The 72,089-nt window shown below is 39.6% G+C and overlaps 2 protein-coding genes across 2 annotated transcripts; one reads left to right on the forward strand and one right to left on the reverse strand.

Annotated features, from left to right (window-relative positions):
• Positions 1-20,147: 20,147 nt before the first annotated feature.
• On the reverse strand, positions 20,148-22,676 carry LOC138888676 (uncharacterized). The gene is made up of 2 exons (XM_070170582.1): positions 21,593-22,676; positions 20,148-20,350 (listed from the first exon to the last, which is right to left on the reverse strand). The coding sequence occupies exons 1-2, from the start codon at positions 22,674-22,676 to the stop codon at positions 20,148-20,150; spliced, it is 1,287 nt and encodes a 428-aa protein (XP_070026683.1).
• Positions 22,677-29,286: 6,610 nt separating this feature from the next.
• LOC104232078 (gibberellin-regulated protein 6) lies at positions 29,287-31,235 on the forward strand. The gene is made up of 3 exons (XM_009785181.2): positions 29,287-29,482; positions 29,573-29,606; positions 30,795-31,235. Exons 1-3 carry the CDS (start codon positions 29,384-29,386, stop codon positions 30,974-30,976), a joined length of 315 nt encoding a protein of 104 aa, XP_009783483.1. The 5' UTR covers positions 29,287-29,383; the 3' UTR covers positions 30,977-31,235.
• The last annotated feature ends 40,854 nt before the right edge of the window (positions 31,236-72,089 follow it).

Below are 72,089 nucleotides of genomic sequence, written 5' to 3' on the forward strand. Positions count from 1 at the left end.
GAAGAACCAAACCTCGGATTAATTCACACTGGGAACAGAATCAAGTGGGAAGCAAGACGTACTTTGGCATTTATCACAGCATTTCTGGGAGTTGTGGTCTGTCCCCGCAAAGATAAAAAAATAGAGATAGGCCTTGTAGGGATGGCCGATGTTGCAATCAAAAGAACCGACAGTACTGTGGTTCCTTTGATTTTGTCTGAAATCTACCGAGCTTTAACTATATGCCGAGAAGGAGGCAAGTTCTTTCAGGGATGCAATCTGTTACTCCAGCTGTGGATGCAAGAACACCTCCATCACCGAGTGGGATACATGAACCACGGGTTGACTGAGAAAAACTGCATTAGCGGCTTTGAGAAACGAATGACAGGCGTCATATTTCCCGAAGGCGTCGAAGCATGGCTTGCACAATTGAGGTCAACAACAGCCGACCAAGTTGAATGGGCATTTGGGTGGTTGAATGATACTGAGGTAATATACATGGCGGCCGAGGAATGTCATGTTCTTTTAATGGGACTTCGTAGCATCCAACCATATGCTCCTCATCGGGTACTGCGCCAACTAGGAAGATTTCAGGTAATTCCCACTGATGAGGATCTAAGCAAGCACGCCATTGAGTTGAGTCCAGGAGTCGTGTTCCCCGAAGGAAAAATTAGAAAGTTGTGGCACGAATGTAGATTCCTTGAACCCAAGACTATGGTTCGAGAGCTGGCTAAGGGTGAGGTAGACCCAAAATACGATGTTTGGTTCGGGAAAAGGTTCCAGATTCGTCAGAGGCCTGCCAAAAGAGCTCACGTCCAACAATTTACGGATGATTCGCAGGAACAGTGGGGCTGGTTAGTGAGAGAGGAAGGCTACCGGGTTGAAATCGGGCAGCTGAAGCGACAAATTGAAAGGCTTATGTTTGAAAACAACGTTCAAGTAGCCTCAGAGCAGGGTGAGAAGAACAAATTAGCCAAAGAAAACCAGGCACTGAAAGCCCGAATTCGCCAAGTCAGTAAGAGTGATAGCGACCGACAGAAACGTCGCTCTGATGAAAGGTTGATAGCGGAATTGAGAAATCAAGTCAGCCAAAGCCGAGAAGACTTGGAGAGATCCCAGGCTTGTATAACAAGAATGCGGGTCAGGTGGGCTACAGTTACAACATCACGGAGAGAGCACCTATGGAAAGTAAAAAGGGACTATGAAATGAGTGTCGCGACATTGAGAGAGATAAACTCCATTCTCAATAATCGGGTCCTCAAACAAGCCCAGGATGCTAGAACATATAGAGAACACTACCATGAGTCGATAGCCCGGATGGAAGAACAAATGGAGAGGTTCCAAGAGCAGCTCATTGACAATACTCGAATATTGGGACTAAAGAATCAACGGATAGAACAGCTGTGCATAGAGAGGGATAGAATCAGGGGTAGGATCAATGATATAGGGCGCTATATCACCACAAAGTGCCTAACATGTGAAGAGATGCCTCGTGATGTCCTATTTGCCTCAATCATGGGTTATGTCCATCAGATCATGGAGGAACTAAAAAGCTTGCAAAGAAGCCTGGCCCCCAAGCCCGCGGAAAGGCCGAATGATGCCTCGCGGGCACCAAAATTCAAAGCTTTAATGTATCCCTAGTTCAATCTTGCACTTGTTTGTTTTTCGAGTCTGTTGTCTACCCATATGTTTTTTCCTTTTCTTCAAACATTCTCAAAAAAAAAAAAAAAAAAAATATATATATATATATATATAAAGTCTGTATTTTTTGTTTTTTCTGTGATGGCTTGTAATAGCATTATTTTTGAGTAATATAAAAAAAAATATTTGGTCTTATGGCACGAACTACGCTTGGTCTGATTCGTGCGGGGTCACGATACGTAGGCAATCTCTATAGGATTCGACCGTAATTAAAAAGAAAAAAAAGAAAAAAAAGGAAGAATATATATTTGTCAGAGCAAAAATAAGTCGGGATGATGCATACGGTCGGAGCAAAAGCATGTTAGAAATGATTAACTGCCTAGGAGCATTGCATCCCCCTAACGTGCAATTACAATATCTGTTAAGACTCTAACACTGACAAGTTTGTTGTTTTTCCAATCAATATCAGTTAGTTGTTAGAGCATACTGGCAGCGTACCATTATCAGACAAGATCAAAAGGTCCTATACCAGAAAGCATGACTGGGTCAGACAACAGCGTTGAGTCAGAAAAAACGGCCAATCAGATGCTGAAGGAAGCCCTGGAGAAAATGGAAAAAATGAGGCTAGAAATGAATGAAATGCAGATAGCCTTAGCTAGAGCCCAGAAGGGGCAAGAACTACCCGTTACTCCTACCCTCCAACCAACACACACGCCGGAATACCCTTCTCCCGGTCCTTCAACAAGTTTCCCAAGCCATCACTATTATCAGGGAAGAGAGGCTTATGATTCCCAAGCTCCACCACCCACTCAAAACCCTCCTCCACCAAATGTTCCCGTCTTTGTGGCACCTCCCCCAGCCCCATTGCACAGATCATCTAGTGAGCCACTGTTTCAGGCTCACGATACACAATACTACCCCCCTGAACTCACATTCAAAGCACCCGAGCCACATACCTATAATCCCCACTTTGAGGTCCCGGCGGAGATTGAAAAGCCGGCTAAGAGCCCAGAGCAGGACGAGGTGATGCGGAAATTTAAAAGCCTGGAGCAATCCTTCAGGAACATACACGGGTTAGGTAACCAAGTCAGCGTGGCTTACAAGGATCTATGCCCTTTCCCTGACGTTCAATTACCAGCAGGGTTCAAAATGCCCAAGTTCGATTTATACGAAGGGCATGGTGATCCTATGGCACATCTACGAGGTTTTTGTAGCAAAATGAGGGGAGCAGGGGGCAAAGATGAGCTATTAATAGCTTACTTTGGCCAGAGTTTGAGCGGGTCGGCGTTAGAGTGGTATACAAGACAAGATCCGAGCAGGTGGTACACCTGGGATGACTTAGCACAGGCTTTCGCAGGACATTTCCAATACAACCTTGAGATAGTCCCAGACCGTCTCACATTGCTAAAGCTCGAGAAGAAACCCGGAGAGAGCTTCCGGGAATTTGGGTTCCGATGGAGAGAACAGGCAGCCAGAGTTGATCCCCCAATGAGAGAAGGAGAAATGGTGGATTACTTCTTACAAACTCTCGAGCCAACTTACTTTGGTCACTTGGTGACGTCAGTTGGCAAATCATTTAATGAAGTTGTGAAAATGGGAGGTATGATAGAAGAGGGACTTAAGTCCAATAAGATCCTGAGTTATTCAGCAATTAAGGCAACAACTCAGGCCATTCAGAGCGGCACGGGAGGTGCGCTAGGGAAGAAAAGGAGAGAGGAGGTCACGACATTAGAGGCCGACAATTGGTCCAGATCTAGAGGTCCTTCCCCTCATTACCAACCCAGACCCCATCGTCTAAACTACCCACACATTCCAAATTACCCTCCACAACCCTACTACCAACCACAAGAACAACATTTCACCGTCCATCAAGCCCAGACATACACCCAACCTCCGGTTCGCCCACAATGGCGCACGCCGGTTCCCCACAATACATACCCACCTCCACATAACACATACCCACCACCACAAAACACCTATCCACCACCAAGAGCCTACAGGAACCCTCCAGGGATGGGTTTCAGGGGAAATCCGGCCGCCAGAAATGAAAGATTGCAGAGGCAAAGAACTTTTACTGAGTTGGGGGAAACTTATATTGCCTTGTTCCACAAATTGAGGCAGTTGGGTTTATTAAATCCTGTTGAGCCTAGATTACCAAATCCCTTACCCCAAAATATGGATCACTCGGTAAGATGTGAATATTGTTCGGGAGCTCCCGGACATGATACCGAGAAATGTTGGAGGCTGAAACATGCGATACAAGATCTTATTGATACCAACAAGATCGAGGTACAGGCACCGGAGGCACCTAACATTAACCAGAACCCATTGCCAAAGCACCCTGAAGCCCACATGATCGAGCTTGTGCACGAAGTAGGGGAGCCGAAGAAACCCCCACAGACAGTGATGATGATCCGTGCCACTCCAAAAGAAAAATCGATCAATGAGGAAGCAGGGGTACAGTTGAAGGGGGAAGATGTCAAGCCAGTGGTGATATTGGGGAAGAATCCATCTGCCGCTACAAGGAAACCAGAACCAGCCAAGTTGGTAATAACGGGAGCATCATCTACACCCGTGGTTGTTGTGAAAGGGGTCTGCAGGGAACTGGTCATCATAAAACCAGTAGTCCAAACACCAATGATTGATAGCAAGGCTGTGCCTTGGAAGTATGAAAAGGCAGTGGTGATGTACAAGGGACAACAAGTGGAGGAGAATAGTTGTGAGGCGCAGGGACTGACTCGATCAGGACGGTGTTTTGCTCCGGCGGAGTTGAGAAGACCCAATCCAGCTGCAATAAAGAAACCTGTGTCAGAAGAAGAAGCTGAGGATTTCTTAAAGAAGATGAAAGTGCAGGATTACTCCGTGGTCGAACAGTTGAAGAAAACACCGGCCCAGATCTCACTGCTATCATTATTAATCCATTCGGATGAACATCGTCGGGCCCTGATGAAGATACTGAATGAAGCTCATGTGCCCAATGAAATTTCTGTAAATCACCTGGAAACGATTGCCAACAAAATTTTCGAGGTGAACAGGGTAACATTTTCAGATGATGATCTGCCAGTGGAGGGCACGGAGCATAATAAAGCTCTCTACCTAACTGTCAAATGTGAAGATTCGGCAGTTACTCGGGCATTAGTGGATAACGGCTCAAGTGCCAATATTTGTCCATTATCCACCCTGAACCAATTGAAGATCGACCACGGAAGAATCCAAAAGAATAGCATTTGCGTCCGAGGATTTGACGGAAATGGAACAGCCACCGTGGGGGATATTATACTTGAGTTGACCATCGGTCCAGTCCAGTTTACCATGGAATTCCAGGTATTAGATGCTACGGTATCTTATAACTTTCTGTTGGGACGTCCGTGGATCCATGCAGCCAAAGCAGTGCCATCCACCTTGCATCAGATGGTCAAGTTCGAGTGGGATAGACAAGAGGTCGTATTGCACGGCGAGGACACTGCGTGCACCGTAGGAGGCGCCATTGTACCCTTCATAGAGACTAATGATGACAAAGGTCCCTGGGTCTACCAGATTTTTGATGCAGTGTCGGCAAACAAGATCCCCGAGGGTGAAATCATTCAGCATCCTAGGATAGCTTCCGCAACGGTTATGATGGTTTCAGAAATGCTAGGTAATGGGTTTATGCCAGGAAAAGGCTTGGGAGCTGAACTTCAGGGAATTGTTCAACCTGTTTCCTTGCCCAAGAATTTGGAGACCTTTGGGTTGGGGTTCAAACCGACTGCGGCAGATGTAAAACGAGCTCGGAAAATGAAGAAGAAAGTTTGGTTTCTTCCCAAACCTGTGCCACGTCTCTCAAGATCTTTTGTTAGAGCAAGCGCCAAGGGGTCACCAGTCCCGAAAGTTCTCGGGCGATTGATTGGGATTGACGGGGATCTGAATCAGAGTTTCGAAAGATTGTTCACTAATGTCAATATGGTAGAAGTCGGAGAGGGTTCCAGTGGAACAGACATACAGTTTATGGGGCCTGAAGCCAAAACCAACAATTGGACGGTTACTCCTCTTCCTACTCGGGGAGAGTCCTGGTAGTAGGCTTTGATTTTTGCTTTTTTATTTTTCGGATTATTCAGGGTGTAATCCAAATCTCATTTTATCTTGTAAAAGTGTGAACCCTGTTATCCCGCATTTTAATAAAATTCTTTTCTTGTCTCATTTTAATTTTGTTTTATTCTTTTCTCTTTCTGAACAGTTCTCTTTTTACTGGTTCTAATGACATGGCATGCACGACGGATCTTCGACCTAGTCTAATAAATCAATCTGACTTTGATTTAATGATACAAGAGATCGATTATGAGTCTGAATATGATGAGGATAAAGCCTTCGAGGAAATAAACCGAGAACTATGCCAATTTGAAGAGAAACCCAAGCCTAATCTGAATGACACCGAGGCTGTAAATCTAGGGGATGCGGATAATGTCCGAGAAACCAAAATCAGCATCCACATTGAGCCTGGCATCAGGGAAGAATTAATCAAAGCACTCATTGAGTTTAAAGATATTTTTGCATGGTCATATGACGACATGCCGGGTTTAAGCACCAAGCTAGTGGTTCACAAATTGCCCATTGACCCGGCCTGTCTTCCTGTCAAGCAGAAACTGAGGAAGTTCAAGACAGATATGAGTGTGAAGATTAAAGAAGAAGTAACCAAGCAGCTGCAAGCAAAGGTTATTCGGGTCTCTCGATATCCTGATTGGTTGGCTAATGTAGTGCCAGTACCAAAGAAAGATGGGAAGATCAGGGTATGCGTCGACTACCGTAATCTGAACAGGGCAAGCCCAAAGGATAACTTTCCATTGCCCAATATCCATATCTTGATCGACAATTGCGCCGGGAAAGAAATCGGCTCCTTTGTGGATTGCTACGCTGGGTATCATCAGATTTTGATGGATGAAGAAGATGCAGAGAAAACAGCTTTCATTACGCCATGGGGGACTTATTGTTATCGGGTAATGCCATTCGGTTTGAAGAACGCTGGGGCAACGTACATGAGAGCAATGACTACTGTGTTCCATGATATGATACATAAAGAGATCGAAGTGTACGTAGATGATGTGATCATCAAATCCAAGCGTCAGGAAGACCACGTAGCAGACCTTAGGAAGTTTTTCCAAAGACTTCGAAGGTACGACATTAAGCTCAACCCAGCCAAATGTGCATTTGGTGTTCCATCTGGAAAGCTGTTAGGATTTATCGTCAGTCGGCGAGGCATTGAGTTGGATCCGTCAAAGATCAAATCCATCCAGGAATTGCCGCCACCGAGGAACAAAACAGAAGTAATGAGTCTGTTGGGAAGGTTGAACTATATCAGCAGATTCATCGCTCAGCTCACAACAACTTGTGAACCCATCTTTCGATTGTTGAGGAAAGATGCCGCGATAGAATGGACGGCAGAATGTCAGGAGGCATTTGACCAGATCAAAGGTTATTTATCTAATCCACCTGTATTGGTTCCACCTGAGTCGGGGAGGCCATTAATCCTTTATCTAACGGTCCTGGATCATTCGTTTGGTTGCGTGTTGGGTCAACACGACATCACAGGAAGAAAAGAGCAAGCCATCTATTATCTCAGCAAGAAGTTTACAGTCTATGAGAATAAGTACACTCAACTTGAGAAAACATGTTGTGCTCTAACTTGGGTAGCACAGAAGTTTAAGCATTATCTGTCGTCACATACTACTTACCTTATTTCACGTCTGGATCCATTAAAGTATATTTTCCAGAAGCCTATGCCCACAGGAAGATTGGCAAAATGGCAGATATTACTCACAGAGTTCGACATTGTCTATGTGACGAGGACGGCCATGAAAGCTCAAGCATTGGCCGATCACTTGGCTGAGAATCCTATTGATGAAGAATACGAGCCTTTGAGGACGTATTTTCCAGATGAAGAAGTGATACATATAGAGGAGTTAGAACTGAATGAGAAACCAGGGTGGAAGCTTTTCTTTGACGGGGCTGCTAATGCAAAAGGAGTTGGAGTAGGAGCAGTACTTATTTCAGAAACAGGACATCACTATCCTGTTACAGCTCAGCTACGTTTCTATTGTACCAACAACATGGCTGAATATGAGGCATGTATTTTGGGCCTACGATTGGCTGCAGACATGGATGTTCAGGACGTCTTGGTCTTGGGAGACTCGGACCTCCTAGTACATCAGATCCAGGGTGAATGGGAAACACGGGATTTGAAGCTTATACCATACCGACAATGTTTGCACGATTTGAGCAAGCGATTTCGATCAGTGGAGTTCAGACACATCCCGAGAGTTCACAATGAGGTTGCCGATGCTTTGGCCACTTTAGCATCGATGTTGCACCATCCAGACAAAATCCATGTTGACCCATTGTATATTCAGGTTCGTGATCAGCATGCCTACTGCAACATAATAGAAGAAGAAATGGATGGCGAGCCATGGTTTTATGATATCAAGGAATACCTCAGGATGGGGATATACCCGGAGCAGGCAACCGGAGATCAAAAGAGAGCCATTCGACGACTGGCAAATGGATTTTTCCTCAGTGGAGGAATGTTGTACAAAAGAACCCCAGATCTGGGATTGCTGAGATGTATTGATGCAGGTCAAGCCACGATAGTGATGACAGAGGTACATGCTGGAGTCTGTGGGCCCCATATGAGCGGATATGTGTTGGCAAAGAAGATTCTGCGAGCGGGATATTATTGGCTCACTATGGAGCATGATTGTATCAGTTTCGTACGAAAATGCCATCAGTGTCAGATACACGGAGATCTGATTCATTCTCCACCAATGGAATTGCACACAATGTCCGCACCATGGCCATTTGTAGCATGGGGCATGGATGTCATTGGGCCTATCGAGCCGGCAGCTTCGAACGGTCACAGGTTCATTCTGGTAGCCATCGATTATTTCACTAAGTGGGTTGAAGCCAAAACTTTTAAGTCTGTAACCAAGAAGGCAGTGGTGGATTTCGTCCATTCCCATATCATTTGTAGATTTGGGATCCCAAATATAATAATCACGGACAATGGTGCTAATCTTAACAGCAACTTGATGAGAGAAGTATGTGAACAGTTTAAGATTACACACCGTAATTCCACTCCGTATCGGCCCAAGGCGAATGGAGCAGTTGAGGCAGCCAACAAAAATATAAAGAAGATATTGAGGAAAATGATTGAAGGATCCAGACAATGGCATGAAAAGCTACCATTTGCGTTGTTAGGATACCGCACTACTGTTCGTACTTCAATAGGTGCGACTCCTTATTTGTTGGTATACGGAACCGAAGCAGTAATACCAGCAGAAGTTGAAATTCCTTCCCTTCGAATTATCGCTGAGGCCGGGATTGACGATGATGAATGGGTCAAAACCCGACTAGAGCAGCTGAGTTTAATGGATGAAAAAAGATTGGCAGCAGTATGTCATGGCCAGTTGTATCAAAAGAGAATGGCAAGAGCATACAATAAGAAGGTGCGCCCCAGAAAATTTGAAGTAGGGCAACAAGTATTGAAACGGATCCTCCCACATCAGATTGAGGCAAAAGGCAAGTTCGCCCCGAATTGGCAAGGGCCGTATATTGTGACCAGAGTATTATCCAATGGCGCTTTACGTCTGACGGATGTTGAAGGAAGATGCGTCGACATGGCTATCAATTCTGATGCAGTCAAAAGATATTATGTGTAATTTCTTTTGTTGTTTATTTGTTTGTTTGTACTTAGTGCTTATCGGATAATGAAATGACGGAGGCAATTCTTTCTTCTATCCAAACACTTTTAACCTTTGCTTTACCCCTTTGAGCCATACTTATCTTTTTATACCCCTCTCTTGGAATCATTAATGAAAAAATGTAAAAAAAAAAAAACTTTGTGAAGGTCGCAAGAAAACAAAGGAGTCAGTGAACTACGTTCGACCTGATTCCTCAAAGAGGATACGTAGGCGCCTCACGGCTCGGTCATAAGGTAATAAAATAAAAAAAAAGAAAAAAAAATCAAAAGAAAAATCCCCAAGTAAGAAAACTGGGGCAGAAATTATGTTTCTAAATTTTGAAAAAAAAAAGAAAAAAAAAGAGTTTGATTCCAAGAGTTGTAATACTTTACCCATCAAAGTTATTTTGAATTTTATATCCTTTTCTTCTAAAACCTATATTGATATCCAAAAAAGACCTCCCGATCAGTATCCGAGAGGTGTTAAGATAGGCAAATGAAAACCAAGAATAAAACATCGGTCCCTGACTGAATGAGGATCATGAATTGAAAGAATTTTTAGCCAAAAGAATTCCCGGCAGAGATAAATCTTATCGGCAACACTCCAATCCCAAGCTGAGAAAATAAGATGAGAGAGTCTTATCGGCGAAAACCTTCACAGGCGCCATAAGGCGACGTAAGCTGAGAAATACAAAATGAGAGAGTCTTATCGGTGAAAACCTTCACAGGCACCATAAGGCGACGGGAGTTGTGAGAAATGAGAGAGCCTTGTTAGTGAAAACCCCGCGAAGGGCACTATAAGGCGACAAGATAGATTGACGGAAAAGATCCGTATTTTGCGAAGAATTGGGCACCTATTTATCCCCAGCAAGTGAAGACATCAGAAAGTTTGATCGACACAAATAGACTGGGTTGATTAATCCGGAATGCACAACATGATCATTGGAATCGGTTGTATCACCCAGATAAGTTCATTTTTTTGTTCAGAAAGATTTTCTCATTTTTCTATCTTTTCATTTTGTTGTTTAAAAGAATTTTTCTAGAAATTTATGTTTTAAGGAAGGTCTTTCAGAGCTTACTACCAGTTGCCAAAATGGTACAACATAAAAAGTGAAAAGGGCAGGCAAGAGACAAGGCAATAAGGCAAAAGACGTTGGTTGCTAGGCCGAATAATATTGTCCTAAAATGGCAAGGAAAGTACGGGGAAGAGCCGAAAAAAAAAAATATGTTGAGGAAATTGTAAGCCAAGTTCCAAGACGATCCCCAGAGTACTCCGACCGAATATCGACCAAGCTACGAGGTGGTCGGACAACACAGAAGGGGAAGGGAAGAAAGGAAAATTCATCTTCGGCAAAATAACCTCCAGAAATTTTTGAGATACAAAATGGTGAAGGGATAAATGGAAAAACCGTCCCCAGCAGAATGTTATCCCCAGCAAATAACATCATCCCCAACAAGTTTTGAGAACGCCGAACAAGAATAAGGGAAAGGGAACAATCATCCCCATCAGGAGTGACATGACCATTCGCCATATTTCAAAAAAAAAAAAAAAAAAAAAAACTAACTAAATTTTCTTTGATTTGAACAGGAAAATAAAGTGTTGATGATGGCCTAAAGATACGCCATAAGAAAGATCGCCAGAATTGGGGCATAAAATTTTCTACCACAAGTGGAAATTTTCTCGGAGAATCGAGGAAACAAATTCAAATTATTCTTTGCCAATTAGGCGCCCACCAGTATAATGCGGGAATACATTTCTGTCTTTTCATTTCATGTTCTAGGTCACCCACCAGTATAATGCGGGTATGCATTTATGTTTTCATTTCATGTTCTAGGTCGCCCACCAGTATAATGCGGGAATACATTTCAGTTCTAGGTCACCCACCAGTATAATGCGGGTATGCATTTATGTTCTCATTTCATGCTCTAGGTCGCCCACCAGTAAAATGCGGGAATACATTTAAGTTCTAGGTCGCCCACCAGTATAATGCGGGAATACATTTCAGTTCTAGGTCGCCCACCAGTATAATGCGGGAATACATTTCAGTTCTAGGTCGCCCACCAGTATAATGCGGGAATACATTTAAGTTCTAGGTCGCCCACCAGTAAAATGCGGGAATACATTTAAGTTCTAGGTCGCCCACCAGTAAAATGCGGGAATACATTTAAGTTCTAGGTCGCCCACCAGTAAAATGCGGGAATACATTTAAGTTCTAGGTCGCCCACCAGTAAAATGCGGGAATACATTTAAGTTCTAGGTCGCCCACCAGTAAAATGCGGGAATATATTTAAGTTCTAGGTCGCCCACCAGTAAAATGCGGGAATATATTTAAGTTCTAGGTCGCCCACCAGTATAATGCGGGAATACATTTAAGTTCTAGGTCGCCCACCAGTATAATGCGGGAATACATTTCAGTTCTAGGTCGCCCACTAGTATAATGAGGGAATACATTTTGTCTGTTCATTCCATATTCTAGGTCGCCCACCAGTATAATGCGGGCATACATTTCAGTTTTCCATTTCTAGGTCACCCACCAGTATAATGCGGGTATACATTTATGTTTTCATTTCATGTTCTAGGTCGCCCACAAGTATAATACGGGTATGCATTTATCTTTTCATTTCATGTTCTAGGTCGCCCACCAGTATAATGCGGGAATACATTTCAGTTCTAGGTCGCCCACCAGTATAATGCGGGAATACATTTAGGTTCTAGGTCGCCCACCAGTATAATGCGGGAATACTTTTAAGTTCTAGGTCACCCACCAGTATAATGCGGGAATACTTTTCTGTTCTAGGTCGCCCACCAGTAAAATGCGGGAATACATTTCAGTTCTAGGTCGTCCACCAGTATAATGCGGGCATACATTTCATAATTTTGCATTGAAGCAACTTTTTAGTCTTGTATTACAGAGTTTGGAATCAGTAACCCCACCAGAAGGCGGAAGGTTACAACAGGAATCCCCAGCAGTAAACAATAAAATCCCCCAGCACCGGGAAGCAGAAGGTTGCAACAAGAGGTCCCAGCATAAACTCAAGTCCATGTGTCAAAAGGAAGAAAAGCATCGGAAGAAAAGCACCGAAAGAAATGCAAGCAGACAAGGAAGCAAGGCAACAAAAATAAATTGTACTCTAGCCTAGCTTCTTGTTTTTTTAAGCACGGTGTAACAAGGAGATCGGTAAGCAATAATAATAGCATGCAACAACAGTAACATTGCAGTCCAACGGTAGTCCCAGCTACCAAAATTTCTCGAACTACATTGACCTGATTCCTGTTTAGCCCAGGATATGTAGGAAACCTTTGAAGCAAAGGTTCGGTCAAATCTTTTTCAAAAAATGCTTCAACGGAGTACTTGGATGGGCAAAAAATCGCTCGCTTTATCTTTGCACGAAAACCCTTCGTGTCTTCGGGCAAAGAGGGGCAGCTGTAAGCACGTGATTTTTGCCCTATATGAGAATTACTCCCAAAAAATTCAAAAATAAAATAATTTTTCTTGGTGTGCCATTTTTGTGATATTTTGTGACATTTTGAATAATTATTTGTGTTTGTTTGTGCATGTTTATTTGCTAAATTAATAAAAAAATACAAAAAATATGTCGCATTTTGCATATAGGATTTAATTCTACAATTGTTAGTAATTAAAATTGTTTTACAAAAATTAAAAATTACAAAAATAGGCATCGTTTGCATTTTTAGCATTTAATGTCCAAATATACAATTTTATGCTTAATTAATACTTAATTGTGCGTTAATTGTTATTGGGAGTTAATTTGCGCTTTTATAACTTAATTTAGTTCTTAATAATAGTTTAAGTATTTTTATAATTTAGTTTTAGAAAAAATAAAAGAAGAAAAGAGAGCGAAAATATAAAGAAAGTCGGAATTGGGCCTCTTCTTCAATTTCAAGCTATAGGCCCAAAAAATGGCCCAATCTTCCCTACGACCCAGTCCATTTCGAACTGGGTCGACCCAGTCCATAACCCAAAAGACCCAATACCCCTATCTTGCATTTCAAAGACACAAAACAAAAGAAAAAAGAAAAAAAAAACCCTAAAACTATCCTAAGCTATCCGCCCCCCCCCCCTTTCTTCTCTTTCTCTCTTTTCATCTTCTTCTCCTCAAAACTCCAAAGCACAACCATGGCTACCCAGCAGCCACCCCCTTCGTCTAACACCACCCAAGCACCGTCCAAACACCACCAAACGACACAACCTCTTTCGCGACCCCAACCCTATCCGCCATTGATGAAGCTCATCGAGCTCAAGCTCGTTGAAGCTCGACGTCTATGTCGTTGTTGCTTCTGTCTCAACCAAACAACCAAACGAACATAGACTCGATGAGTCAGCTGTTGATCGAAGCTCCCATCGCCGCTGCTCGTCACGACCAAGCTCGCACGCTGCCATCGGGAGCAGTCCATTCCGCCATGTCGTCGTCGACAGTTGCTGCTGCTTGCTGCTTCGGACTGCTGCTGCTTCTTGGCGTCGTGTTGCTGCTCGCCACTTCGTACTGTTGTTGACGACACAAGACAGTCCGGTTAAAGTCCGGCAAAGGTCGAGGGTTTTCGTCAAGTGAAGATACTATACGTCATAAGTTCATCGTCAAGTTCGTTGTTTGTTTGGTCGTTGTTCGTCTTTCGATCCGGTTAGTAGTTTTTGAGTTTTATTTTGTCCATATTTTGTTTTGATATTTTCGAATCTAAAATCAACAAATGTTTGTTTTGTTTATCGTTTGAATTAATTTTTAGTTCATGTTCATGTGTTATTTGTTAAATCAATTTTCAGATTTTAAAATGGAAGTTTAATTAGTTGTTTTCATGTTTATTTCATGTTTGTTGTATTGTTTAAGTAAGAATTTGTTAGTTTGATGTTTGTTAGATTCAAATTGAAATTTAATTAATTGTTTCTTCAATTTGTTTCATGTGTTTATGTATTGTTAGAAATTGTTAATATTGTTAAGTTCAAGTTTAAGTTCATAATTGTTTTCTTCGTCGATCTTGTTATTTGTTTAAAGAATTTAGTTGTATTAAAGGAATATATTGTTTTAATCGTTTAATCCGTCATGTTTGTTGTCTTAAAATAGATTCATTCATGTTCATACTTTGTTTGGATGATCTTGAATCCGAATTTTGTATAGTTTGATTTCTTGTTTACCATTTATGATTATTGCTTGAATTGTTCTCATAATCTTGTTTTAAGTTTAATATAAGAATTGTTTGTTGTAATGTTGTTAGAGTTGATTTTAAGTTCAATATGATTGAATTTAGAAATCTTCATACTTTGATTGTTGTTGTTGTTGAATCCGAAAATAGGATTGTTTGTTGCTAAAATATTGTTCAATCAAATTTTAGTTGTTCTTTGTTGTTCAATTCGTGTTCATGTGATTTGTTGTTGAAATGTTGTTAAAATCGTGTTCATGTGATATTGTTGTTATGATGTTCATCCATGTTCATATTGTTGTTTGAACATTGTTAGAAATTGATCATATTGTCTATATTTTGGTTAAGTTTGATTAATTGATGTGTTATAGCTGATGGGTAGTTTGGTAAATTTGTAGTACGTTTAGGGGTAGTTTGGTAATTTCAGTAAGGTCGGAAGGGGTAGTTTAGGAATTGTACATTTTGAAATTGTTTATTTGAAGCATGGGGGACAAAATGAAATGGGGTGGGTTGTGATATGATTATTTAATATAAAGGGGGGACAAGATTTAAATTAAAGGGGAATCTTGCATTATTTTAAATAAAGCATGGGGGACAAAATATAATGGGGTGGTGTGATATATTTATTTAATGTAATGGGGATGAGTGAGAAGATAATGGGTTTGGTAGAGAAAGGGATTGATTTTAATTGATTTATGGGATGGGATATATATATGTGAAGTCTTGAACACAAGAGGGGGAGAAAAAAAGAGAGACAGAAAAAAAGAGATTGAAAAAAAAAGCTGAACATTTATTCCGAAAAAAAAACATTGAAACTCTCAAGAAAAGAAAAAAACATACAAAGAAAAAAAAATTTGAAAATTAGAAGAGAAAGTAGTACACACCTGAGAAATATTCTGGTATACAGGTGTAGAAATTAAGGGTTGAAGATTAACTAGCCTTTCAGAAATCTGAAAATTTCCTTTGGTTTCTGTCCATTATTTTCGGCATTCCTGGATTTTATTTTGAATTTTTCAAAGCTGTCACTGGGATTTTCGTTGACTGGTTATTGCTGGTTATTGTTGCTGTTGCTGTGTTACGTATTACGTTGCTGACTTTCTTCTTCTTATATTGACAATATCAGGTACACAACTGTAATTTTGGCATTTTGTAAGCTGAAATGAAGAATGGAGTGTTAAATTTTTAATTTAGTTTAATTTAATTTTTGTATTGTATTTAGGTTATTCATGTATTATTATTCTGTAAATCACTGTCATCGGCATAACTAGGCATATTATAGCGACATATTAAATAACGCCTTTACCAGATTATTAGGAAATATATTTAAGCCTGATTATTAATTAAAACTGTTTAATAAAAAAAATAGAAGAAATAACGTAAAAATGGCGTTATTGAATCAGTTTGGCAAAAATTAACTAAGTTCCTTATTCAGAAGGTTTTTCGTCAACGATAAGTTAATCCGAATCATGTAGTCAATTTCAGTTATAACATGAATTAGTTTGCAAACAAGTATTAGGACATGATGAATTAAAACAAAGTTAGTTAATGTTAAATTGTTTAAATTTTCAGAAATATGATTTAGTACTCAAGTTTTTATTTTTATTTCTTTCAATTTTCAGTATTTGTAAATAATTAGTTTCAATAAGCTTAAGTCTTACTAATAATTTGAATTTTAATCCAACTATGGGATAATTATTTTTTTTTATTTTACTTTTCGATAATTCCATTTTGTATTTATGATTATAATTTTATTACTTTCTGTTAATATTTGTTTTTCTCTTCTATTTAATATGTCATTTTCAAGAATGTAGATATTGATTTTATATGTATAAAAACTTAGTAATAATAAAAATGTAGTCATTAAAGGATATTATTAAAGGATATCGCTAAAATAAATAGATGTAAATAATACAAATTTTATAGGATTCTCCAATCTCATTTATTTATTTAATTATTAAAAAAAATTTACTTAGAATTTGGGATGGATTGTTTAGTGAATTTCACTTCCTTCCCCAAAGATAATGACGCGTTAGACTCTTTAGGCGCGATTTAATTAATTTTACCTTCTTAAACTCGGATGCGCATTTCATGCGACCCAAATCTAAATCCTAAAACATCAAATAAAATATGTTTCGTATTGTGGGTGCATTTCATGTGACACAATCCAAAGATATGTTTTAAGCGATGTTCACATTCCTAAAAAAAATAATAATTATAATAATAAAGCGGTAAAAGATAAAAATTGCACATGGTTCATAATTGTATTAAAAATCAGATAAATAAGCCGAATATAACAGTTGAGCGACCGTGCTAGAACCACGGAATTCGGGAATGCCTAACACCTTCTCCCGGGTTAACAGAATTCCTTATCCGGATTTCTGGTACGCAGACTGTAATATAGAGTCATTCTTTTCCTCGATTCGGGATTAAAATTGGTGACTTGGGACACCCTAAATCTCTCAAGTGGCGACTCTGAAATAATTAAACCAATCCCGTTTCGACTGTCCTTTAATTGGAAAAAAACTCCCTTGTACCCTCGCGGGGGCGGAAAAAGGAGGTGAGACACTAAATATTAAGCCAGAACCCAATTGTTACATATACTTTGTACAATTAAATCTCTAAAAAAAATTAGAATTTAAATTATAAAACAAACACACACAAAATTATTAAAAAATTGAAATTGACACACATAAATATTCATGAACATTTGGTGCTACTGGGCCTAAAATACGAGTCTGGACCCAAATTATTACATATACTTTGTACAATTTAATAATTAACATACAATTAATGTTGTTTAATTTACAGTTGACGACATGGACGCGTCTATACATCCCGGCCCTTACTCTCGTGAGCTATTAGTGTTTTAGGGCGATCATAGGTCCGCCCATATATGGGATGGAGAGTTACTTTCCCAGACTCTCCGCGCTAGGAGAGTGGACGACCTGTGGGATGTTCTTCATGACAGAGTTCTCCACGAGCGTGTAGTCCATCGTCTCTAGGCCACGGGATTCTATATACGATTTTTGAGATCGGCCGGATACAGGTTGACTGGGCGTTGATTGAGCGGTGGCGACCGAAGACGCATACTTTTCATTTTCCCATTGGCGAGGCTACCGTCACGCTATAGGACGTTGAGGTTTTATATGGCCTGTCCGCTGATGGCATGGCCGTTTCACTGCCTATTGCTATGAGATATATGTCGCGTGATCATTATTTGGACATGTTGCATCAGCTCACTGGTTTCAGGCCTCAAGACGAGGCTGCATCGTCTGGTGCTAGTCGGTTGGCTTTGACCCCTATTAGACAGCACCTTGAGCTACTCCACCCCGATATCACTGACGATATAGATGAGGAGCATATCACCCATTATACGAGGTTGTTGTTGCTTCTTCTATTTAGAGGGGTCTTGTTCCCTAATACTTCGGGAAACCTCGTCAGCCTTAGATTTTTGCATCATCTTCAGCTGCTGGATGAGTTACCCTATTATAGTTGGGGTGCTGCTGTTCTCGGCTATATGTATAGGCAGATGTGCCGGGCGAGCATGGCCACTCAAAGATATGTTTGTAGTTTTATGCCGCTTCTACAGGTGACAACATATTCCAGTAAAGTGTTCATCATTTCCAACTCTACCTAGTTAGACTTTATCTTAACCATTACGTCAACTTTGTATGTTAGGTTTGGGCCTGGGAGCGGTTCTTGCAGTTTCAGCCACCGCGACCACAATTATCTCCTACTGTAGCACCTTCGTTTCTCCCTCTAGCCAGGAGGTAGGTTCTCCGCCGTAGACTATTACGAGAATATGATGCTCATCATAATATCCCCCTCTGCAGGGATGTGTTGGATCTGCTGGAGGGCGCATAGGTAAATATGTACCTAAACTTACCTTGTGTGGATTAACTTAGTGTTGCGCATACTCACGTTTCATGCTCTTATTTGATAGTTCATCTAGATGCCATACAGCGAGGATTTGATAGCTTCCCTGCCACCTTATTGCTCGGCTGGTCGACATATTTGGAGCACTTCTGCCCCACTCATATGCCTTGATATTGTGGAGCATCATGCCTCGGAGTGGGTACTTCGGCAGTTTGGCTGCCCACAGTATATACCAAGGGTGCCTATATGGGAGCCTACGCATTATCAGAGGGATGATTGTAGCCGGGCGGACGACGCATTTATGGCATGGTTAGCCGGGCAGATCCAGAGTTGGGACCATCGAGAGGAGATGATTCCGCCCCCACATACTTGGGACCAGGAGGTGGATATTCAGAGGTATATGTCCTGGTACCGGCACGTCACCCGACTTTTTATCGGGAACCCTATTCTTCAGGTTGGCAGTCGGTATGTTCTATACACCGGGCGACACGAGGCCCTGGTATTTTTTCTATTGTTTTTCACCATATAACAATATTTTAGTGCAATATATGTAGTTTATATTTTATACGTTGTGCAAGCTATTGGACTACACACAACCTACCACATGGGACTGTAGATGCAAGATTATATCGGAGATCCTGCGGATGCCTTGCAAGATTATAGCCGTCGATTTGTAGAGTTGGATGCTCGGACACTGCAGCGAGCCTGGGAGGATCAACGTTTGGCTCACATGCATGATTATGTGGAGCCAGATCAGTACGAGCAAGGTCCTAGTGTGGCACGAGGTGGTGGTGCCCGACGAGGTGGGGGTGCCCGACGAGGTGGTGGTGCCCGACGAGGCGGGGGTGCTGGACGACGTGGTGGTGGGCGAGGAGGAGGTGGTCCCCAGCAAGGGGGAGTTGAGGCCCCTGCTGATTATGTTCCTGCCGATATGCCGGGTGGCCTTGGGACGGATCTCACTCTAGGGACTTCGCAGGTGACCCCGTCAGGTCAATTATTGATCACGGGCATGCAGCTTTCTGAAGTGGATTGGGATACATACTTTCCAGGCCCGTCTACCATTACTGAGGATCGGCCGATCCGAGATTTAAGTGGTGGGCGTCGGCTGAGTTATGGTTCATCATCACGTTCGCAGGTATGGTTTTCATAGCGTAATGAATTATAATTTGTCTTTTGTTTCTCATAACTTTGTTAATTTCCTTTTTAAGGCTGAACGCGATGTTGACATGGTTGCCACTGATGATTACATTCAAGAGCCCGAGGAAATAGTGGTACGACAATTCAAATTGTTCTGACGGATTATATATTTTGTTGTTCTGAGCTTTTGACTCTTATGTAGGTTTCTACTGGACTGACGGCCTCTTCTACTGATCATGTCAGCACCACTGATGATCATGCAGCGGCGCATCCGGCTATAAGGCGGCGATTTGATGATGACGATCCTGATAGCATCCCCAGGCGGGATGTGATGCGCCTCAGGCCAACAGCTGCGTTGAGGCACACTGGATGCGGGACGCACTGATTTTATTCATTTTTATTTGGAATTATATGTACATTTAAAAAACTTTTATATAATATGTGAATTACTTTTTGATTTCTCCGTTATGTAGCTAGTTTCTACGGCAAAAAAAATACAAGTCGTAAAGAAGTAAAATTCTATTACAATGACTGAAAGAAAAGTTCATTACTAAACATATAGCACAAATACTAGCACAAACACAAACATAGCAGGCCAACATAATGAAAATACATGAAATATGAAAATTACACTAAATACATACATGCCAATGTTTAGCCCTGGTTGCCATTTATTCTCCGCTCCAACCACTTAAATCGTTCTTCCAGTTGTTCTTTTTCTTCTTCTACCTCTTTTAGTTTCGCCTTCACCTCCGCAAGTTCCCGTTTATATTTTTCTTTACGCTCCTTTTGTGCATCACAATTCCATTGTGTTTTCCATTTTTCTTCTCCCACCTCCTTCAGTTTCGCCCTCAAGTCTGCAATAATTCTATCGCTTTCTTTTTATACTTCCCGTTGTCTTAAACATATATTATGAAGAAACTACAGTTGTTCTCTGTAACAATCCTGATAACATGGTTCATCAACCCATTCCTCAAAATCACAAATAGGTTCACCGGGGCCCTTGTAAAACTGATTCATACAGTGCCAGTAGCAGTGTCCAACCTCACCACCGTCCCAACAGTTTTGCATCAAGCATGCTTTTCCACAATTGCACTTTGGTGGACGAAGAGGTTGAGCCATTTGGGAAATATTTGCTTTTAGTAAAAAAAAACCTTACTTTTAATGAAATTTTGCTTTTGGTAAATTTTGAGCACACAAAATAACTACAATGAGCCCGTTATTTATAGGCAAGACAATATACACATAACGTAGTGTTCAACCGCGCTAAATATATAACGTACTATGTAATAGCGGTATATTTTGCGTGTTAAATATCATGATATTGACAAGATAATTTTATACCTTGTCAACTTTATTTCAGACAACTTTATGTCTCGTCAACTTTATTTTAGACAACTTTATATCTCGTCAACTTTATTTCAGACAACTTTATTTTAGACAACTTTATGTCTTGTCAACTTTATGTCATGATGTTGACAAGACAATTTTAAATTAAATTATTATTTAAATAGGTAAAATGGAAAAATACAAATCATAATTAACAAGCATAATTTTATTTGATAAATCGTGCAACATAGGCATAACAACTAATTATTACAACATCAACTCATGGATAGTTAGGTACACTAGAAGAACACCCACCCCGAGCTTGATTACTGTTGCCACCCAAAGGATATTTTCTACGGTCGTGTCTTGTTTGCGAGCATATACCACATCTGCACGCATACACAGTTTCACTAACATCCATTTAGTTCCGTATATGCGTTCTCTTCTTCACCTGTATTCGACGCAAATAGGACTTGTTACACACCATTTTAAATGGTTCAGGCGGCCAATAATGCTCAGTACCCACTGACTGCAACTGCCCGCTATATGTGTTTACGTACTTCGCAACACTATATTATTGATCAACATAGTTGGTTACACCCAAACCAACTTGTTGAAAGCACTTGATGGCATGTGAGCAAGGCATGTGGTAGATAGACCATTTTCCACAAGAGCATAACCTTCTAGATTCATTTACAATATGTACATTATTACCTCGATTTTGATGGATAGCGGTACGAACTTCAAAAACATTTCTTTCGTTATCATACTGCAAAAATGAATGCCAATGCGCTCGTCGTCAATCTCAAATCTTTGCATAGGCACTGGCATAAATTCAACACCCTTTTCCATCAATGATGTTGCAGCTGCAAACCTTTCAACAGACCTCTCCGCCATCTGCTTGAACGACAACCGCACCATGGCTGTGACAGGCAATCCTCTTGTAGACTTCAATAACCCGTTGAAAGACCCTGACACATTTGTAGTCAGAGTTCCCCATCGTCTGCCACCATCCGCATGCAACGTCCACTTTTCCGGGTCATGTCGCATTAACCAACGATAGGCTGCCTCGTCTGCTTGCCTGATATATTCCATGTGCATCCGGAATTTATGTTGTTGGTGGTCTGTTGTTGCCATCCACATCAAATCATGGAGATCCTTGTTGGGATATGCCTTCTGAAAATTAGTTTTAAAGTGCCTAACACAGTAACGATGATAGGCATAAGGTTCTTGCCATGCAGACAAGTTCTCCACAGAACTTAAGATACCACTGTGCCGATCGGATATTAGACAAATACCGAAATGCTGTTTCACAGCGTTCTCTTTCAAATGGTTCAAAAATAGCATCCACGTCTCTTGACTTTCATTGGCACAAATAGCAAAAACTAGAGGAAATATCTGTCCATTAGCATCTACTGCCACGACTATCAACAGTTTGATATCGTACTTTCCATAGACATGAGTGCCATCTATGGATATTAAGGGCCGACAATGCAAAAACCCATCAACTGCTGGTTTAAACGCCCAGAAAACGTAATTGAACATATATTCTGGTTTACCTGGAATACGCTCAAGCTTCCATTCAATAACCGTCCCGGGGTTAAACTGCTGCAGTGCAGCCATGTACCTAGGGAGATCTGCAAATGACTTATCCCAGTTACCATAGACTATTTCAAACGCTCTTTTCCGCCCGAGATATGCCTTTCTTTTAGTAATTGTATGGCCATGTTCCTGGTGGACTGTTGTAATGCACTCTTTGATTTTATACCTTATGGTTGTTTCGATGTGTGGAATAAGAACAAGAGAAATCAAGTCAATATCCAAGTTGAAATGATTCCCGTTGAATGTGTCCATTTCGCATGTGTGGGTGGGAATGTATTTAACCACTTTCCACAGACCTGTCTTCTTCTTCATCGCACGCAACATCCAATGACATGGCCAAAACCATCTGCGACAAACAACCTTGTATACAACCGGACTTGACTCCCATACCGTCATCTCACGACACTCTTTTATGTTGTGCATTTTACAAGCCCTGCTTAGGCGCGCTTATCAGGAAAAAGCATGCCCTTTGCCAGCACCATTGATCTAGACTCATCCCACATTGCTGTCCGAATTTCATCAAAATCCCTTGTTAGAGCTTCCACATTCGGCATGTTTGGCAAGTTATCAAGGTAAGGAACCTCCCTTGAATGAAATGACACTTGGGAATCATGCACTCTTCGTCTGGGGGGTGGAGCATACTCTCTCATCAAATCAGATCCTTCCTTCTCATCCTCCTCATCACCATCCTCACGATGAAAGGGTGTATCGTTTCCAGATTCATCAACATTGTTGTCGTAATCACTGTTCTCATCCTCACTCTGTGTATCTGCCAGATCCCGATTTAATACGTCGTCTTCGGGCAATTGAGTGAGTACATTTGCTTCAACTTGCTCGTTTTCACTGCACAATCAACAAATTAATAAGATGCTAAATTTACAAAATACTTTTCAAGTAGCCGTATCACTTCACTTACAAGTCGTAATATGATGAAATTCCATGATGGACATTTTCATGTAGGTGATAGCTCCCGGATGGACCACTTTGATCCAACACACCAAAACTATGCTCGGGTTCATTATTTATTGTACCCCCTGTTAAATATATGAGCGTTAATACAAATTGAATACAACAAAATTGTACATCGTACCACAAAGCAAAATTGAAGCTTACTACTCGTCTTGTGAATTATGTAAAACAGGCGGGGATAAGTTTAAATCAAGGAAAACTCTTTCATTAGGAACATGTCCGGCAAAAACTCCTCCAAAATAGCCAGCCGATGACTGGGGGATATCCGGAACATGTCCGGCCACCTCATTGTTTGGAACATCTTCGACCTTGACGTACATATCCAATATATTTATTACAAGATATTCCCGGTATTCATTCAGAGTCCTCAAAAAATCCCTCAAAGTTTCATCATCGTAGATGTTTAACTCCGAATAAAAAGCAGCCCCTTGCGGAGTGACGGAATAAGGATATCTTCCAGTTACTTTAAGTTTCACTGAACGTTTTCCTCTTTCCCATTTTTTTGCATAACAACGATATCAATTTATCGTACTCTAGTGTAAGTGATAATTTAACATGACCCTGTGGAGATAAACTATACCTCACAGAGTTATTCTCCCACAATTTCCTCTGGAATTTGGTGCACAACTTTCTTCAACACAAAGGAGTTTTAACAGTAAAAAAAATGTTGATCCAGGTATCTACTTATTTCTTTGTTTTTATTTTTTTATTTTATTATGTTTTGTTTCTTATTTGTTATTGCAACAATACTTTTTTATTTCTCATGTTTTAGATTTTTGATTTCCCGGAAATATTTCTCCATTCTCTAGTAGTGAAATGAGGTCCATCAGTAGAATTATTGGCCAAGTGAGGTGTGCTAATTACTTAAATAGTCATCTAACAAGATATAAGAACAAAACAATAAAAATACTGTCGTATTTTTTGTAACAATATAATCAATAATATGATACCCATTATTCTAGAAAATAACTCTAGCGTGAGACTACCTAATTATGCTTTGTTTGATAGTATTGTGATTTTTAGTAGGTGTTTGGACATAAGAATTGTAAAATTCCAAAAAAGTTAAAAAGAAATTCATGTGAAAGTGATATTTGAAAATTAGAGTTATGTTTGGACATAAATTAATTTTGGGTTGTTTTTGAATTTTTGTAAGTGATTTGAGTAAAAAATTTGAAAAATAGTTTTTTTGCAATTTTTCAAATTTTCGAAAAATTTTAAAATTCATCTTCAAATGAAAATAAGAATTTTATAGATAAATATTGATTTCGAAAAAAGTGAAATTTTTTCCAGAAAATATTGATTTGAATAAAACGCTGCAGCTTTCTAGAATTTTAATACATTAAGTTTATGGAACACTTCGAATTAAATAATGATATGATTTCTCCTGTAATTGCTAACTTTTAAGGACCATTTGAACTTGCTCGCTAGTTACAAGTCATTAATCACTTAAAAATAATATTGTGGATATTACAATTATAAATCATTACTATTTTTCATAGGTAAGCATGCTGGTTTTTTCAAAATAAAATTCACTTTTTTTCCGAAATCAGTATTTGGCCATAAAATTTTCAATTTTCACTTGAAGATGAATTTTGGAATTTTTCAAAAATTTGAAAAACTCCAAAAAGTTGTTTTTCAAAATTCACTTAGATCACTCACAAAACTTTCAAAATAACCCAAAAAATTATCCTCATGTTCAAACACAACTCTAATTTTCAAATACTATTTTCACTTAAAAAATTAAACTTTTTTTTTTGGAATTTTACAATTCTTATGTCCAAACGCCCACAAAGTAATAGTAATACCAAAATAAATTAGGGTATTACTTTTTTTAGAGGGTATTACCAAAATAAAAACAAAGAAATAAGTAGATACCTGGATAAACATTTTTTTTACTGTTAAAACTCTTTTGTGTTTAAGAAAGTTGTGCACCAAATTCTAGGGGAAATTGTGGGACCAATGTATAAAAGGTTGGAATTAAGAGCAAAGGAAAATAGTCTGGTGCAAACTTGCAAATGCAGACAAAGTTAGTAAAACGTTATATTATACAACGTTTTACATTAAAAATTAATTTTCTATATAAAACGCAGTATAATATTGCGATTAACTTTAACGACTAATTTTCCGTTAAAGTAAAACGCAGTATTATATTGCGTTTTATATAGAAATGTAACTTTTTTTTAACTGTAAAAACATATTTTATGCCAATTTTGGCATCATTTCAGTTTCGGACTCCTACTTGCTCCATGTTCACTCATACTGTACGCAGAATCGGAGCTAAAATTTATAAAATTTATGGGTTTTAAATTTATCACCAAATTGATAGTTTATTGTAGTTATTGAATTTAAAATTTAATATTTATACAATTTAAATAAGTTTTATGATACAAATACCAAGTCTAAGTGAAAGTTACTGGTCTGTCTGGACTAGGAGTGGCAAGCGGACGGGTCAGATCGGATATAGTTCGGATCGAAAACGGGTAATGAAAAAACGGATCAATTATGCGACCTGACCCATATTTAATACGGATAAAAAATGAGTTAATCGGCGGATAATATGAGTATCCATTGGTTACTCATTGGTTATCCATTTTCTAAATAGATAATATGGTTCTTATACGTATTTGACCCATTTTTAAAAAGTTTATTATCCAATCCATTTTTAGTGAATAATATGGGCGGTTAACTGTTTTCTTTTAACCATTTTGCCGCCTCTAATTAGGGCCGTAACTCATTTTCTAGCTCCCCCTGATTGTTCATTTGTTAAGAGCACATGTTCCTGTTTTACTATCACTGTGGTACGGTCTCCTGCAATTACTGCCTTTTGAATCTTCTTCCTTTGCAATAGAGATAACTACTACCGGCAGATGTTGATTGATCCCAAATAATTAGCCATGCGTATAAATTCCAACTTAATATAATGCCCAATTACCATTAGATAAAGATTTTACCTTATATATGCTGCAGCTTTTTCGTCTGGTGCTACTGCATAATTGCATTAAAGGTTTGGCTATTTGTGTCTCTATGACCTGCCATAATATCCTTGGCAACCTCCCATTTGTTATTGAAGCTTTCAAGATTAGATCTGTAAATTTCTACTACTTGTCTGAAATCAATTCCAAACAAGTTGTAATGTCGCTATCCGATTAAAGGCTTTTTATTTCCTCGTTAAGTTTTTATAGTTCGTTATCCCTTACCTGCTCATAAACGAACTTCAAACTGCAGTGCGATGCATTTCCAGCTGAATTTCAAGAGTTCAAAAAAAGGAAGGAACAAAAGAAAAAGCAACATGCTTAAGCAAGTCTATATTGAAGGCCGCAAGAGTAATATATGTATAGTTAAATTTTACAACATATTGTATATTATATGAGTTTAACTTCGATGGGCTATTTTCTTTTTTGGCACCATCAAATCAAAATAACATACAACACATGTGAATATCTATGATGATTAAAAAAAAAGGCAAATAACCTAATAACAAGTTTAAAATATATAAATGCTGTAAAAAAAATTGCTAGTGGTACAGTATAATTTAAATTCATATTGAAATATATCCAACCAACTATCACAAATGAGAAGTAAAAGCAGTTGTACTCTACATATAGTGACTTTAAAAGAAGTGATAAGAGTCTGCAATGGGCAACTTGGGTAAAGGAAAAGAATAGAGGGTAATGGCAAGCATCAGCGTATCTGTATATGGATGTAGAAATAATTGATTGATTACAGCGCACTGTGTGGAAATAATGTTTCCTCATCTGTGTATGGGGGTATCTTTTGGTCATGTGATGCCCAAATGCTTGCACATGCTCCTCTTTCTCCTAAAACTTTCCCATTCAATTATGGACCTCATCTTCTTCTTTTCGTTATTTGATATTTCAGTTCTCTCTTTTACTTTTGGAGGTACACTTTAGAGCAATGATAAAGTTGTTTTCGTATGACGTATGAATTACGAGTTCGTGTCCTGAAAGCTGTTACTAATATTTACATTAAGATTGGATGTTTCATCACACCTTAGGGATGCGATTCTTTCCCGGACCTTACATAAATAATGAATTAAATAATGAATGCTTTGTGTACCAGCTTTTTTATTTAGTTCCCTCTTTCACATTTGTGCTCTCAGCGTATCACTTCATTTTGGCAAATCCCAATCCAATCAACGCTTTCTTGAATTCATCATCTTCGTGATAAGGCCCTACCACTACGATTCAAGGCCATGTGATGTTCAGTTGTCCATCCAAAAGCAAAGCCTCAAATAGTATACACTAACATGAACTCTTGTGTATTTATGATGAATTCAAAAATAACTTAGAGTCAATAATACGAAATGTAAGTGATCTAGTATATTTGTATGTTTTAAAGTTTTGTATTTAATGTATAATTAAGTACTTTGAGCCGAAAGTAATAAACTTTTTAATCCGTCTAACTCGTTCTAGTACTATATATACTAACATGTACTCTTGTACAGAGGTGAATTCGAAGTTTAAATCAATAGGTACAAAATGTATGTGATCTGGTATGTTTTCATATTTTAAAATTTTATGTGTTTACTTGTGTAATTAAGTACTTTGAGCAGGAAGTAATGAGCCCTTAAATCCATCAAATTCGTTCTAGATCCCGCGCCTGTGCTCTGTTGCTGAAAAACCGAATAAATGTTTCATTTCTTTATTTCCAACTTTTATCTATTTGTAATTTTTTATGCTAAGAAAGCTCATCCTTTCCCTGATCTCTCTTGCATGTGTTGGACTGCTGCCTGGAATCTGTAACTATCATCTTGTTCTGCAATAATTTTTATGCACCGCCAGCTCCATATTTTCATTATTCCTCAAACACCCCCGCCTCAGATATTGTAATTTCTACACTTAGGCATCTAATAAATATCTTAAAAAGAGAAAATACATACTCACTAGACAAACATTTTTTACCTTCTAATAATCTTTTTTAGTTGAGGTAAACTGCAACCAAATAAGTTTAGATAGGTTATTTTTTGACCATCTATAATTTTAATTATCAACACAAAGAAACTGCATAGAGAAAAAAATTTATTGGAATAAAAAATTACAAGGGTATGGCCAAGCAATTAATAAAACCGGAAGAAAGTCATGAGAGATCAGGCCAAAGTCAAATCCCAGAAGACACAAAAAAATGGTTTGATTCAGCACGTTGTTTAAGAAAAAAACAGAATTTATGAAATTTGTAATCTTAAAAGTTTAAGGGGTAAAAGCTTTGTGAGGTCATGACATTTGTGTGATTATAAAAGCTTCTCATTAAGGGTAAAATGAAGAGTTTAAAGTTGAATTATTTCTAATTATAAAAATGTGTCATTCTTTTTGGAAACGTACTAATAAAGAAAATGCGTCATCTAAATTGAAACAGAAGAAATATATGGTTTCTCTCAAATGTCTAATTCTTAATAGGCGGAGTTTTTTTTTTTTTGGTTTTCACCCGATGTCCGGTACTCATATTGGAGCTCGACTATATCCGGATTCGCACCGCATAGGGGCCCATTTGGGGGGAAGCACTCCCTACCACGGATTTTTTCATACTCAGAGCTCGAACTCGAAACCTCTAGTTAAGGAAAGAGGAGTCTCATGTGCTAATACACCAACCATATAAAAAATAATATTTTTGGACTCATTTTTCTATTTACTATTTAGCAGATCCAATTGTTGGAGGGATACATATAGTCCTACAAATGCCAAAGCATAAATCGGTGATAGAAACCCAATGCTTAAAGAATTAAAGTAGTACGTACTAGTAAACAAAACAGAACACATTCACATAAAGTGACCAATGTCCCCTTGGGGGCATAATGGGAAGATGGCTCCAAACTCAGATCAAATCTTCAAAAAATTTACTACTACATTATTTGATCCCATCTACCTCAAAGGAGTCTATTTATAGTCCAAACTCCTCAGCACTTTTGCATCAGCTCTCATTCACTTCTTCTACATAAACACTAACAACCTTATTTGTTCCTTAGAAAATCAGCAATGGCCAAGCTCGTTTCATTTTTCCTTTTGGCTCTCGTTGCCATATCCATGGTTGCAACCACTGTTTTGGCTGCAGATGCCCAGTACCACCTTGATGCTGTAAGTTTCTTCTTTCCATTATTTTTTTCACATTTTCTCCTCATACTCTGTTTCTTTATTCTAACAAAAAAAATTTGCTTATGATTCCAGTCAAGGTACGGTCCAGGGAGCTTGAAGCCATCACGTAAGCTTTTTCTTTACTCTGATCTCATTACATTTACTCTCTATCCTCAGTACCCCATCATCTCACAACACTCATTTTAAACCAAATAAAATCCGGTGGTCCCGTTATGCGTGGAGTCCGGAAAAGGACCGAACCACAAGGGTTTATTGTATGCAGCCTTTTCTGTAATAGACTATTTTCACAACTTAAACCCGTGACCTTCTGGTTATATGACAGCAACTTTACCATTTACATGACCTACTTTACCAATCTTCCCTTGCGTAACATCTTTAAATTTTAGGCTGAATAGTGTCTGAAATCTTCCTTTGTGACGAAATTTTTTACACAAGAAATTAAGTTCAGCAACGCTTAACCAAATGCTTATCTACTGTTAAAAGTGACTAATTAATAACCTTTGATTGCATGCTCGAGTAGTTAACACTAAAACATTCTGTTTAGCAGTATATTCCTTTTCACGTGAACTGAGGATTTAGTACTTAATTGTTTATTCAGACTATTGTTATAGCTATAACCTACTCTAACTGCCAAACAAACAATAGCCTCGGTCTCTCAGGATGCAGCTCACTTTCCTATAACAATGGCAAATTTGTCAAAAGTTAACCAATTTCGAGAACCACCGCCCTTGCTCTGACCTTATTTGACCAGTTACACATTTACTCATGCTCGTAAATTAGAAGACTTAACATCTGTACGCTACCCGTGTAAAAATAAAATTTAACTTAAAAAGATAATTATGGAATTAATAACATAAAAAAAATACATCAATTTACCTGCTATAACTTGCTAGAATATACTCAAAGGTACTTTTCTTTTTAATTTGTTCCAAAACAAATAACACATTTTTAAATTTGGAAATAATTCAACTTTAAACTCTTTCATTTTACCCAATTACCCTTAATGACAAGTTTTTATAGCCACACAAATGTCATGGCCCCACAAATTTTTTACCCCTTAAGTTTTTAAAATCACAAATTTTAAAAGTCTTCTTCTTTTTTTCTTAAATTCCGTGCCGAATTAAACTACCTCATTTAATATGAAACAGAGGGAGTATTAAATATACTGATAGAGCATAATTGTTAGATCCTATTAGAATAAATCCGTACACGAACCACAAATAACAAAGGATTAATTAATCATCTGTATGTATTTATGTGTGATCATTGTACTAATTAATTGTACTAACAACAGAATGCCTGCCACAATGCACGAGGAGATGTAGCAAGACACAGTACCACAAACCATGCATGTTCTTCTGCCAAAAATGCTGCAAGACATGTCTGTGTGTCCCCCCTGGTTTCTATGGAAACAAAGGTGTTTGCCCTTGCTACAACAACTGGAAGACCCAGCAAGGAGGACCCAAATGCCCTTAATTTTACTTTATGGAATTCGTTCCCCAATTTAATTTATGTTGTTGTTTGTCGGTCTTCTTAATCCTATTGTTATTTAATTTGTCTTGAATCAAAGGTCATAAGTTGTATGACCTTGATTCTTATTAAGTGTACTTTTACTGGATCGCTCCTTTGGGCCGAATACTTTTTGTGTTGCCCGATATGAGAGCTCTTTGACCAATTCTTTTTGGTCTATTGTACGTTTTAATTACTCTTTTCTAATATAACAAGGTTCTCCAAATTGTGATTCAATAACTAAGACTTAAGTTGCCTGCCTATTACAAAAGCATCATCAGAGAATTCTGCTTCTTTAATGGGAAAGCATAAGTAAATTGGTGGTAACTGTCACTGCAGCAAAAAAATCAAGATCTCAAATTAATTGGCCTGTATCTCATAATTGATACTTGTTTAACCAAAAAATAAAATTTTAGTCAAAGCTAGAATTTAGAAGAACACGGGTTACTAATAATCAAAATAATGTATAAAAGGAAGTAATTTAGATAGCAAGAGAGTAATCAAGAGAAAAACAAGTAAACCAAAGTTTATTCCAATAATGTTTTCGTGTCCTTACAATTGATCAGATATCTCTCTTTTATAGATATCTTGGAGATATACATTTTGCCCAAATCATAAGGAGCTATTATGAGTAATTAAAGACATTGAATGCTACGTTACGTAATCATTACATTCAATACAAATTCTCTAACGTATTCCATATTTAATGCCTATTAAATGCCGTATTTGCACTCTTTTCTATTATCAGATTCATTCCTTTTGATTCTCGGACATAAATGACTTAGATAGGTACGGGCGCTAAGTTATTTGAATAATTGCTCGTGCCTCTTCCTCTGTCATTTGCTCATATCTGTTGTAATCGTGCCTCTTGGCTAGTTGTAATTCTTTGACCATTTGACCAGTCTACGTGTCTCAACACGTCACCTTTATATTTAAATACATTTTTTTCCAATACAGATAGTCCCCCCACTTTCCATTTATTCATCAGTTGAATATTTGGGAAGTGGATTTCATTAAAAGAGAATTTTTATCACCATTAATGCTATGACAAAATTGACGCTTCAATTGTCGCTTCCATTTAATACTCCGTACACGTGTCATTTTTCCATTGGTTCTGCAGTTTTGCAGCCTTTTTAAGGCTTTTTTTACGGCTCCACTATTCACGAAGTGCCAGTTATCATTATTATGGTCCTTCCATCACTGCATTTTTACCTTTGGCGGTTGCTTATTAATATAAATATAACTTTTTTTCTTGTCTTTTACCACATAAAGATTATGAACACTTAATTCCTCAAATCTCATTTCACTTCTTCCTCACATTATTCTTCTTCGCTATGTCTTCACCAAACCCTAACCATAGGAGAGTTCTCATTGTTGATACCTTCCCTAATGCCCCCATTAGGCATAGAATGAGAGGTAGGTTTCGTAGCTTAGGGTCTACTCGTAGTGGTGGTTCGTCTATACCTTCTCCTAGTTCTGGTCCTTCTTCTAGGGGTAAATAACCTTCTGAACCATTACGTGAGCCTTTAGTAAAGGAGATAGTCCCTACAGAGCTATCTTTTTACCATGATAGGGAATCTCTTAGAAACCAGGTTTCCGCTTTAGATCGTATTGATGCTTACCCCACTCAAATTACAGAAGTTTTGACTCCTGTAGTTCATAAAGACTGCCATTGGAGTAATGATTTTCTCATTATTATCCCTAATCCAAATCAGAGAATTACTTCTTACTTGACTGGGTTCTCTTTTGTTTATACATACCCTTTCACTTTAGGGTTCAAACCAGCTATTAACCCAGTCATTCTTGAATTTTGCCGTTTCTTTAATGTCTGTTTGGGTCAAATTGGCCCAATCATATGGAGGGTTGTTGCCTGTTTGAGGCATTTAACCAATATGGCTGACGTTTCCTTTACTTTCCCTCACCTGATTCATCTTTACTCCCCAAGGCTTTTCCGTAATAGCGTTTTTACCCTAGTGGCCAGGAGTAAGAGGGTTTTGGTGAGCCTTGAAGATGACAAGGACCGTGGCTGGTTTGCCCAGTTTGTTGCTGCCCCCACTGTTGGCTTAGTGTGTGAGGATAATGTTCCCTTCCTTGAGAAGTGGAATTTTGCACGTAAGTCTTTTATCCTTCTCGTGCCTTTTTTCTTCAAGTTTATCAACTTTTCTAATTTTGCCCCTTTTTTAGCAACCGCGGAAGTTGTGGAGGATATTTCCAATTTCTGCAGTTGGGTAGATAAATTGCTGAAGACCGTACCAATAGATGGTGTAAGCACGTGATTTTTGACCCTCCCCGGGAATTTTTACGCTCTTAGCTTAAAATATCTAATTTAGGACTAATATAGCTATTTTAACTATTTTTTACTTTATTTCGTTGCAAAAAGAAAATTTCAAAAAAATATATATATAAATTTTAGTTTATGTATTTCTCATAAACTTGAAAAATACAAAAATTGCACTTTATTTTTATACCTTATATAATTTCGAAAAAATACAAAAATAATAATTCTATTAAAGTTTTATAGGCATTTTTAACTTTGAAAAAATACAAAAATATTACCTCATATTTTATCTTAATATTTAAAAACGAAAATTACAAAAAATAGTTTTATTAATATTTTGTAGCTATTTTTAAACCTTGAAAAATATTTAAAAAGATATAGTTTTGTTTAAATACTAGTCTTATTTTGGTAGTTATTTTGCTTACATAGGACTAGTTAAGCAACGTGTTCCTATTTCTCGGGTCCGGGCAAAAGAATAATATTCGGGTTCAAACTACCCGGTTTTAGGCCTAATTTTCGGACCTAGCCCATAATAAACCGTGTCCAGGACACGTGGGGAACCCCACCACGCGTGGGGGACATATGCCTCGAACCCCACCACGCGTGGGGCTCATTTTTCTGGGCAGAGACTATACAAATACACGGACAAAACTTTGAAAGGGGGGACTTTTGGATTTTGGTCAGGAAAAAAAAAGAAAAAAACGGAAAAAAATTCCTTTTGCTCACTGTTCATCTTCTTCTTCACAAAGAAGAAGAAGAGAAAACCCTACCGGACACCACCACCCCGTCACTTCCCCCTCGCCGGAACACCACCGTTAAACCCCCCCGTCACCTCCACGCCATAACCATCACCCCAACCAGTCGGACCTCCCTTCCCCAACGCCTCAACACCACTGCCCACACCCCCTACTGTCCGAACGACCAAAAAACCAGCTGCGACACTCACTCCTTCACGCCCGTCGACCATCGTTCGCCATCGTCTTCCTCATCTCGCAACCAGTCCGTCGACCACTGCCCAAACGATCATACTCCACCGTCGTCGTCGCTGCCCCCGACCCACTGTCCAAACGCCATAACAACCAACAAAAACCACCTCCATCACGAACCAGTCGCACCTCCGTCAACCACCATTGCCATCCGCCACGAGCTCCAGCTCCACCCAAACCAGTCCGGCAAGTAGCATCGTCAAAACGTCAGTAGCCCTCCACTCCCTCACGTCCAAAACCAGTCGCGACACTCCCTCACGCCGGAACAACCATCGCTGCTGTTCCGTTCAGCTCCCCCACGCCCAAATGACCGCCTGGAAAAGTCGGTTGTAGCCATGACTCATTGTTAGTCCGTTCGGGTTCGAGTTTCCGGCACGAGCTATTCCGTCCGAGCTTTGATAACCTTTTCTATGGTTTCCCGGTCGAGGTTATCCGTAGAGGTCGCTGTAGGGGTTCGGTCCATGGCTCTATGCGTTTCTGTTTATTCAGGTTAGTAAGCCTCGATGTATTGGATTAAAGAAATTTTACGTTCAATGTTTGAAGTTGCAATATATCAATTGATATGATAATTTTCTGCTTATGTTTCATCGTATGCATTTTAGTTCATTTTTTGTGTTATGTTATTATTGTTTACTTGATGTCATTTGATTTAGTTGTATTAGTAGTCCTAAGACACAGTTTGACGTTGATTCGCTCGTCCCTTCATTGTCTTAGTTTATTTGGACAAAATTAGTATTAGTACCTGTTGTTACTACGCCCGAAACACTCATTCGCTTAACTTCTTTTATCAAATCTTGACAAGTTACGAGATTGTAGTTGTAAAGAAGCCGTAAGGTTTAGTATTGTTAAAGGCGTAAAAATGGCATCCTTTTTAAAAAAAAATAAAAAAAATATAAAATAAAAAAAATATAATAGTAATAATAAAGAATAAAATGAGACGAGCCTCGCTGAATAAAAGGGACAAATTGCGGGGCCCTCACAAAATATATGTATCAAATACTTAGATTCCGGGATGGGCCGTTTAACAAATTTCACGGCCCTCCCCAAAAATAATAATGCGCTAGTTGCTTTAGGCGCGCCTTTAATAATGTTATCTCCCTAAACCCGGGTGCACATTTATGTGACCCAAGTCCAAATCTCAACGGAGTCGAAATATGTCTCTAGTCACGGGCGCATTGATTGTGGCGTGGCCCGAGATGCATTTCCATGACGTTGCAAATTCCTTTTAAAAATAAGAATGAGATGAGCCTCGCCGAATAAAAATACAAATTGCGGGGCCCTCAGTAAATACTTGTTTTAAATTACTTAGAATTCAGGAGGGCCGCTTAGTGAATTTCGTGGCCTTCCCAAAATAATAACGCGATAGTCTCTTTAGGCGCGTGTTTAATAATTTACTTTCTTAAGCTCGGGTGTGCATTTCATGCGACCCAAATCCAAATCTCAAAACATCAAATAAAATGCGTTCCGGATTGTGGGTGCATTTCATGTGACGCAGTCCAAAGACGTGTTTTAAGCGATGTTCACATTCTTGTAAAAACAATAATAATAAAGCGGTTAAAAGTTAAAATTGGCACATTGGTTCATATTGTATTTAAAATCAGATAATCAAGCCGAATATAACAATTGAGCGACCGTGCTAGAACCACGGAACTCGGGAATGCCTAACACCTTCTCCCGGGTTAACAGAATTCCTTATCTAGATTTCTGGTACGCAGACTGTAATATAGGGTCATTCTTTTCCTCGATTCGGGATTAAAATTGGTGACTTGGGACACCCTAAACCTCCCAAGTGGCGACTCTGAAATAATTAAACCAATCCCGTTTCGATTGTCCTTTAATTGGAAAAAACTCCCCCTGCGCCCCTCGGGCGCGGAAAAAGGAGGTGTGACAGCTCTGGCGACTCCACTGGGGAAGAAAAACCCAGAACCACTGGTTCAGGGTTAAGAATTCGAGCTTAGAATAATTGTTATTATTTGGCTTTATTTATTATCTGATTATTACATGTTTTGAGCCTAATGTGCTAAATGCTGCTTTTACCGCTTTGATATTATTTGAACTGTATATAAACTGTGCCGAAACCCTTCTCTTCTTACCTCCGGGGATGTGCTTACTGGTTGAGACTCCCTATTCTGTTAGTGTCATACCCTGAATAAAAGAGGCTCGGAAAGTTTCTAAGCCGGCTGGCCTTTTGGTTCCCGGAAAGGAGCTCCTTCCTCAGCTCGAGTTGTCCGCTCGGGTACACTGTCTAGAACACCGACCCAGGTTTTTGAACCTAGTATAACAAAGCCACATGCCGGATCCCTAGTAGGAACGTTTATTTGCATCATGTGCATTTGACTTAGGGGACTCAACATAGGGGTTGGGTCCGTCTAGGACAAGCAACCTGAAAATAATAGACCATCTTATGGCATCCTATGTGCTACATGTTGTATTCAGTCAAGGGCGAATGAGTCATTTGGTCATTTCCAGCATGATGTTATTTTAATCAAAGCATGGGGAACATTTGTGGAATCCAAGAAGCCTTGGAATTCCCTATGTCCCCCACGCTTGCTTTTTGGGAAAACACATGGGGAACATTTGTGGAATCCAAGAAGTCTTGGAATTCCCATATGTCCCCCACGCTTCATATGTTGGAAAAAGCGCATGGGGAACATTTGCGAAATCCAAGATGTCTTGGAAATCCTTATGTTTCCCATGCCACATTTTGAAAATAACAATAAATATAAAAAAATAAAAATACATATAAAAACAAGGCATGAAAATTCAAAAGATTTTGTATGTTGTCATCATTTTCCACAAATTAGAAAATCGTGAAAAGATGAGGAAATGGCAGTGTAGAGATATAACTACTTATTTTTAGAAAGAAAAAAAAACAAATGTCCAAGTAGTGTCGAAACTCTGCCGAAATTTTGAGAAAATGAAAAAAGGTCTTATTTGTTTGTTATATTAAAGGCAAAGAAAAATAGAAGAAAAAATCATCATTGTTCTGTCTTGTTTTTTTTCAAAAAAAAGAAAATGGTTTGTTGTGCCATTAAATGAAAATCAAAATGAATCTGGTTGTTTAAAATGTGTTTTTTCTTATTTTGGTTGTCTATGAAAATGCCAAAAAAAATAAAAAGAGTCCGGCGTTGAATGTGATTTTATTATTTGTTCCAAAAATAAGTATATACATAATCCAAAAAAAAAATTCAAAAGAAAGTTCAAAATTCAAAAAGATAAAATAGAAAAAAAATCCGAAAATATTTTGATTTTTTTTTTCGAAATTGAAAAGAAAATTCAAAATTCAAAAAAAAACATTTTGAGAAGCATTTCTTTTATTAAAAGCAAAATTCCGAAAAATATTATCTTCTTCTTCTCCAGAATAAAGAAAAAGAGCAAATGAAAATTCAAAAATATATATCTTAGAAGTGTTTTTTTTATAAAGAAAATCAATCAAAAAATAATATTTCCTTGCTGCTTTTAAGGTAGTTCTTTTAAACGAAAATTCAAAAAAAGTTAGTTCATCTGCTTATCATTATTTGCCTACTTATTCTTATTTGCCCGAACTACGCGGGTTTGATTCTCACCGGATGTGAGATACGTAGGCAACCCTCATCGGGTCCAACCCCCTTTTTGCTAAAAAAGCCAAAAACAAATAATAATAAAAAATAAAAACACATGTCAAGTTTTTATTCATAAATAAGTCGGGTGATGTCCAACTTCCCCTTCTACAAAAAATAGCAAATATGTCAAATTTCATAAAGAAGTCGGGTGACGCTGTTTTATCAAGACATAGCCGAATGTTCCCGAAAGGGACGCCGGAAGGCTGACTTTGCATAAACAGCCACTTTTGGGTCATTTTTAAGACTTGGTCCATTTGACCCCCACAGCCTAAAAATCTTCGTCCCCGAGACGTTGACAGGCCGTGTTTGCAATATTGAGTTTCCTATTTTTGAAAAAAAAAACAATAAAAGAGCCATAACTAAGTCAGGAGATGCTGTTTGTCATAAATAGCCGAATGTTCCCGAAAGGGACGCCGGAAGGCTGACTTTGCGTAAACAGCCACCTTTGGGTCATTCTGAGATATGGACCCACACAGCCTTAAAAATCTTCGTCCCCGAGGCGCTGAAGGGCCGTGTTTGCAACACCAGGTTCTTATTGAAATTTGAAAAGAAAAAAAAACAAAGAGTCGGCGGTCAGGTGAATACCGTTTGAATTTTGTCATAATGAGCCGAGCCAGCTTCGGCCGCGTCTTAAACCGTTCTTGCCGAAATAGCCTTAGAGAATCTTTCAGTTGTCGAAAGGTTATTTTTGTAAAAGAATGGACAAGTTTGTAAAGTGTCAAAGTAATCCTCCCCGGCCTCAAAATTCATGTGAAATTTGGAAGGGGCCACATTTGCAAAAATAACCATTTGGTTGCATTTGTCGAACAGAGAAAGGGAGCTGGAATTTTGTTTTTTTTTCTGCCAATCTTTTGATTAGAACATGCAGTTTGTTTGATTTTCAAGTTTGCGGGTCATCTTTAAATCCTTGAAACCCAGTTTGTTCTAATATGAAAATTGAAAAATGTTTACTGTTGTTTATCTTTTATTGGTCCGAACTACGCAAGGTCTGATTCATGCGGGGTCATGATACGTAGGCAATTTCCATAAGATTCGACCACAACAAAAAAAAAGAAATGAAAAAAAGAAATGAAAAAAGAAATGAAAAAAAAAGAAATGAAAAAAGAATGAAAAAAAGAATGAAAAAGAAAAAGCGAAAAAAAGAAAAAAAAAGAAGAACATCGAAAAAGAAAAAGAAAAAAGATGTTGTTAATAATGAGGACCGACTGAGTCCATTCTAACCTGTTTGTTTTGCAAAAAAGTTAAGGTGGTTGGTTTGTGGTAAGCCGTACAATGACACCCAGAATCCTTTACTTGCACCTCATGATGCACACTCTGCGGGGATCAGGCCTGATGACAGAAGCATTCGAGTCCTATTGGGAACTTGTTGACTAAGGGTAATGATATTGAAGTCATTTCAATACTAATGCAAAGCTCAGTGGCTACGATGCCAAGTTTGATAAAATGGGAGGACGCTCCGTTCCTTGGTTAACAAGAAAGAAGCAGTTGGTGGCTTATTTTGTTGTCATTTCTGTTGTCCGGATTATTAAGGTTGTAATGTTGATTTTGTCCTGTGTCAAACCTTCTTATCTTTTCCTTTTGTCATATCAGTTTGTTTAAGTTTTGTCAAGTCTGTGTTAGGATTTTATTCTGGTTGTTTCGGTTTGTTTTTATTTCTTCAAACCATTTCACCGGTAATCTAATAAAAAATTCGGTCCTCTATTTATCTCCAGTCATCTTTTTGTTTAGTTCTTTTATCATTTTTTGATTCAATGCCGATTCTAGGAACATGACATGCGCACACACTTTGGGCCTAGTCTTTAAAGTTAATCATAAAATCCCAGAAAGGCGACCAAACCATTTAAAGGAAATAAGAACGGTTTGGGATTATTTGAAGCCCGAGTCATGTGGAACTGGGGCAAGTTAAGCACAAAAAAAACCGTTAAAAGCAAGGTTCGCCAAATTGGCATGAGGGTCGGTCATGATAATGAGAGTGTCGCCCAACGGTGCTTAGAAATGACAAAGGAAAAATAAAATGTTTAACATAATTGTCAAGTCCAGCACCATCAGAAGAGACTACAAATTTAAAGTGTGTTGTTTGCACTTGGCATGTTTTGAAGACTGGAATGACGAAGGCATTTTGTTCTGCTACCCAAACACTTTATCCTTCGTTACCCCTTTTGAGCCTTATTTATTTTCTTTCATACCCCTCGTTCGGAGTTAGTAGCAACGAATAAAATACGCAAGCATGGCGGGTAAGAGAAAAGAAAGAAAAGAAAACAACAAAATAGGAAAAGAAGAATGAAAGAAAAAGAGAAAAAAAACGACGAAAGAAAATGAGAAAAGAAAAAGAGAAAAGAAAAATGATAACAAAAAGCAAAAAAGGGAAAGTCAAATGAAAAAGAGGAATTGGGAACTACGTTTGACCTGATTCCTCAAAGAGGATACGTAGGCGCTTCACGGCTCGGTCATAGTTTTGAAAAATGAAAAAAATCAAAAAATATCCCCAAGCAAGAAAACTGGGGCAGAGGTTGCGTTCGTTGTAAATAAATCTAATTCCGAAGGTTGTAATTAATAACCCAAAATGAATGCATTTTTGAGCCTTTAATACCCTTTCTTTCTAGCCCAATCCAAAAACCCACATTACGGTCCAAAGAAAGACCTTCCGATCAGTCTTCAAAAGATGCCAAGTCAGACAAATGAAGAATCTTACCGGCGAACATAACATTCTGTTCCACAGCAGAAAGGACTCTAATCTCCAGCAGAAAGAGTCGTACCTGCGACACTCCGAATCCCCAGCTGAAAAGTGATACAAATGAGAGAGTCTTATCGGTAAAAACCTTCACAGGCACCATAAGGCGATGAAAGCTGAGAGAAAACCAAATGAGAGAGACTTGATAGTGAAAACCCTTCGGGCACTACAAGTCGAATAAGATTGAGAATCAGAGGGGGAATCGCCAATGGAAGATCTTGAAAGATGATTGACGGTAGGGGATAGGCCACATACGCATGTCATGGCCATTAGAGTCGGTATCTGCATTTGATAGGTTTTTATTTATAGTTTCTTTTGTAAAAGAGTCATCGTGTCCTTTGTCTTTTATTTTGTTTATGTTGTTTTTCTCCTTTCACAAAATTTCCCCAATAGAATCTGTCCGGTCAGAACAAGTATGAAATGACTTCAAAAATATGCCATCAGCTTTCCAAGATGAGATCTGACTAGTATATCCAAATGGTATAGTCAGCAAGGAACAAGCGCGAGACCAGTGTCAATAAAGATATCCCCAGCAAAGGGAATTGACAAAAGGATTGACGAGCATCAAGAGGGATATCCTTGCCAAAACCAAGGTTATAAACCTCAAAGACAAGGCCCGTGAACAGAGCAAGGAGAGCAGTGAGCATGATTTGGCGAAATCCATACTAGACTAAAAGGTCGGGAAAATGCCAGTTTCCGAGCTATGCCACAAAAGAAGATGGATATCCCCAGCAGGAAGGGATTATCCCCAGCACATAATATCATCCCCAACAAGTTGTGGAACACAGAGCAAGGAGGGAGGAAGGGAGAACCATCCCAGCAGGAGTATCACAGACAACCACCATGTTTTAAACTAACAAATTTTGTTTGATTTGAAACAGGTAAAGGAAATGGCATTGATGCAGAAGCGCATGCCACAAGGGATATTATCAAACTGGGGCAGAAAATTTTCCTTCCATTTAGAAAATTTTCTGGAAGTCAGGTACCCCCAGCTGATAACATTTTACCCCCAACAGGTAAGTAAATCAAGGGAGGTATTCTTTGAAGGGAGAAGCTATGCAAAAACAAAACAAAAATAAAAAAGGAATAAAAATAAAAAAAAGAATAATAATAAAAATGGGGAAGGTAGAAAAGGAAAATTCATCCCAATCCCCAGCAAGTATTCAAGGTAAGACATTTTCAAGTCTTAAGGATATTTTGGGTTCATCCGCCCTCAAATAGGATACTTCGGGTCCATCCGCCCTCAAATAGGATATGTCGGGTTCATCCGCCCTCAAATAGGATATGTTGGGTTCATCCGCCCTCAAATAGGATATGTCGGGTTCATCCGCCCTCAAATAGGATCTGTTGGGTTAATCCGCCCTCAAATAGGATCTGTCGGGTTCATCCGCCCTCAAATAGGATATGTTGGGTTCATCCGCCCTCAAATAGGATATGTTGGGTTCATCCGCCCTCAAATAGGATCTGTTGGGTTAATCCGCCCTCAAATAGGATCTGTTGGGTTCATCCGCCCTCAAATAGGATCTGTCAGGTTCATCCGCCCTCAAATAGGATCTGTCGGGTTCATCCGCCCTCAAATAGGATATGTTGGTTTCAGTCTTTACATTTCTTGACAGGCGTCCACCTGAATAACGAGAGGAATACATTTCTGTCTTTTTATTTTTTGTTCTAGGTCACCCACCAGTATAATGCGGGAATACTTTTCTGTCTTTTCATTTTTGTTCTAGGTCACCCACCAGTATAACGCGGGCATATCATTTTTCATATCTTTACCAACAGGCGCCCACCTGAATAACGAGAGGAATACATTTCTGTCTTTTCATTTTTTGTTCTGGGTCACCCACCAGTATAATGCGGGAATACATTTCTGTCTTTTCATTTCTGTTCTAGGTCACCCACCAGTATAATACGGGCATATCATTTTTCATATCTTTACAAACAGGCGCCCACCTGTATAACGAGAGGAATACTTTCAGTCTTTAAAATTCTTACCAGGCGCCCACCTGTATAACGAGAGGAATACATTTCAGTCTTTTTATTTCAAGTGTTGAATTTGGGAGCCCGCCCAGATAATAGAGGCATACATTCAGTCTTTTTTACTTTTAAGTGTTGAAGTTGGGAGCCCGCCCATAATAACAGAGGAATACATTCAGTCTTTACTTTTAAGTGTTGAAATTGGGAGCCCGCCCAGATAACAGAGGCATACATTCCACGTATTTACCCATAGGAGATGCATTTCCTCCTAAGTTCATTTCACCCATAGGAGACGCATTTCCTCCTAAGTTTGTTTAGTTTCACCCATAGGAGACGCATTTCCTCCCAGGTTTGTTTCAGTTTCACCCATAGGAGATGCATTTCCTCCTAAGTTCAGTTCTACCAATAGGAGACGCACTTCCTAAGTTTATTGTACCCAATAGGAGACGCACTTCCTAAGTTCATTTCACCCATAGGAGACGCACTTCCTAAGTTTAGTTCTACCAATAGGAGACGCACTTCCTAAGTTCAGTTTTACCATTAGGAGACGCACTTCCTAAGAATAGGTTCACCAATAGGAGACACACTTCCTAAGTTAAGTTTTACCAATAGGAGACGCACTTCCTAAATCCATTGTACCAGTAGGAGACGCACTTCCTAAAAAGTTTCACCAGTAGGAGACGCACTTCCTAAGTTTATTGCACCCAATAGGAGACGCACTTCCTAGGCAAGTTTCACCAATAGGAGACGCACTTCCTAAAGCAAGTTTCACCAATAGGAGACGCACTTCCTAAGTTCAGTTTCACCAATAGGAGACGCACTTCCTAAGATATGTTTCACCATAGGAGACGCACTTCCTAAAGTTCAGTTTCACCATAGGAGACGCACTTCCTAAAGCAAGTTTCACCAATAGGAGACGCACTTCCTAAGCAAGTTTCATCAATAGGAGACGCACTTCCTAAGTCAGTTTCACCATAGGAGACGCACTTCCTAAAGCAAGTTTCACCAATAGGAGACGCACTTCCTAAAGCAAGTTTCACCAATAGGAGACGCACTTCCTAAGTCAGTTTCACCAATAGGAGACGCACTTCCTAAAAATATTTCACCAGTAGGAGACGCACTTCCTAAGTTTCAGTTTCACCAATAGGAGACGCACTTCCTAAGATAAGTTTCACCAGTAGGAGACGCACTTCCTAAGTTCAGTTTCACCAATAGGAGACGCACTTCCTAAAAATATTTCACCAGTAGGAGACGCACTTCCTAAGCAAGTTTCACCAGTAGGAGACGCACTTCCTAAGTTTATTTCACCATAGGAGACGCACTTCCTAAAGCAAGTTTCACCAATAGGAGACGCACTTCCTAAGCAAGTTTCATCAATAGGAGACGCACTTCCTAAGTCAGTTTCACCATAGGAGACGCACTTCCTAAAACAAGTTTCACCAATAGGAGACACACTTCCTAAAGCAAGTTTCACCAATAGGAGACGCACTTCCTAAGTCAGTTTCACCAATAGGAGACGCACTTCCTAAAAATATTTCACCAGTAGGAGACGCACTTCCTAAGTTTCAGTTTCACCAATAGGAGACGCACTTCCTAAGATAAGTTTCACCAGTAGGAGACGCACTTCCTAAGTTCAGTTTCACCAATAGGAGACGCACTTCCTAAAAATATTTCACCAGTAGGAGACGCACTTCCTAAGCAAGTTTCACCAGTAGGAGACGCACTTCCTAAGTTTATTTCACCCAATAGGAGACGCACTTCCTAAAGCAAGTTTCACCCAGTAGGAGACGCACTTCCTAAGATAAGTTTCACCAGTAGGAGACGCACTTCCTAAGCAAGTTTTATCAGTAGGAGACGCACTTCCTAAGATAAAGTTTCACCAGTAGGAGACGCACTTCCTAAGTTCAGTTTCACCAAAAGGAGATGCACTTCCTAAAAATATTTCACCGATAGGAGACGCACTTCCTAAGTTCAGTTTTACCATAGGAGACGCACTTCCTAAGTTCAGTTTCACCAATAGGAGACGCACTTCCTAAGAACAGTTATCCCCAATAGGAGACGCACTTCCTAAGTTTATCGTACCCATAGGAGACACACTTCCTAAGTTTATTGTGCCCACATGAGACGCACTTCCTCAAAGTTTAGTTTTACCCGTAGGAGACGCACTTCCTAATCGAGATTTTATTCATAGGAGACGCACTTCCTAGTTCTAGTCACTGAAGTTTTCACCCTTAGGAGACGCACTTCCTAGTTTAGCTCATTCCGATTCAACCATAGAAGACACACTTTCTAGTTTGAGTCATTGAGGTTTTTAGTTTAGCAGACACATTTGCTAGCAAGAGTTTTGGTTTTACTCAGAGGAGATGCACATCCTAGCCCAGTCTTTAGTTTACTCTCATCATTGCATCAGTAGTGTAAGTGAGTTACAATTTTGCTAACGACTCACAAATCTTCCCAGTACAAACTGGGTTAGAAAATTTTGTTTGTTTTGTTTGTTTTGATTGTCAGGGACCCGCCTGTAGAACGGAGGTTGTTGCGTGTCGAAGATAGAAGAAATCAGGGGTCCGCCTGTAGAACGGAGAAACATGTTTCAAGATCAAGTAGTGGCCCACCGGAAAGCAGAAGGTTACAACAGAAATCCCCAGCATTCAATCCAAGTTAGAAGCTCGCCTCAAGAACGCGAATCAATAGTCTGGGATGATCAACAGAAGCTGGTCACAAAAAAAAAACAAGAAAAAAGAAGAAAAAAAGAGAAGAAAGAGAAGAGCCCAAAATACGGAAGTGGAGAACAGATGAGATCTGCTCAGGAACTAGCGCCTACAACTAGCAAGTGTCAAGGTTCAGATCCAAAGTCTGTATGAAGCACCATTCAAGACTCAAGACCAAGTTTCAGAAGACTTAAGAGATAGGAACCCTTGTAACTAGTAGCTGATAGGCTTAGTTAGTCTTTTTCAGTTTTCATTTTTGTTGTAATGACAGGACCGCGTACCGGAACCTCAACGGAACGGCACCTCGATCGGCTCTTCACCTCGGTACACTTCACTATCTCTCTCATTTCCGAACTACACGTGGCCTGATTCCTGTATAACCAAGGATATGTAGGCAGCTCAGATACCAGGGCTCGGTCACATTCCCTCCCTTTCCTTAAGTGTAGTCCGTCCAAGTAATGGTCGGGTCAAAAACACGTTTAGTCGTTCTTTGTCGGAAAACTCTTCGTGTTTCCAGTCAAAGAGGGGCAGCTGTAAGCACGTGATTTTTGACCCTCCCCGAGAATTTTCACATTTTTTGCGTGAATATGTGAAATTGGGTCCAATATAGTCATTTTAACTATTTTTTACTTTATTTCGTTGCAAAAAGAAAATTTCAAAAAAAATATATATAAATTTTAGTTTATGTATTTCTCATAAACTTGAAAAATACAAAAATTGCACTTTATTTTTATACCTTATATAATTTCGAAAAAATACAAAAATAATAATTCTATTAAAGTTTTATAGGCATTTTTAACTTTGAAAAAATACAAAAATATTACCTCATATTTTATCTTCATATTTAAAAACGAAAATTACAAAAAAATAGTTTTATTAATATTTTGTAGCTATTTTAAACCTTGAAAAATATTTAAAAAGATATAGTTTTGTTTAAATACTAGTCTTATTTTGGTAGTTATTTTGCTTACATAGGACTAGTTAAGCAACGCGTTTCTATTTCTCGGGTCCGGGCAAAAGAATAATATTCGGGTTCAAACTACCCGGTTTTAGGCCTAATTTTCGGACCTAGCCCGTAATAAACCGTGTCCAGGACACGTGGGGAACCCCACCACGCGTGGGGGACATATGCCTCGAACCCCACCACGCGTGGGGCTCATTTTTCTGGGCAGAGACTATACAAATACACGGACAAAACTTTGAAAGGGGGGACTTTTGGATTTTGGTCAGGAAAAAAAAAGAAAAAAAAACGGAAAAAAATTCCTTTTGCTCACTGTTCATCTTCTTCTTCACAAAGAAGAAGAAGAGAAAACCCTACCGGACACCACCACCCCGTCACTTCCCCCTCGCCGGAACACCACCGTTAAACCCCCCCGTCACCTCCACGCCATAACCATCACCCCAACCAGTCGGACCTCCCTTCCCCAATGCCTCAACACCACTGCCCACACCCCCTACTGTCCGAACGACCAAAAAACCAGCTGCGACACTCACTCCTTCGCGCCCGTCGACCATCGTTCGCCATCGTCTTCCTCATCTCGCAACCAGTCCGTCGACCACTGCCCAAACGATCATACTCCACCGTCGTCGTCGCTGCCCCCGACCCACTGTCCAAACGCCATAACAACCAACAAAAACCACCTCCATCACGAACCAGTCGCACCTCCGTCAACCACCATTGCCATCCGCCACGAGCTCCAGCTCCACCCAAACCAGTCCAGCAAGTAGCATCGTCAAAACGTCAGTAGCCCTCCACTCCCTCACGTCCAAAACCAGTCGCGACACTCCCTCACGCCGGAACAACCATCGCTGCTGTTCCGTTCAGCTCCCCCACGCCCAAATGACCGCCTGGAAAAGTCGGTTGTAGCCATGACTCATTGTTAGTCCGTTCGGGTTCGAGTTTCCGGCACGAGCTATTCCGTCCGAGCTTTGATAACCTTTTCTATGGTTTCCCGGTCGAGGTTATCCGTAGAGGTCGCTGTAGGGGTTCGGTCCATGGCTCTATGCGTTTCTGTTTATTCAGGTTAGTAAGCCTCGATGTATTGGATTAAAGAAATTTTACGTTCAATGTTTGAAGTTGCAATATATCAATTGATATGATAATTTTCTTGCTTATGTTTCATCGTATGCATTTTAGTTCATTTTTTGTGTTATGTTATTATTGTTTACTTGATGTCATTTGATTTAGTTGTATTAGTAGTCCTAAGACACAGTTTGACGTTGATTCGCTCGTCCCTTCATTGTCTTAGTTTATTTGGACAAAATTAGTATTAGTACCTGTTGTTACTACGCCCGAAACACTCATTCGCTTAACTTCTTTTATCAAATCTTGACAAGTTACGAGATTGTAGTTGTAAAGAAGCCGTAAGGTTTAGTATTGTTAAAGGCGTAAAAATGGCATCCTTTTTAAAAAAAATAAAAATAAAAAAAATAAAAAAAATATAATAGTAATAATAAAGAATAAAATGAGACGAGCCTCGCTGAATAAAAGGGACAAATTGCGGGGCCCTCACAAAATATATGTATTAAATACTTAGATTCCGGGATGGGCCGTTTAACAAATTTCACGGCCCTCCCCAAAAATAATAATGCGCTAGTTGCTTTAGGCGCGCCTTTAATAATGTTATCTCCCTAAACTCGGGTGCACATTTATGTGACCCAAGTCCAAATCTCAACGGAGTCGAAATATGTCTCTAGTCACGGGCGCATTGATTGTGGCGTGGCCCGAGATGCATTTCCATGACGTTGCAAATTCCTTTTAAAAATAAGAATGAGATGAGCCTCGCCGAATAAAAATACAAATTGCGGGGCCCTCAGTAAATACTTGTTTTAAATTACTTAGAATTCAGGAGGGCCGCTTAGTGAATTTCGTGGCCTTCCCAAAATAATAACGCGATAGTCTCTTTAGGCGCGTGTTTAATAATTTACTTTCTTAAGCTCGGGTGTGCATTTCATGCGACCCAAATCCAAATCTCAAAACATCAAATAAAATGCGTTCCGGATTGTGGGTGCATTTCATGTGACGCAGTCCAAAGACGTGTTTTAAGCGATGTTCACATTCTTGTAAAAACAATAATAATAAAGCGGTTAAAAGTTAAAATTGGCACATTGGTTCATATTGTATTTAAAATCAGATAATCAAGCCGAATATAACAATTGAGCGACCGTGCTAGAACCACGGAACTCGGGAATGCCTAACACCTTCTCCCGGGTTAACAGAATTCCTTATCTAGATTTCTGGTACGCAGACTGTAATATAGGGTCATTCTTTTCCTCGATTCGGGATTAAAATTGGTGACTTGGGACACCCTAAACCTCCCAAGTGGCGACTCTGAAATAATTAAACCAATCCCGTTTCGATTGTCCTTTAATTGGAAAAAACTCCCCCTGCGCCCCTCGGGCGCGGAAAAAGGAGGTGTGACAGATGGTAGGTCTTGGAGAACACTTTCTACCGTTATGATTGGAAAGTAAAGACTCATGGTAAGAGTTTTTATTTCATCTTTCACGCATATATATATATATATATATATATATATATATATATATATATATTTATTTATTTATTTATTTATTTATTTATTTATTGCTCTAACTCCCATCCTTATTTTTATCAGGATTTGCTATTCGAGGAGTTACTGCTGAAGCAGTTGCGGCCTCTCGTGTCTCTTAGGGAACCCGTACTCTTTGGGGACCCGTATCTCTTTAGAAAGAGCCCGAGAAATAGTCTTGGGTTCTTCTTCTGCGAAAAGGAAAGTTGTTGAAGAGAAAGACTCTGAAGAAGAGGAAGATGGGGGCTCCCTGGTGACGAGGCCACGAGCTAGGAGACGCATCGTCTCTGATGACGAAGTTGAAGTTTCCCCTCGTCTTTCTGTTTCTCTTACCGAACTTGTTAAAACCCCAGTAATAATTCCTGACGATGACGTCACTCCTCATGATACCTGTGAGTCTATTGATCAACTTTTCATCAGTGGTTTTGGTAGTGGAAGTTTAGGGCCTGTTTTAGATGAAATACCCTTATCTTCTTTTTTAACTCCCGTGCCTGTGATTCTTTCCTTACCAGCCCCAGCTGTTTCTGTTCCTTCTTCTACTGTTTTCACTTCTTCTACCGCTCCTCCTTTGATAATTCCCCATCCTATCGTTCATCATACGAAAGTGGGCTCTTCAAGTAGAAGTGCCGCTATGAGGAGAGTAACTATTGAAGTTCCTACTGATAGCAGCCTTTTGAGGAAGTCAGGTCAGGCAGATGTATGGCTGGAACCTTTAATTGGCCCAATTGAAAAAGCAAAGCTGGAGAGCCATAGTTCCTTGACTCTAATGAATGATATCGTGCATGCCACTTTGAAGGTATTTTCCTTCTCTCCCTTCTTTACTTTGTAAAATTTTTTTATCTTTGGGATTCTTATTTTCCTTCCCTTTTTTAGGCCAATCTTATCGGCACAGAAATGATGAACAAAATCCCCCTCTTAGAGAAGGTAGCACGTGATTCTCAGTTGGAGACGATCAATTGGAAGGAACAATTTGAGAGTGCACAAATTGATATGGAAGATTTACAAGAGAGCAAGAGTACCTTAGAGCAGCAGGTGTGGGATTTAACTTAAAAGTTAGCGGTTGTAAAAGCTTCCTCAAGCCAAGTAGAAAAAGAAAAAGAACATCTCGAATCCTCCTTCTCAGAGCAACTATCTAAGGCCAGTAAAGAGAACAGAGAGTTGAAGGCTCTTTTGAGTCAAAAAGAAGTTTACGCTAGGGAGCTCGTGCAAACCTTAACTCAAGCACAAGAAGACATTCGAGTCTCTGCTGATAAGGTGCGTGCTTTAGAGATCTCACATGCCTCTCTTCAAGCTTCTTATAACTCCGCCTTGGCTGAAAATGAAGAACAAAAGAATGAGATTGCTGATTGGGAAAAAGATTATGAGATCCTTAAAGAAAAATCTGTTGTTGAGGTAAGCTGGGCATTTTTGAATTCATGTCGTGATTCCCTAATTGAAGCTGGCCAAAAAAACTTCAACCTGGAGTCAGAGTTAGCTAAGATCAATTAAACTATTGAAAAAGCTCAGCAAACGCAGGACTTCCCTTCTCCCGTGGTTGAAGCTCCCGTGAATGTTGAAGATGATACAGGTATCCCAACTCTTTCAAGCCCAATCGAGCATGTTGCTGCAAGCCAAGTTGAAACCGTATTTGTTGATGCACCTACCCAAATTGAGCCTGCTGCTATTGATGCTCCTGCTTCAGTTCCACAAACTTCTCAGTGACCAGTTTTAATCATTTGAATGATTTTGTTTTTGTTTTTATTTTGGAAAATTGTAATCAAACCCTTAGCTTCATTTGAGGGTTGGTTTTGGAAACGCAAGTCCCCAAGTCTTTTATGGGGCAATTTGTATAAACAATTTCATAGTTTTATGACTAAGTTCGTACTTAGTCTTCAGTTTTTAAGTATTAAGAAGTTTTTCATGTTATTATCTTAAACTTCTGTCTGCTTTATTCTTGCCTTTATTTTTAAAGACTTATAGAATAATTTGCATTTTTGTTCTTCGAAAATGCTTCTGTTAATCTCATGACTAACTAATTTAAACATGAGTTTTATAAAAGAGGGCGCTTTTATATTTCGACACTTAATGAAGAAGATGTCTCAACTTCATAATGGTGTTATCATACGATAAAAGAAATAGGAACACACATGTTTCTTTGAAATAACTTTGACAAGTTTTGAATAATACTTTACATGTATTTGAATTACATTTATAACTTTCTCGTAACTATTTTTCTTGTAACAGATTTTTACAAAAGAAGAATAATAGACACGGGGTTTTTCCTTATAACCCACTTTAGTACATAGCCTTTACCCTAACTATAGTGAGGTTTTTCTTTGGCGTTAGCTCGTGGCTCCATCTCGTGACTTTGTGACTTTTACTCTGCACTTGACTCTTTTAGGCTTGATTTTTCCTCAATCTTCTTTGCCTTATTTATACATATGTCTGTGTATATTATGTAGTCTCCCAAGTGTTTGAGTGTTGAAGTATGAAATCTCAAGCACTTGATAGTTTCTCTCATTTGGTCCTTTTCCTTAAAAGGAAAAACATACGGGACTCGGAGGTGCGATATAGATGAAGACTACTTAACCCGTTTGAATTTCTATCAGAATAATTGTAACCCTAGGCCAGGAATTTTAGGTTATTCTGTGTGCCTTATAGGTCGTGACTCATTATTTAGTACGATTTAGCTTTTTGCCTATCATCTAAAATCGTTAATAAAATTTTAACAATTCAAAAATTAAATTTAAAATGGTGATACCTGACCATGGGTATTCCTTAGAAATAGTATCTCTTCAAATGAACAATATTCCAATGAGAAAGAAGTATCTTTCCATCTATTGTCTCCAGTTCATATGCTCCCTTTCCTGTAATATCACGAACTCTATAGGGTCCTTCCCATGTTGGACTTAATTTACCCGCGTTAGCTGCCTTTGTAGATTGAAAAACCTTTTTAAGCACGAAGTCCCCCACTTTGAAGAATCTGAGGCATGCTTTTCGGTTGTAATATCGTTCTATGACTTGCTTTTGTGCTGCCATTCTTATTAATGCAGCTTCTCTACTCCCCTCGAGTAAATCTAGATTGACCCGCATCTCCTCGTCATTAGATTCTTGTTTCGCCTGTGTGAACCGTGTACTTGATTCCCCTATCTTAACTGGAATTAAAGCCTCAGCTCCATAAACCAATGAAAACGGTATTTCTCTTGTACTTGTTTTTGCAGTTGTGCGATATGCCCATAAAACTCCAGGTAACACTTCAGGCCAGTTACCTTTTGATTCCTCTAATCGTTTCTTTAAATTATTGATAATAACCTTGTTCGTTGATTCTGCTTGCCCATTACCCACCGGATGATAAGGTGTTGACGTAATCCCTTTAATTTGCCAACTTTGAAAAAAATTCATGATTTGAGCTCCAATAAATTGAGGGCCATTATCACACACGATCTCCTTTGGTATACCGAATTGACATATGATATTCCACCAAATAAAATCTTTGACTTTCTTTTCTCGCACCTGTTTAAATGCTCCTACCTCCACCCATTTAGTAAAATAATCAGTGAGTACGAGCATAAACTTTACCTTTCCTTTTGCTTGAGGTAATGGACCCACGATATCCATTCCCCATTTCATAAATGGCCATGGCACAATGACCAGGTGTAATAACTCCGCAGGTCTATGCATATTGTTACCGTACCTTTGACATTTATCATATTTGGCCACGAAACTTTCTGCTTCTTCTTCCATTTCAGGCCAGTAATAACCAGCCCTAATTAAGGTTCTTACCAATGACCTTCCTCCTGCGTGATTCCCGCAATGTCCCTCGTGTAGTTCTTTCATTACATACTCCGTTTGCGAAGGTCCGAGGCATCTTGCTAAGGGACCACCAAACATTTTACGATATAAATTGCCTTGCTTTAAGCAGTACCGAGCAGCCTTCTTTAGAAGCGCATGAGCTTTTCTCTTATCATCAGGGATGGTACCATACTACAAAAAAGCAACAATCTCGTTCCTCCAATCCCAAGTTAAATTATTAAAATTTACCTCATTCTTATCAGGATCGAGAACTGAATGAAATAAATGTATAACTGAGGCATTTGCATCGCTTGCCACATCAGCTGCAGATGCGAGATTAGCTAGGGCGTCCGCTTCAACATTTTCATCCCTTGGTATTTGTATAACTTTCCAGGTTTGAAATTGCTTTATCAATTCCCGTACCTTTTCTAAGTATTGTTGCATCCTTGCTTCCCTAGTTGTATAAGTCCCCAGCATTTGATTAACCACGAGTTGCGAATCACTCTTGATTATAATTTGATTTCTGCCAAGCTCTCGTGCCAATTCTAGACCTGCAATCACAGCCTCATACTCTGCTTCATTGTTAGTTATGGAGTGACATTTAATAGCTTGTCGAATGGTTTCACCCGTAGGTGGTACCAAGACAATCCCCAAACCTGCACCTTTTACATTAGATGAGAATAAAGTTCAAGTTCCCGGGTTAGCTCTATTGAATACCTGTAATTCTTTTTCTGCTTCTAATTGCATCCCCTAGCTAAAATCAGCCACGAAATCAGCTAACACTTGTGATTTTAGAGCAGTTCTAGGTTGGTATGTGATTTCGTATTCACTTAACTCTATTGCCCACTTAGCTAACCTACCTGATAACTCATGCTTATGTAATATATTACGTAAAGGGTAGGCAGTTACTACATCGATAGGATGATACTAAAAGTAAGGTCTTAACTTTCTAGATGTCATGATTAATGCAAGTGCAAGTTTTTCTAACTGAGGATACCGCGTCTTCGCATCTAACAAAGATTTACTAACATAATAGATAGGGGATTGTTTACCTTGTTCTTCTCGGACCAAAACAGCGCTTACCGCAACTTCTGAAATAGCAAGGTAAATGAGTAGTCTTTTCCCAGCCTTTGGTTTTGCCAGCAAAGATGGATTTGATAAGTACGTTTTCAAATTCCTGAGTGCCTATTTACATTCCTCATTCCATTCAAAATGATCATGTTTCTAAGGGCTGAGAAGAATTTAAAACACTTCTCTGATGATTTAGAAATGAATCTTCCCAAGGTTGCAATTCTCCCTGTTAATCTTTGAACTTCTTTCTTGTTTGAAAGTATATCAGGGATTTCTTCAATGGCCTTAATCTGTATAGGATTCACTTCAATACCACGGTTAGAAACAAGAAAACCCAAAAACTTACCTGATGCAACGCCAAATGCACATTTTTCGGGATTTAACTTCATATTAAATTTGCGCAAAATTGAAAATATGTCAGATAAGTGTGATATGTGATCTTTTGAATACTGAGTTTTAACAAGCATATCATCTATATATACCTCCATAGTCTTTCCTAAATGCTCTTGAAATATTTTGGTAACTAACCTCTGATATATTGCACCTGCATCATCTCCTGGATCCATTTTAATCTGATTATAACCTGAATATACATCTAAAAAACTTAATAGTTTGTGACCTGCAGTTGCATCAATCAATTGATCTATGTGTGGTAGTGGAAAAGAATCTTTAAGGCAGACTTTATTAAGATCTGTGTAATCTACACAAACCCGCCACTTACCGTTCTTCTTTGGAACTTCAACAGTGTTAGCTAACCAGTTAGGATACTTTACCTCATGAATGGAACCAATTTTTAGCAATTTTTGGACTTCTTCTTGAATCACCTGATTCTTGAAAGTTCCTTGATTTCTTTTCTTTTGCTTGACATGAGGGTATGATGGATCTTCATTTAGTTTATGAGTCATCACCTCCGGTGGTATTCCTGTCATGTCAGAGTGGAACTAAGCAAAGCAGCCCACGTTAGTTTTTAAAAATTCAATTAACTTACTTCTCATACCTTGGCTAAGATTGGCTGTAACATAGACTTTTATATCAGGCCATTGAGCAAATAACACGACAGGCTCTAATTCCTCTATTATTGTTTTGATATTTTCATTCTCTTTTGGTTCTTGAATGGTATCAGGCCTTGAATCTACATCTCTTTGCCCTTGTTCAGTTGAGGTTTGTGTTGTGGTGTCCTCAACTGCCTTTTGTGATTGCTATTTACCTTTATTTCTTGTGCTTGTATCTGCAATAGAGTTGATAGCCCTGGTTGTATGTTGATCTCCACGAATTTGACAGATTCCTCATGGCGATGGAAATTTAATAACTTGATGCAAGGTTGAAGGAACAACACCCATTTCGTGGATCCATGGTCTCCCAAGAATCATATTGTAAGTCATCTCCATATCTACCACCTGGAACTTTGTATCTTTGACGACTCCATCAGCAAATGTGGTGAGTGTTACCTCTCCTTTCGTGATGACACTAGAATTATCAAATCTAGATAGAGTATTCGCCTTTGGTACCACTTTATCTTCAGCTTGCATCTCACGTAATACTCTTAGCAAAATAATGTTCACGGAACTACCTGGATCAGTCAAAACTTGTTTCACATTAGAATCATGTACAATTAAAGACATTACCAGTACGTCGTTATGAGGGGTTAATACGTCATCTGCATCTGCGTCATTGAATGTAATGTTGTCTTCCTCTAAAACATGTCGCACCCGTTTCCCTTAGGTAATTGTTACTTTGGAAATTTTGTTAGCTGCAGTATATGATATACCATTGACATCTTCACCCCCACTTATAACATTGACAGTTCTTTTGGGAGAAGGTGGTTTTGGAGGCTCCTGCATGTTCTTCATGTAAGCTTGCTTGCCTTTCTCACTGAACAACTCAGTAAGATATCCTTGTTTTAATAAATGATCAACTTCACTTTGTAAAAATCTGCAATATGCTATTTTATGTCCGTGGTCATTATGAAACTCGCACCAATGGTCAGGGTTGCGCCTGTTTGGATTCGGTCTCATTTCCTTTGGCCATCGAACCTTATCTCTCATGCTTCTCAAAAGAGCTACGAGCTCGGAGGTGCTGACGTTGAGGTTGTAACCACCGAATCTCGCTTTTAAATTTCTATCATCATCTCGTGACTCATAGTTGTTTCACTCATTCCTGAATCTTGATGAAGAACCTGATTCTCTGTTTCTTGATCTGTGATCGTACCTTTGATTATCTTGCTTTGACCGTGAATCCTTTCCCGCAGGTCCCATGTAAGGCTCGTACCTATTTTTACCGGATCTTTTTTCGGTCTCCGCACGTCTCGAACTTACCTTTTCTTCTTTTTGAAATTGTGGAACAATATCTTCCTCACTCCTCAGCTTCGTGCTATACCTGTTATAAACATCATTCCACGTTGTATTTGGAAATTTTTGAAGGCTATCCTTAAGTCTCCTCGTAGCTTCCGAGCTTTTTTCATTCAAATTACTTGTGAAAGCTATAGCTGCCCAGTTGTCAGGTACACGTGGCAATGTCATTCTTTCACGTTGAAATCTGTCCACGAATTCTCTAAGCAGTTCTGAGTCCCCTTGCTTGATTTTGAAAATATCCTCTATTCTTTTCTCTACTTTTTGAGCTCCCGAGTGTGCTTAGATGAAAGAATCTGCAAGCTCAGCAAAAGAATTTATAGAATTTTTGGGTAAAAGAGAATACCATGATAGCGCTCCTTTGGTGAGCATTTCACCAAATTTTTGACTAATACTGATTCAATCTCCTGCTTAGTCAAATCGTTGCCTTTTACGCCCGTTGTGAATGCAGTCACGTGATCTCGTGGGTCTGTTGTTCCATCATATTTTGGAATATCAGGCATTTTGAACCTTTTTGGAATTGGGAGTGGAGCAGCACTTGGCTTCCAGGGTTGTTGCAAATATCTATCCATATCTACCCCTTTGATTATGGGCGGCACCCTGGGTATCTATTCTATGCGCTCACTTTGCTCCTTGAGCTGTTTCTGCAAGGTTAGTACTAAATTTTGTAAATCAGAATTAATTACATTACCTGGTTCTCTCTCCTGTGATTCACTGGGAGTTCCACCGCTGCCTGAGTTAACAAGCCCAGAACGAGGGTTTTTCGAAGTGTTATTATTTGGAGTAGGTGTGGGTGTTGCAACAGGTAACTGGTTAACAAGTGCCTCAACAACTTTGTTGACCTGAGCAGCAATTAATTTCTGCAAAGCTTCATCAACAGCTTCAGCATTTTCAAATTGAGCATGCTCGTTTATTTGAGACCCATCAGGAGTACCCTCACGAGATTGCTGTGGAGAGTCTCGTAGAGTTGGAACTTGAGTGTTAATATTCTATGGATCTCCCTGATTTTGTTGGTTCTCTTAATTTCCTTAAGTGTCTTCATTGTTGTTCGACATAATTGATGCAACAAGGAAAGTTAAGTGAAAAGAAAATAGATTATCAGTTTTCCGGTAACAGAACCAATTTGTTTAGCCAAAAAATAAAATTTTAGTCAAAGCTAGAATTTAGAAGAACACGAGTTACTGATAACCAAAAGAATGTATAAAAGGAAGTAATTTAGGTAGCAAGAGAGTAATCAAGAGAAAAATAAGTAAACCAAAGTTTATTCCAATAGTAATTTCGTGTCCTTACAATTGATCAGATATCTCTCTTTTATAGATATCTTGGGGATATACGTTTTGCCCAAATCATAATGAGGCTATTATGAGTAATTAAAGACATTGAATGCTACATTACATAATCATTACATTCAATACAAATTCTCTAACGTATTCCACATTTAATGCCTATTAAATGCCGTATCTACACTCTTTTCCATTGTCAGATTCATTCCTTTTGATTCTCGGACATGAATGACTTAGATAGGTACGGGCGCTAAGTTATTTGAATAATTGCCCGTGCCTCTTCCTCTGCCATTTGCTCGTATCTGTTGCAACTCGTGCCTCTTGGCTAGTTGTAATTTTTTGACCATTTGACCAGCCTATGTGTCTCGACACGTCACTTTTATATTTAAATACAATTTTTCCAATACAATACTATTATCCATATCTATGAACTGGAGAATAAATGTTGTTTCCTTTTATAATCACTCAAGTGGGTTGTCCAGAACCAAGAGTAGACTATGGTCATGTAGTTCTGACTTCTGGAGAAGGAAAATAAAAATATATAAATTAAATCAAATACTATTGCACATCAAAGTCCTAGCTGAGACAACCCAAACCTGATAAAAGATTACAATTTGAAAGGCTAATTCATTTGGACTACGTACGTGTGAGGTGACGAGAGTCCATACATAGTTACTATTATGCTATTGTCCGGGTAGTTTAGGACCCGTATCATGATTTATTTGGAATGTTTGCATCCTTACTTGCTAATTTAATTACTTGAGTCATGTTAGAATTTGATAAAAGAATTCATAAAAGGTTAAATTTACTTATTTGAAGAATTGAATGGAATACTTGACTGTAAATGAGAAATTGTGTTTTCCTTAAAAATAATTGCTATTTGTGGATCGAGCCGAGCTCCTCGGTAGTAAATAGATGCATCTATAGTTCGCGCCGTTTGACCCTCCGGCAGTGAACAGTTTAAATATAATGTTGGATCGGGTCGTACGACCTCGACATAATTTGCGCATGATAATTCTTTGGAATTCTCCATGAATGAAATTGCTTAAGTGTCCTAACATTTATGCTGTTAAATGATATAACTGAATTTGAAGTATTGTGTTTGTCAAAGAAGAACTTATCATTTCCTATTATTGAGCTTTCGGTATTATTCATGAAATCCATGCTTAGTATAACACTTTAATTATGTTATTGTTAGCCTATACTAAGTGTCAAAGTCGACCCCTTGTTACTACTTCTTTGAGGTTAGACTGAATACTTACTGGGTACATGTTGTTTATGTACTCATACTACACTTCTACACTTAATTGTACAGGATCTGAGGTAGGTGCATCTAGTTACCCGTCCAATGCGCATAGTTGATCCGCACCTTGAGACTTCACGGTGAGCTGCCTTCCGAGTCATTCTGCAGCAGCTGAAGTCTTCCTTATGTTTTACTTTACTGTCTATTTCTTTTCAGACAGTAGGCTAGTATTCTTTTGTGTATTCTACTAGATTGCCAATACACTTATGACACCAGGTCCTGACACACACACTAGCAGACTTATGATTTTGGGTTTGTTTACATGATTTCGATTTGTATTTATTACTTCCGTTTATTTATGTTACACTTACAAATCTCTAAATCTTTTTAACAAATAAGAAAAAGTTACCACTTAATAATTTATTTAAACGGGAAATCACTAGTTTGATCAGTGTTGGTTTTCCTAACAACGGTGTTGGGCGACATCACGACTTATAATGGAAATGGGTCATAACACTTACGGGGACCAAAACCAAGTAGCTGATTTACTAGCAAAGTCTGGAAGTCATATGGATAGTTTTGTAGGCATCACTATTTTTAGACAATCACCATCTTTCTTCACACAGCTTTGGAGTATGACTGCTTAGGCAAACTTTTTGTTAGAAGAGTGGCACCATCAGCTCTTCCGCCCTCCATCTGTTTGCAAAGTCCTCTTGGACGATGTTTTTTGTATTTCCTAGGATACGAGAACAAATAGTAGTAGTTTTTCCCCTGTTTTCCCTCTTGTCACGACTCATCACGAGGTCGCCCCCTTATGACTATAACTATGTTTTCATATGCTTTGTGTACTACTCCACTTTAATATAATAAATAGTTATCTTTTGCACCAAAATAAAAAATAAAAAAATTCAAGAGTTGTAATTTCCTTTTAATGAAAAACTAAAATATCTCTTCAAATTAGTTTCTCAATTTATGTGCAGAAAAACCTTAAAAGATACTTTAGATGACGTGGACCGAAAAGCATATTAGTAAGAGTTTTCGGAGCTTAATAAGAAAAGAAAAGACCCGATCTGTTTAACTTAAACAAATAGATACACATATTTATTTAATTCACCTATTTGGTTAATTCCCTCTAACAAGGTTAGAAATAGACTTACCTCGTCTCAAGGCCTACTTCAAAATTCAAGAATGTGCTCAAACTCTCAAATCGGAGCCGAACAAATCCAAAACTATTCAAATAGTGTAAAAACTAATCAATATCTGTTCAAAAATTTATATTCTAACTATCTAAGTGATTACCCAATCCAGAATGCAAGATTCCTAAAATTCACCCGGGTTCACATGCCTGGATTCCGGAAAATTTTCAAGAAAGTTATAACCCATAACCTTAGGAACATATATATATGATTTTCACTAAGTTTCATAATCATTTTCGTGGTAAAATCTCATTTTTATCAAAACTCTAGGTTTTTACCTAAACCCTTGATTTCTACCAATTTACATGTTATAATCTACCCATAATCTATGTATTTAACTCATATTGTGCAGAAATTATTTACCTTAAAGTGTTGGGTGAAATCCCCTCTGTAAGAGCTCTCCAATCGTATATGTGTGGAAGAAAATGTGATAAAAATTGGCCCAAGACCGTATTAAATGAAGGCCACTGCCCCATCGATTTTCGCATCTGCGGTCCCGCTTCTGCGGACAAGGGTCAGCTTCTGCAAAAAATGTCCTGGGCCGGCTGGGGTGCATCTGCGGTTGGGTAACCGCTTCTGTGGTCCCGCTTCTGTGAGGGAGGGGCCGCATCTGCGGAACCTGGGCTGCCCTTGCTTGGCAGCTTCTGTGATGCTTGGCCCGCACTTACGAGCTCGCACCTGTGGCTGACCAAGCGCAGGTACGATTATGACAAATCTGGGGAGCTTCAACTCTTGCTCCAAGTTTTCAACTTGGTCCGAGCCTCGTCTGATTGACAATGGGGGCCCCGGGCCCCCTCCGAACATACCAATAAATTTGGAATCATAAAACGGACTCACCCGAAACTCTCGAAACGCCCGAAACAACATTAAAATTAAGAATCACACCCTAAAACCAATTGAATCAAACTTAAGAACTTCAAGTTTTTCAATTTACTTTCAATGTGCCGAGACGTACTTATACTACTCGGAATGACACCAAAATTTGTGTGCAAATCTTAAATGATATCACGAAACTAGTTCCGGTCTCGGAATTCCGTTCGGACCTCGATATCACCAAAATCTGCTCCAAACCAAATTTAAAAAACTTCTAAAACCAACTTTCACTATTTGGCACCAAAACGCTCTCGGGTCATCCAAAACACGGTCCGAATATACGCCCGATATTATCATACGAACCTATTGAAACCGTCAAATCCTGATTCCGAGGTTGTTTACCCAAAATGTTGATCTAAGTCAAACTTGACCTTTTAGGCCAACCATAAGGAACCAAGTGTTCCAATTTCAACCTGAATTCTTCCAAATTCCGAACTAGCCATCCACGCAAGTCATAAATCGGTAAAAGTAAGTTCAAAAAGTCTCATTTAAGGGAACGGGATTCTAGAAAGCAAAACGATCGATCGGGTTATTACAATAAGTGTAAAGTATACCTGAATCATCCAGCTGTGCGAGCAGAAACCGACAATCATGTTTAAGATTAGCATATAAAGAATGTGATGTCTGTAAGATAGTAATGACTGTCTGTGCATCCAGGTTCACTTCGAGTGGTTTGTATGCATGCGTAAAAGCCAATTGCAACCAGTGATATAGTGAAAGTACTTCAGTTTCCACAACTCTTGAATATGTTTCTTCCGTATTTTTTCTTTTCTGATTAATTATGTTCTTCTATCTACAACAACATACAACTATTCATATAAATACAACTTATTTATAATTTTTATATAATATTCATACAAAAAAATCTTCGTACAATTTTTATACAATTCTTATTTATATATACACAAACACGTTGTTCATACAAAAATAAATACAACTACAACAACATATAACTTTCATATAATTTTCATATAGTTATAATACAACTTAATACAATTGGATACATATATACAACCAGGAGCAGATTTAGAGGACGAAATGGGTTTACCCGAATCCTCTTCACCGGAAAATTACATTGTACATATAAGGCAAAATCTGTTGTGAACTTCTATATTATTATATTTTGAATCCCCTTGACACAACTAAAAAACATAGAGATTCAAAAGCTTTGTTAGGTCACTAGTTCAATTTCCTCTAGCCACAATCTCTTTTAATATTATAATTAGTGTCTGCATATCAATATTAAAGAAGAGAGTAAATCGTATACAACTATTCATATATATATATATATACAACTTATTTATAATTTCTATATAGTATTCATATAAAAAAATCTTCTTACAACTTTAATACAATTCTTTTTTATATATACATACACACTGTTCATACAAAAATAAATACAACTACAACAACATATAACTTTCATATAATTTTCATATAAGAGACAAGAGGGGTTGCTTTGATGGTAAGCAACCTCCACTTCCAACCAAGAGGTTGTGAGTTCGAGTCTCCCCAAGAGCAAGGTGGGAAGTTCTTGGAGAGAAGGATGTCGGGGGTCTATTTGGAAACAGCCTCTCTACCCCAGGGTATGGCTAAAGTCTGCATACACACTACCCTCCTCAGACCCCACTAAGTGGGATTATACTGGGTTATTGTTGTTGTTGTTGTTGTTGTATAATTTTCATATAATTATAATACAACTAAATACAATTGGATACATATATACAACCAGGGGCAGAAGGGGGTTCACTCGAATCCCCTTCGCCCGAAAATTACATTGTACATATAAGGCAAAATCTGTTATGAACCTCTATATATTATATTTTGAATCCCCTTAACAAAATTAAAAAACATAACTTAATGGTCAAGAGGGTTCAAAAACTTTATTATGTCAATAGTTCAATCCTCCGGCCACAATCTCTTCTAATATTATAATTAGTGTCTGCATATCAATATTAAAGAAGAGAGTAAATCGTAAAATAAAGGAACAAGAGTAAAAATACTTTTTTATTAGCCAATGCATAGCAAAAATAATTTATATAAAGTCAATCTCTCTTGTCTAATATCAAGCAATTATTTTTATACATGGGAGGAGGTTGCATTGTTATAGTTACAAGTGTCTTCAACCATGAAATTCAATCAAAGTGAGCCTTTCATAATTATGCGATTTTACCAGCTCTATTCTGGTGTGAGCTTTTGGTGAAGAAGAGAGTCGAAGTGTAGTGAATACCTTGCCATTTCATTTGCCAGAGTGAGTAGTTAGTTGTTATGTCTGCACATTTCAATTAGGAAGTTTACTTGAATCAATTCATTTTCTACTACTATGTATCGATCCGGTCGATCGTTTCATGAGTGACAGCTCCGTTTCCTCCATTTCTGGTTCTTATTGCCTTGTTCAGCTATACTTTGGGTTACTGGGTTGATTAGTTCAGGTTCAGAGAAGTTTTGGTAAGGTTTGAGATACTTAGTCTCTTTTGAGGAAGCTTAAGTTGAAAAAGTCAGCTGGATGTTGACTTACGTGTTAGAAAGCTCGGATGTGAGTTCCGATGGTTCGGATAGCTTCGGGAGGTAATTTGAGACTTAGGAGCGTGATCGGAATGTGTCTTGGAGGTCCGGAGTGGATTTAGGCTTGAATTGGCGAAATTGAAATTTTGGCGTTTTTCGGTTGATAGGTGAGATTTTGATATAAGGGTCGGAATGGAATTCCAGAAGTTGTAGTAGGTATGTTGTGTCATTTGAATGTGTGTGCAAAATTTCAGGTCATTCGGACGTGGTTTGATAGAAATTTTTATCGAAAGCGGAATTTAGAAGATTTTGGAGTTCTTAGGCTTGAATCCGATGCGAATTTTGTGTTTGATGTTGTTTTGAGCGTTCCGAAGGTCGGAACAAGTTTGAATGATGTTATGGGATATGTTGACATCTTTGGTTGAGGTCCCAGGGGCCTTGGGTGAATTTCAGGTAGTCAAACGGACTATTTCATGTTGTGGGAAGTTGCTGCAAAATCTGCTGAAGTGTTGCAGATAGCAGTGCTTTGCGTTCACGAGTGGACCCTCGCGTTCGCGAAGGGTTAGCAGGTGAGGCTGAAGATTTATCCTTCGCGTTCGCGAGGGAGGTCCCGCGTTCGCGAAGGGCTGGGGTCGTTGAACTACACATTCGTGAGAAGGGAGCCGCGTTCGCGAAGGGTTGGAGTCAGGAGCATCACGTTCGTGAGAGAGCAGACGCGTCCGCGAAGAAGGAAAATGTGGTCAACGTCAGGTTGTGCTTAGCGAACACGAGGCTTTGACCGCGTTCGCGAAGAAGGTTTTGAATGCCTGGGCAGAATGTTTAAATAGCCATTGTCCGCGATTTTGGGGCTAACTTTCACCAATTTTGAGCGATTTTGAAGCTTTTTGCAGAGGATTGAAGAGGGATTCAAGGGAGAACACTTGGAGATAAGATTTATGGATTTAATACTCGATCCTAATATGTTTTCTACCTAATTAATCTTGAAATTTAAGCCTAATATTGAAGAACTAGGGCTTGTAATTGGATACCTAGAATTTTGGATTTGAGGGGTCGTTTGTGGTTGGATTTTAATGCTTTTGATATGAATGAACTCGGAGAGTGATAAGGAGTCTATTGATGTAATTTTTATCAGAATTCGAGATGTGGACCCGGGGGTCGGGTTTGGCCGATTTCGGAATTTGTGTTGTAATTTGATTTTTTTCGAGTGGGTTTTGTTCCCTTAGCGTATTTTGATAGTTTTGCACTAATTTTGGTTAGATTTGGAGCATCCAGATGCCGATTCGAGAGGCAAAGGCATCGCGTGCTAGAGTTTGGACCGGATTGAGGTGAGTAATGATTGTAAATATTGTCCTTAGGGTATAAAACCCCGAATTTCACATCGTTGTGCTATATTGAGGTGACACACACGCTAGATGACGAGCATGGGGTCGTGCATCGTTGGGGATTGTCTTAGTCCATCCCGAATGACTGTTTTTACCGCATATTTGATTGAAAACTATTTGTTATCATCATGTTTTGGGCTGAATGCCATATTTGGGCCTCGTGCCAACTAATTGGACCCTTAGGAGATTTTTACTGCTATTTTCTCACTATTTTGATTTTAATATTTGTACTCAGTCATGCTATATTATACCGTTTTCATAACTCGGCCATCTTTACTCTGTTTTAACACATTAAATAATATTTTAACAGATATTTTGGGCTGAGCATCATGTTTTACTGTTGCCCGAGTGGCTTATGAGATTCTGACTAAGTAAGGCCGAGGGCTTGTGTTGTGAGGATACTCTTGGGTCGGGTTGCACGCCGCAACAGTGATACACTGATTTATGATTATGAGGCCGAGGGCTTGAGATTGTACGCCACAAGGTGGCTTGATATGAGGCGAGAGCCTATTGATTATGCCACGAGATGGCTTGATATTGCGTTTGGGCCGTAAGGGGCTCCTCCCGGAGTCTGTACACCCCCAGTGAGCGCGTGTACCCATTTTAATATGAGATATAGCCCGAGGGGCTGGTATTGTTTTATGTTATTGCCCGAGGGGCTGATTCTGTTGGTATTGTGCTCGAGGGGCGGTTTTATGTGTTTATCTCTTCTAGTTTCCTGTCATTTACTTGTTTAACTGTTAAAAAGGTGTTTTAAAGAAGCTTATTCTGAACTAAGGTGTTTTTATAAGATTTCACTATTTCTTTGCCTTTTTACACTGCTTCTTTATAGCATGTTGTTGTGTTTTTACATGTTTTCTTATCGCTCAGTCTTCATTTATTATTATTACTCACTGAGTCGGAGTACTCACATTACTCCCTGCACCCTTGTATGTAGATACAGGAGCCTCGGGTCCCGCTAGCGAGTGCTTATTACTTCTAGCTCAGGCAATTCGGAGTTCACTAGGTAGCTGTTCGGAATTAGCAGTCCAGTACTTCTCCCCCTATCTTATTCCCCTTGGTTTAGTTCTGTAATAGACTATGTAGACTCTTCCTATTTTTAATCTGTTATTAGATACCCATGACTGGTGACACCCCGATGTCGGGCTATATCTGTTCTGCAAATTGTATTGTCTCAGTGTTTATTTGGGATTTAATCATGTTAAAGACTTAAATTGTGTTATTTTAATTGTTTAAAATGAATCGGGTGTGTTTTGGTTGGCCTTATCTTCACGAGAGGCACCATCATGACCGGGTCTGGGTTTAGGGTCGTGATAAGTTGGTATCAGATCCTAGGTTACATAGGTCTCACGAGTCATAAGAAGGTTTAGTAGAGTCTCACGGATCGGTACGGAGACGTCTGTATTTATCCTCGAGAGGATGCAAAACCTTTAGGAAAAACTTCATATTCTTGAAATTCTTGTCGTGTGAATCTATTGATCCGAGTACTAAACTTCCAGTATTTTATTCTCTCACAGATGGTGAGGACACGCGCTACCGGTCAAGATGGACGACCACCAGTACTACCAGTTGTGGACACAATAGGGCGAGGACGCGGTCGTGGTCGCGGTAGGGGCAGGGGTGTGGCCCGCACAGCAGCTAGGGCAGCACCTGCAGATCCACCAGCCGCCCCAGTTCAGGATCAGGTCCTAGTCATGGACACTCCAGCAGCACCAGCAGTGCCCATTGTGATTCCGGGTCTTCAGGAGGCCTTGACTCAGATTCTATCAGTATGCACTGGCCTAGCCCAGGCGGTCTTAGTTACTATAGTTACTGCTACTTCTCAGGCGGGGGAGGTGCTCAGACTCCCGCCGCTCGCACACCTGAGCAGGTCGTGCAGGGACTTCAGACACCGGGGGCACATCCAGCCCAACCGGTTGCAGCTGCTCAGGATTATGTAGCTTATATCATGCCAGAGGACGAGTAGAGTAGGTTGGAGAGATTTGGTAGACTTCAGCCTCCGACTTTCAGTGATGCAGAGGGCGAGGATGCTCAGGGTTTCTTGGAAAAGTGTTAGAGGATTCTTCACACAACGGGTATTCTGGAGACCAGCGAGATCGCTTTCACTACTTTTCAGTTTTATGGAGCTGCCTTCACTTGGTGGGAGGCTTATGAGAGGCGTAGCCCTGTTGGTGCAGCACCCCTTACCTAGCAGCAGTTCTCCGTTCTCTTTTTGGAGAAGTATGTGTTGTAGTCTCGCAGAGAAGAGCTGCGCAGGCAGTTTGAGTGGTTGCATCAGGGAGAGATGACTGTGACACAGTATGAGATGAGGTTCTTCGAGTTAGCTCGTCATGCTATTTGGTTGGTTCCGATAGATAGGGAGAGGCTTAGGAGGTTTGTTGATGGCCTCACTTATCAGCTTCGTATTCTCATGACTAGGGAGAGGGTGTCTAGTGCTACTTTTGAGGAGGTTGTAGACATTGCTCGCAAGATTGAGTCAGTTCGTCACAAAAAGCGAGATGAGAAGGAAGCCAAGAGGCCTCGAGGATCTGGTAGTTATGGTGGTGCTCCTTCGAGAGGTCAGTTTTAGCACGGCAGAGGCCGTCCATTCAGGCATGCTTAGCCAGCTCGCCTAGGTTATCTTGGGGTGTCATCGGGTCATGGTTCTCACAGTTCTCATCAGGTCCAGTCATCACTCAGTGCCCTTCCAGCTCAGAGTTTATCCCGTGCTATATCAGTTCAGGGCTCTTCTATGCCAGGTGCATCTATTAGTCATTCCGGTGATAGGGGTTCCATTCAGTCCCCGTCTCCAGCACCTGGGAGTTACTATGAGTGTGGAGAGATGGGTCATATATGGAGGTAGTGTCCTTGTCATCTTGCGAATTTGTCTCAGCAGAGGGGTCAATCATCGGCTTCAGCACCGGTTACTTCACCACCACCCACCCACCCAGCTAGAGGTGGAGGCCAGTCAACTAGGGGTCGCCCTAGAGAGGAAGGTTGATCAGGTGGCGGTCAGTCCTGTTTCTATGCACTTCCAGCTATACCTGATGCTATTGCTTCCGATGTTGTTATTATAGGCATTGTCTCAGTATGCCATAGAGATTCCTCTGTATTATTTGATCCCGGTTCCACTTATTCTTATGTGTCATCATATTTTGCTCGCTATTTGGATACGCCCGTGAGTCTCTTGTTTCACCTGTTCATATATCTACTCCAGTGGGCGATACTGTTGTTGTAGACTGTGTGTACCGGTCGTGTGTGGTGACCATTGGGGGTTTGGAGACCCGAGTGGATCTTTTGTTATTATGCATGGTAGATTTTGATGTTATTTTGGGCGTGGATTTGCTATCTCCGTGTCGTGCTATTCTGGACTGTCATGCTAAGACAGTGACATTGGCCATACCGGGTGTGCCACTGATTGAGTGGCGAGGTTCGATTGATTATGTTCCCAGTAGGGTAATTTCATTCTTGAAGGCCTAGTGTATGGTTGGGAAGGGTTGTCTTTTATATTTAGCCTTTTTGAGGGATGTCGGTGCAGAGACTCCCAGTATTGATTCCATTCCAATAGTGAGGGATTTTCCTGATGTGTTTCCTGCAGACCTGCCGGGCATGCCACCGGACAGGGATATTGATTTTGGTATTGATCTGGTGCGGAGCACTCAGCCCATTTCTATTCCGCCGTATCGTATGGCACCAGCGGAGTTGAAGGAGTTAACGGAGCAGCTTCAGTAACTCCTTGATAAGAGGTTCATTCAGCCTAGTATATCGTCTTGGGGTGCGCCGGTTCTATTTGTAAAGAAGAAGGATGACACGATGAGGATGTGCATTGATTATAGGCAGTTGAACAAAGTAACAGTTTAGAACAAGTATCCTTTGCCTTGCATTGATGATTTAGTTAACCAACTTCAGGGAGCGAGAGTGTTCTCCAAGAATGATCTCCGTTCAGGCTATCACCAGTTGAAGATCAGGGACTCGAATATTCTTAAGACGACTTTCAGGACCCGATATGGTCATTATGAGTTCTTGGTGATGTCTTTTGGGCTGACCAATGCCCCATCAACGTTCATGCATTTGATGAACAGCGTGTTCCGGACTTATCTCGACTCGTTCGTCATAGTTTTCATTGATGATATTTTGGTGTATTCGCGTAGTCAGGAGGAGCACCCGGAGCATTTGAGAGTTGTGTTGCAGATATTGAGGGAGGAGAAGCTTTATGAAAAGTTCTCCAAATGTGAGTTTTGGCTTAGTTCAGTGGCTTTCTTGCGGCACGTGATGTCCAGTGAGGGTATTCAGGTTGATCCGAAGAAGATAGAGACAGTTCAGAGTTGGCCCAGACCGTCCTCAGCCACAGAGATTCGTAGCTTTCTTGGTTTGGCGGGTTATTACCGCCAGTTTGTTTAGGGATTTTCATCTATCACATTGCCCTTGACCAAGTTGACTCAGAAGGGTGCTTCATTTGTATGGTCGGATGAGTGTGAGAAGAGCTTTTAGAAGCTCAAGACAGCCTTGTCCACGTCTCCAGTATTAGTTTTGCCATCAGCTTCAGGTTTATATACCGTATATTATGATGCTTCGATAGTTGGTATTGGGTGCGTATTGATGTAAGAGACTAGAGTTATTGCTTATTCTTCTCGTCAGTTGAAGCCCCATGAGAAGAACTACCCTGTCCATGATCTGGAGTTGGCTGTCATAGTTCACGCGTTGAAGATTTGGAGGCATTATTTTTATGGTGTGTCTTGTGAGGTGTTTACTGATCATCGTAGCCTCCAACACTTGTTCAAGCAGAAGGATCTCAATTTGTGGCAACGGAGATGGTTGGAGTTGCTAAAGGATTATTATATTACTATTCTATACCATCTGGGAAAGGCCAACATGGTGGCCGTGCTTTGAGCCGGAAGGCGGTGAGTATGGGGAGTTTGGTATATGTTCCAATTGGGGATAGACCTCTTGCAGTTGATGTTCAGGCATTGACCAACCGGTTCGTGAGGTTAGGTATTTTAGAGCCCAATCGGGTATTGGCTTGCGTGATTTCTCGGTCTTCCTTATATGATCTCATCAGAGAGCGCCAGTATGATAATCCTCATTTGCTTGTCCTTAAGGACAGAGTTAAGGACGATGATGCTAGAGATATGACTATTGGTGATGATGAGGTGTTAAGGATGCATGGCCGGATATGTGTGCCCAATGTAGATGGGCTTCGGGAGTTGATTCTGGAGGAGGCCCATAGCTCGCAGTATTCCATTCATCCGGGTGCCGCGAAGATGTATCAAGATCTGAGATAGCATTATTGGTGGAGGAGAATGAAGAAAGACATTGTAAGATTTGTAGCTCGGTGTCTCAAATGTTAGCAGGTGAAATGTGAGCATTAGAGACCAGGTGGCTTGCTTAAGCAGATGGATATTCCAGAGTAGAAGTGGGAGCGGATCACCATGGACTTTGTAATTGGGATCCCACAGACTTTGAAGAAGTTCGATGCTATCTGGGTGATTGTGGATCGGCTGACCAAGTCCGCGCACTTCATTCCTGTGTGTACTACCTATTCTTCAGAGCGGTTGGTAGAGATTTATATCTTGGAGATTGTTCATTTGCATGGTTTCCCAGTTTCCATCATTTTAGATAGGGGCACTCAGTTTACTTTACAATTTTGGAGGTCGGTGCCGCGAGAGTTGTGTACTTAGGTTGAGTTGAGCACAACTTTTTACCTTCTGACGGATGGGCAGTCCGAACGCACTATTCAGATATTGGAAGACATGTTGCGTGCTTGTGTCATTTATTTCGGAGGGTCATGGGATCCGTTTCTGCCACTCACAGAGTTTGCGTATAACAACAGCTACCAGTCGAGTATTCAGATGGCTCCATATGAGGCTTTGTATGAAAGACGGTGTAGATCTCCAGTTGGTTGGTTTGAGCCGGGTGAGGCAAGGCTATTGGGGACAAACTTGGTGCAGGATGCTTTAGAAAAGGTGAAGGTAATTCAGGAGAGGCTTCGTACAACGCAGTCGAGACAAAAGAGTTATGCTGACAGGAAGGTTCGGGATGTATCCTATATGGTTGGTGAGAAGGTCTTGTTGAAGGTTTCATCCATGAAGGGTGTTATGAGAATTGGGAAGAAGGGTAAATTAAGTCCTCGGTTCATTGGGCCTTTTGAGGTGCTTCGGAGGATTGGAGAGGTGGCTTATGAGCTTTCTTTGCCACCCAGCTTGTCGAGTGTGCATCCGGTATTTCATGTTTCTATGCTCCGGAAGTATATTGGGGATCCGTCTCATGTTTTGGATTTCAACAAGGTTCAGTCAGAGGGTGATTTGACTTATGATGTGGAGCCAACAACTATTTTGGAGCGTCAGGTTCGAAAGTTGAGGTCAAAGGATATAGCTTCAATGAAAGAGCAGTGGAGAGGTCGGCCCATGGAAGAGTCCACCTGGGAGACCGAGCGGGACATGCGGAGTAGATATCCTCACTTGTTTGAGGCTTCAGGTATGTTTCTTGACTCGTTCGAGGACGAACGTTTGTTTAAGAGGGGGAGGATGTAATGACCTGGCCAGTCGTTTCATGAGTGACTGCTCCGTTTCCCCTATTTTTGCTTCGTATTGCCTTGTTCAGCTGTATTTTGGGTTACCGGGTTGATTGGTTCGGGTTCGGAGAGGTTTTGGTAAGGTTTGAGACACTTAGTCTCTTTTGAGGAAGCTTAAGTTGGAAAAGTCAATCGGATATTGACTTATGTGTTAGAGGGCTCAGATGTGAGTTCCGATGGTTCGGATAGCTTCGGGAGGTGATTTGGGACTTAAGAGCGTGATCAGAATGTGTCTTGGAGTTCCGGAGTGGATTTAGGCTTGAATTGGCGAAATTAGAATTTTGGCGTTTTCCGGTTGATAGGTGAGATTTTGATATAGGGGTCGGAATGGAATTCCGGAAGTTGCATTAGGTCCGTTGTGTCATTTGGGATGTGTGTGCAAAATTTCAGGTCATTCGGACGTGGTTTGATAGACTTTTTTTTATCGAAAGCGGAATTTAGAAGATTTTGGAGTTCTTAGGCTTGAATCCGATGCGAATTTGGTGTTTTGATGTTGTTTTGAGCATTACGAAGATTGGAACAAGTTTGAATGATGTTATGGAATATGTTGGCATGTTTGATTGAGGTCTCGGGGGCCTCGGATGAGTTTTGGGTGGTCAAACGGACTATTTCATGTTGTGGGAAGTTGCAGAAAAATCTGCTGAAGTGTTGCAGACAGCAGTGCTTCGCATTCGCGAAGGGTTAGCAGGTGAGGCTGAAGATTTAGCCTTCACGTTCGCGAGGGAGGTCCAGCATTCGCGAAGGGATGGGGTCGTTGAGCTACGCGTTCCCGAGAAGGGAGCCGCGTGCGCAAAGGGTTGGAGTCAGGAGCATTGCGTTCGCGAGAGAGCAGACGCGTTCGCGAAGAGGGAAAATGTGGTCAACGTCAGGTTGTGCTTTGCGAATGCGAGGCTTTGACCGCGTTCGCGAAGAAGGTTTTGAATGCCTGGGTAGAATGTTTAAATAGCCATTGTCCGTGATTTTGGGGCTAACTTTCATCATTTTTGGGCGATTTTGAAGCTTTTTGAAGAGGATTGAAGAGGGATTCAAGG

Source organism: Nicotiana sylvestris, chromosome 3, assembly GCF_000393655.2.
Source record: "Nicotiana sylvestris chromosome 3, ASM39365v2, whole genome shotgun sequence".
In the NCBI taxonomy this organism is placed as follows: Eukaryota; Viridiplantae; Streptophyta; class Magnoliopsida; order Solanales; family Solanaceae; genus Nicotiana; species Nicotiana sylvestris.

Coding starts and splice junctions, on each gene's coding strand:
- LOC104232078 (XM_009785181.2), top strand. CDS start 29,384: ATGGCCAAGCTCGTTTCATTTTTCCTTTTGGCTCTCGTTGCCATATCC. Junction 29,483..29,572: donor CCCAGTACCACCTTGATGCT/GTAAGTTTCTTC, acceptor TTATGATTCCAG/TCAAGGTACGGTCCAGGGAG. Junction 29,607..30,794: donor AGGGAGCTTGAAGCCATCAC/GTAAGCTTTTTC, acceptor TACTAACAACAG/AATGCCTGCCACAATGCACG.
- LOC138888676 (XM_070170582.1), bottom strand. CDS start 22,676: ATGGACACATTCAACGGGAATCATTTCAACTTGGATATTGACTTGATT. Junction 20,351..21,592: donor CATTGGCATTCATTTTTGCA/GTATGATAACGA, acceptor GAATTATTGCAG/ACTTGAGGGCGAAACTGAAG.